The 72,089-nt window shown below is 48.1% G+C and overlaps 2 protein-coding genes and 2 pseudogenes across 2 annotated transcripts; 3 read left to right on the forward strand and 1 right to left on the reverse strand.

The window, feature by feature from the left end:
- Positions 1–18,640: 18,640 nt before the first annotated feature.
- On the forward strand, positions 18,641–22,429 carry LOC136451562 (DEAD-box ATP-dependent RNA helicase 18-like). Its single transcript, XM_066452261.1, has 10 exons — positions 18,641–18,950; positions 19,067–19,300; positions 19,413–19,673; positions 19,774–19,853; positions 19,954–20,059; positions 20,501–20,614; positions 20,700–20,798; positions 20,934–21,023; positions 21,196–21,446; positions 21,816–22,429. The coding sequence occupies exons 1-10, from the start codon at positions 18,672–18,674 to the stop codon at positions 22,228–22,230; spliced, it is 1,929 nt and encodes a 642-aa protein (XP_066308358.1). The 5' UTR covers positions 18,641–18,671; the 3' UTR covers positions 22,231–22,429.
- Positions 22,430–25,602: 3,173 nt separating this feature from the next.
- Positions 25,603–30,228, reverse strand: LOC136449547 (transcription initiation factor TFIID subunit 15b-like; annotated as a pseudogene).
- A 4,095-nt stretch (positions 30,229–34,323) lies between these two features.
- LOC136454253 (aquaporin TIP4-3-like) lies at positions 34,324–47,215 on the forward strand (annotated as a pseudogene).
- A 23,530-nt stretch (positions 47,216–70,745) lies between these two features.
- LOC136451564 (non-classical arabinogalactan protein 30-like) lies at positions 70,746–71,393 on the forward strand. The gene has a single exon (XM_066452263.1). The coding sequence runs from the start codon at positions 70,746–70,748 to the stop codon at positions 71,391–71,393; it is 648 nt and encodes a 215-aa protein (XP_066308360.1).
- Positions 71,394–72,089: the final 696 nt, after the last annotated feature.

Below are 72,089 nucleotides of genomic sequence, written 5' to 3' on the forward strand. Positions count from 1 at the left end.
GGTTTTTTCGTGTTGCTAGCGGGAGAAGTTTTCCTTTCGTCAGCGGGTGCGCGTGAGCGCACCCGTGGGTGTAGCCCCTGAGCCTCTAGGCGATTCGGGCAGAATCGTCTGGGGGTTTTTGTTAGCGGGCGTGTGTGCGTGCATTTTAGTCGAGATGGAGTTGTCAACCAAGGTGTCGTGCGCAGCTGAGGTAGTTTTTTAGGGATCCCCGTGTAGCCGAGGTAGTTAGTTTTAGGGATCGGGCGAGACAGTGCTCATGGATCCTAGCCTCGATGCAGCCCGCACAGCCGAGGCAATTAGTTTTAGGGATCGGGCGAGACGGTGCTTGTGGATCCTAGCCTCGGTGCAGCCCGTGCAGCCAAGGCAGTTAGTTTAGGGATCGGGTGAGATGGTGCTCGCGGATCCTAGCCTCGGTGCAGCCCACGCAGCCAAGGCAGTTAGTTTAGGGATCGGGCGAGACAGAGCTCGCGGATCCTGTCCTCGGTGCAGCCTACATAGCTGAGGCAGTTAGTTTAGGGATCGAGCGAGACGGAGCTCATAGATCCTAGCCTCGGTGTAGCCCACATAGTCGAGGCCGTTAGTTTAGAGATCAGGCGAGATGGAGCTCATGGATCCTGGCCTCAATGCAGCCCGCGTAGCCGAGGCAGTTAGTTTTAGGAATCAGGCGAGTCGGAGCTCATGGATCCTAGCCTCGATGTAGCCCGCGCAGCTGAGGCAGTTTAGTTTAGGGATCTTGAGCCCTCGAGCCCCGTTGGGCTTGGTAGGGGTCGGTTTGAGTTTTGTGTGTTACCCCGTCCTCGGTTTCTCACAACCAGAGGGGCTGAGTTTTGTCGCTTGCCTCGATCGCTCGGGCTCGAGTGACGTGCTCGGTGAGCTCGCTAACGGGTATGATCGAGTGGAATCCGGGTCCGTCGTTCGTGACGGGGTCGACATAGCCCTCTTGTGACATTATGCTGCTCCTTTACCTGCAACCCAGCAGATGCCTAGGTCATTCCGAAGACCGACCCGGGTGGCATGCTGGCCTCCCCTCGATGGAGATTCTATGGGTTTGACGAGAGGTTTAGGATCGAATGAGAAGGTTGAGATGACCCTATCTGCATTTGGGCAGACTGGGCGAGGGTCGCACGGGGCTCATCTGTATTTTTCTCCCCTGGCTCTATTTGACGCGAGGTGGCCTCAAGCCCTTTGTGGGCTGGCCTTTGAACCCCGGTCCGTCATTGCTCATGTTGAATGAGGCAACTACCGCTTCGTGACGCAACACGGAGCGTTGTGATGCATTTCGCCGCACGTGCGATGCCTTAGTTCCCGAGCCCCTGAGCGATTTGGGCCCGAATCATCTAGGGGGCGTGGGCATATGGAATGAATGTATGAATGATTATATAAAGAAATAGCGGGGGTCGATAGTGTTACCTTGATGACTCGAGTGACAAGGTTTGAAGAGCTTCAATCGGAAATGTTCGACCGGGGTTTCGTGATGGAGTCGGCATGGCCCACATGGGGTGTCCCTTTGCTCCTTACCTGCCTCTCGGTGTTTTCTTGAGCCATTCGATTGACTTTAGGGAGCCCGATGGTCTTTCTTGGGCGGAGATATCATAGTTGGGTCTTTCCAAGTCCCGCCTGGGAAGGCGGAGGGCCGCCTACGCGTGGTGATGCTTTGGTTTTTGTGCTCGACGTGCAGTAGTGGTGGGCCATACCCAGGCCACGTCCCATCTGACCAAGCATCGTTCCATCGGTCAGTGTGCGTCCCATCAGTCAGGGTGCGTCCCATCGTTTCCCATCCGCATTGAATGGGGGAAGAGAGAGAGTTTTTTGCTCTGATCCTTTGCCCTTCTTCAGCTATCGCATTTCCTCCATAAATAGTGGGAGGGAGAGGGCTTCTTGTCGCAGTCCTTTGCCTGTTCTCCAACTATTGCATCTCCTCCTTCTTTCTCCTCACCGAGAGTGCCTGTGTGCCGCGGCGGTTCCTAAGCGAGAGAGGGGGTAAGCGAGGGGAGGACTCATAGATCCCTTTGTGAATCTGAAGCGCAATGTCGAGCTAGAGGCTGCCCGAGGTGGTGTTGGTCGTCTTTGTCTTAGAAGGGGCAGCTTCCGCCGAAGGAGGTGGCGCGCTGGATTCGTCTGCGAATCCTTTTTCGGGATAGAGTCGTGCATAGATTCTTTCCGGTGGATCTTCATCGAGCAAGCCTTGTCGGAGGGGAAGTTGCCCAGGATCATGCTAGTGGAGGGTTCCATGCCTATAGCTGCTCAGGTTGGCCAGTTCATAAAGTTTGATGAGATCTCTTCCGGCCATGGTGGCCATACCTTGGTGGCAGCGTCCCTACCCAAGAGCTGCCTCGACTACATGAGAAGGTCAGGAGCTCCATGCTCTTCTGCTGAGCATCTATGGGTGTGACGCCCTTGAGGTACCCGTTGAGCTTGCTGAAGTTGAGGGAGCAGAACCGGGTGGGTCCCTTGAGGTACTCATTGCGCTCGCCGAAGTCGAGGGAGCGAAACCAGGCGGGGCCCCTGTGGTGGTGGTTATGTCCGGTGGCATGTGCCATGGCCTCTCTTTTGGCGTCAGGCGATGTCATCGAGCGTTCATAGTAGTATTTGGAGTAATAGTTGAGTTCATGGGTGAGCTCCCATGTGAACAGTTTTTGTATTAATGAATACATCAGTTCTGTTTTTGTGATAGAATCACTATCCGTTCCTTGTTTTTTTCCTAGCATAGCTTTTGTTTTTATCCTTTCTTTTTTGCACCTGCCCATTAGTTTTGTAGGTTGCAGCTTTTAAGAACCTGGGCATGGCCTGTGGGGCTCGGCTGCTTGTAACTGTAGGTCATGGCGGGGTGCATTCGGTTAGGAGTAAGAATAAAGTCACGTAGGGCAATCAAAGGAATGGAATGCGGTTCTATTCGGGGACAAAGTTGTTACAATGTGATAGTAAAAAAAGAGAGGTAGTATTTAGTATTGTACCCTCATGGACCCCCCGAGCGACCCGAGCTGAAAGTGTTTGGGCTGGGGTGCTTTACAGGAGCAAGTGTTAACTAAAAAGCGGTAAGATCAAATTTAGGGGGGGAAACGACATAGCTGTTCAATGTTCCAAGTGTTGGTGAGAACATTGCCATTGTCGTCCTCCAGTCGGTAGGCGACCGGTCGGATCACTTCGGTTACCGTATAGGGTCCTTCCCATGGTAGAGAGAGTTTGTGCTTTTCCTTCATTGATTGGGTCCTCCTGAGTATGAGATCGCCGACTTCGAGGATCCTCCCCCTGATCTTTCTTTTGTGGTACCTACGGAGAGTTTGCTGGTAGCGAGCGGAGCGGATGACGGTCATCTCGCGGGCCTCCTCGAGCAGGTCGACTGTGTCTTGTTGAGCCTCCACATCTCGATCGTGGTCGAAAGCCTTCAGTCTTGGGGCGCCGTGGTCGAGGTCGGAGGGCAACACTGCTTTAGCTCCATAGGCCAGGAAGAAAGGTGTGAACCCCATGGATCAGTTTGGGGTCATTCTTAGGCTCTAGAGGATCATTGGGACCTCTGCAACCCATCGCCTAGCATGCTTGTTGAGTCGGTCGAAGATGCCTGGCTTTAGTCATTGGAGGACCATGCCATTGGCACTCGACCTGACCGTTAGTATGTGCACCGAGGCCCAGTCGATCCTGATGCCGTATCTATCACTAAAGTCTAGGAACTTCTTTCCAGTGAAGTTAGTCCTATGGTCAGTGATGATACAGTTAGGAACGTCGAACCGGTAGATGATGTCGAGGAAGAATTTGACCGCTTCTTCTGAGCGGATGTTGGTGATGGGCTTGGCCTTTATCCACTTGGTGAACTTGTTGACTGCTACGAGTAGGTGAGTAAAGCTACTCGGGCCTTTTTTGAGGGGTCCTACCATGTCAAGGCCCTAGACCACGAATGGCCAGGTGATGGGGATGGTTTGAAGTTCCTGTGCTAGCAAATGAGTTTGCCAAGCATAGAATTGGCATCCCTCATACCTGTGGACGACCTCCTCTGCATCTCGTAGCGTGGTGGGCTAGTAAAAACCTTGGCAAAAGGCTTTTCTGACCATCGACCTTGGGGCCACGTGATGTCTGTAGATCCTAGCATGGACCTCGAGGAGGATCTGCTTCCCCTAGTTGGTGGGGATGCACTTTATGAGCACCCCCGATGGACTCCGTTTGTAGAGTTCGTCATAGAGCGCGATGAAGGTCTTGGCTCATCGAGGGATCCATTGGGCTTTAGTCCTTTTGGGCAAGAGAACCTCCTCGAGGAGGTAGGTAAGTAGTGGCGCTCGCCAGTCGGTTCGATCGAGTGCCAATATGGTGACATCAGCGGGTGACGTCGTCATAGAGGCACTAGGATCGGAGCCCCTGAGCGCTGGCTTGGCGTCGGGGTCGGAGCCCCCGGGCGCTAGCTTGGCATCGAGGCGTGTCTAGATTGGGCCTTCCAGGATGCGGGCAGACGGCTCGTCAAGATCGTTGATGAAGATCCCGCTCGGAGATAGATCCCGCCTGGTGGCCAATTTTGCAAGAAAATCGGCGGCATCGTTGTCCCTTTGGTGGATGTGATGCAACTCGATCCCCTAGAATTTGTCCTCGAGCTTGCGCTCCTCGTGGCAGTATGCTATCATGAGGGGGCTTTTGTAGGAGGACTCCTTCATGACCTGGTCAATGACCAACTCTAAGTCGTCGCGGATGTAGAGTCACGTTGCGCCGAGCTCGATGGCGAAGCAGAGTCCGTTGATCAAGGCCTCATACTCTGCGGCTTTGTTTGAGGCAGAAAAGTGGAGGTGGATGGCATAGCGGAGCCAACTCCCATCTAAGGAGATCAGAACCAGTCCAGTCCCTGAGCCGGGCGCCATGACAGACCCATCAAAGTACATTGTCCAATACTCATGGGTGACGTCTGGGGTCGGTAGCTGGACCTCCGTCCATTCGACAACAAAATCTGCAAGAGCTTGAGACTTAATGGTGGTACGAGGGATATACCTGATGTTGTGGCCCATGAGTTCGAGTGCCCACTTGGAGATCCATCCCACGGCGTCATGGTTGCGGATGATGTCCCCAAGCGGGTATGAAGTAACGACCACAACTTCGTTGTTGGTGAAGTAGTGCAGGAGCTTTCAGGTCACCATCAGCACAGCGTATAGGAGTTTCTACACCTGGGGGTACTAGACCTTGGGGTCAGTGAGTACCTCCCCGATGAAGTATATGGGCCACTAGACCTTAAGGTGGTGTCCCGGTTCCTCCCTTTTGACGACCACGGTGGCGCTTACCACATGGTTGCTGGTCATGACGTAGAGGAGGAGGGGTTCTCCCTGTTCGGGAGCGACAAGGATTGGGGCCGATGTCAAAAACGCTTTGAGGCTCTTCGGAGCCTGCTGAGCTTCCTTAGTCCAGACAAAGGCATCCGTCTTTTTGAGGAGCTTGTAGAGTGGCATCCCTCGTTCATTGAGCCAAGAGATGAACCGGCTCAGAGCAGCCAGATAGCCGGTGAGCCTTTGCACTCCCTTGTAGTTGCGTATGGGGCCCATGTTGGAAATGGTCGTGATCTTTTTGGGGTTGGCCTCGATGTTGTTCTCAAACACAATGTATCCTAGCAGCTTCCCCTTTAGAACCCCAAAAACACATTTCTCAGGATTCAATCTAATGTTGAATCTTCGGAGGTTTCTGAATGTCGCGGCCAAGTTTGCGATCAGGTCACAAGCTTGAGCCGTTTTGACCACTATGTCATCAACATAGATGGCGATCGTTGGTTTTGGCCGCTCGGCTTGATCAGGCTGATCGAGCGGGTCGATTTGGTCGACAAAGCATTGCTGCATGCACCTTTGGTAGGTGGCGCCAACGTTCTTCAAGCCAAAAGGCATGGTTACATAGCAGTATGAACCATACAGAGTGATAAAGGAGGTTGCGAGCTGATTGGACTCTTTCATCATGATCTGGTGATAGCCCGAGTAGGCATCCAAAAAGGAGAGGATCTCGCAACCTGAGATGGAGTCGACTATCTGGTCTATGCGTGGCAAAGGAAAGTGATCCTTTGGACATGCTTTGTTGAGGCCAGTATAATCAATGCACATTCTCCATTTCCCTGTCTTCTTTTTAACAAAAACGGGATTAGCAAGCCATCAGAGTGGAATACCTCTATGATGAATCCGGCTGCCAGGAGTTTGGCGATCTCTTCGCCTATGGCCCTGCACCTCTCGTCGTTGAAATAGCATAGGCATTGCTTAGCGGGCTTTGAGCCTAGGATGAGACACAGCGCGTGCTCGGTGATGTCCAGCGGTATGCCCGACATGTTAGATGGCTTCCATGCGAAGACATCGCGATTGGCGTGCAGGAAGTCGATGAGCTCACATTCCTATTTGGCCGGGAGCTAGGTCACGATCCGCACCATCTTGGTTGGGTCGGTGGGGTCAATTCCCACCGCCTTGGTTTCCTCGAGCGGGCAGAAGGCCATCGAGGAGTTTGGTTTGTTGTAGTCTGGGACTGCTGGGATCGATGACTCCTCGAGCCATGGAAGCTCGGGTGAGTTGATGACCATGGTAGCGAGCTTGAAATGCTTGCGGTCGCACATGAAGGCATGCGAGAAGGCGCTGCTCATGGTGATGATGCCATTCAGTCCCAGCATCTTCGTCTTGAGGTAGGTGTAGTTGGGGATTGCCATGAATTTGGCATAGCATGGCCACCCCAAGATGGTGTGGTAGGACCCTGGAAAGTCCACCACTTCAAAGGTGAGGACCTCCGAGTGGAAGTTGGCTCGATTGCCAAATGTGACGGGCAGGTCGATCTTCCCGAGCGGGTATGCCTGCGCTCCCAGGATCACCCCGTGTAAGGGAGAGCCTGCTAGGCGGAGTTCTGACCGGGGGATGCACATGGCATTGAGGGTGTCGATGTAGAGGATGTTGAGGCCACTACCTCCGTCCATCAGCACCTTGGTGAGGCGCTTCTTGTGGATGATGGGGTTAACCACGAGCCGGTAATGTCCTAGTCTTGCGACGTGGGAGGGATGGTCCCTCTGATCGAAGGTGATCGGAGATTCCGACTAGCTGAGGAAGGAGGGGATGGCCGTCTCGGCAGCGCATGCCTCCCTATAGCGCACCTTGTGCTGGCGCTTGGACTAGATGGCATCGGATCCACCAAAGATCATGATGCATTCCTCAGGGTTGGGGAAGTCGTCTCCATCCTTGCCCACCACGCCTCCTTTCTTGGCTGCTGCCTCTTTGTTGTCTCCTTCTTTCGGCCTACCAACCTATCATAGGAAATGTTTGAGGAGCTCGCAATCCTTGTAGAGGTGTTTGATGGAGTAGGCGTGGTTGGTGCATGGGCTGTCCATGAGCTTGTTGAAGTGGTCAGGTAGTCCCTGTTGGGGCTGCTTGCCCGTGCGATCAGCCGCGGCAACCAACATGATGTTGTCCGGTCGGCGCCGATCCTTTTTATTCTTCTTGCCCCTCTATGTAGAGGGGCCCTCATCTTGGTCTATGCCCTTGGCCTTGCCTTTGTCTCGGCCTCCGTTGAAGACCGCTCTAATCGCCTCCTCGCCGGAGGCGTGGTTAGTGGCGACGTCGAGCAGGTTGTGGGTGGTACGGGGCTTCAGGCAGCCAAGCTTATGGATCAGGGACTCATAGGTCGTCCTGGAGAGGAATGCGCTAATGATGTCTGCATCAATGACATTAGGGAGGTTGTTGCATCATTGGGGAACCTACAGATATAATCCCATAGGGACTCGTTGGACTCCTATTGGTAGCTCTTGAGGTCCTAGGAGTTATCAGGACGGACATACGTCCCCTAGAAATTTTCGACGAAGATCCTCTTGAGGTCCGCCCAGTCGTGGATGCTGTCGTGCGGGAGGAATTTAAGCCATGCCCGAACATGTCCACCCCATAGATGGGGAGATACTGAATGATGAAATAGTCATCATCCACCCCTCTGGCTCGGTAGGCGAGCCGAAAATCTTTGAGCCAAATACCGGGCTTTGTCTCCCCGGTGTACTTGGTGATGTTGGTGGGCGGTCGGAAGCGTTGTGGGAACGGCACTCTCTGGATACGCCGGTCTTAGGCCCGTGGTCTCAGTCCCTCAGGGCTAGGACTCTAGTCATTTGGTCGGCAACCATGCGTGGGGCGCGTTTCACCGCTCCCCTCGATGGTTCAGCCGAGACCCGTGTCGCCTGCCCTCATCATCGCTCGGTGGATGTCATCGTCATGCCAGGCCTGATGCCGGTTGCTGATGATGCTATGACCGTCTTGGTGTGGACTGGGACATTCATGTATCAGCGGTCGGTGTAGAGTAGGCGCCAGGTCAGATCGCGGCACGGTCGCTGCCTCCCAAGCCGTGCTTGGTGGCTGTAGCGGTGAGCGGGTGGAACGATCCATCTGGCACGTCCCCACTCCCCCAGTGGGGAGAGAGGGCGCGTGTTGGAGTCATGATGCAGAGCTTTCTACCTATTGAACGGCGGTGGCTTCTACCTGCACCTGGAGGTTCTGGTAGACCGTCCGCTCCTGGGGGTCGATGGGCTCGGGAATGTCGTGTAGAAGCATTGCCGCATCAGCGATGTTCTGGCTAGCCTAAGTAAACTATGGGGGATCGTTCCCCCATCCATGATGTTGTGTCGAACCTAGCGGGCGTGACCCTGGGTGCCGCTCACCGGTTTATGCGCACGGGGCACAGTGAAGTGCGCCGAGCACGCCGGCGTAGGTGGCGGCTAGTTCTACCTCCATTGTCATAGCTCCTCGCTGTGCTCCTGTGTGAGCGTGAGGGTCCCCGCACGGGGGTCCGGAGGGGTGTGAATCTGTAAGGACTCCGCTACCACCGGTGGCTATTCCGAAGCGTCTGCCATAGCGCACTCCCTGGATGAACGGTGGCTAGGCGCCACATCACCGATGCTAGAGTTGTCACTCTCAACGTTGTTATCCATGAGGTCGAGGAAACAGGTGGTAGCATAGCTCGCCATCCCCACGAATTTAGACATGATAGGGGGCGACGCCGGTATCCTTCGAAGCTCCTAGGCGTACGCGTCCACAGGGGACATGAGGCCATAGGGGAGCCAGTCGCATGGGGGTCACGGTGGGGACAACGGGGCGCCTCTGGATAATCGGCAGAGGATAGTAAATAGCGAGTAAATAACACCTTGTACATTACTCACAGTGGGGTTTGAGCAGAGAGTTTGCTTGGAATAAAGCGCAGGCACCTCATCGTTGAAGTCGTTGGGTGTCCTAGAGCCAGCGGGGGCGCCCTTTCGATGGGTGCCGGGATGGTTGCCTACTCACGGAGGCACAGTAAGCCAAGCCGGTCGACGACGAAGTCCAAGCTTCCGAAGAGGAAGGCCTATGACGGCTCGAAGACGGGTGGAATTCGTGTCCCAACAGGTGGGAGTGCGGAAAACTCCAATGAGCTAGGGTGAGTCGTATCGCTTGAGCCCGCCATGGCGAAGGTGGCAGAAAACTGGGCCATCCGATGACCAAAAAGTGCTGAACGTACAGTGTCTTCCCCACGGACGGTGCCAACTGTCGGTGCAGAAAGTGACCAACACGTAAATATTTATAGTTTTGTCGTACGTTGTGATCGGAGGTGGCCTAGCACTCAATGACACAGGGTTTATACTGGTTCAGGAAACATGCCTTATGTCTAGTTTGAGTTAGTCGATGACTTTATTCCTGAGCCCAGGTGCTCGATGTTTGCAGTGGGGTTACAAACAAGATGGAGAAAGATGGGGGGTACAAGAGGTCCGGTCAGACTCTGGTCAGAGGGGCTAAGAGTGACGGGAGCTTCGCTATGTGCTATGTGTTCGAGCATGTGCTTGATGTTCGAACCTGGTTGTTCCATTGTGGTGTACTAGTGAACTTGATCGATCTGAATGAACTGATCTATTGGAAGACATCGCATCCCTTTTATTGATAAAGGGGGTGGCCTTACAAGTGAGAGGGAGGGAGTACATTCGCTGCTAAGTCTTGCTGGCCACGCCAGTGGGTACAAGATGATGGTAGGCGCCCACAATACCATTGAATGTCAGATGCATGTGGGAGGTTGTGTCATCTTCTTCAGGTATGGAAGATGTCGGTACCTGCTATACTGTTGATGTCGAGAGGCATGTAGGGGGTTTTACCATGTTTGCCTGGCAAGGTAAATGCCAGCGCCCACAACACTATCGATGCCTCAGAGGCACATGGGGGGAGCCTTACCATATTTGTCTAGTATGGGAGTTGATGGCGCCCACAACACTGTAGGGAAAATGTCGGCGCCTACAACACTTCTTGTGTTTTGTCATGCCAGGGAGGTCGTAGGATACTATTCTACAGGTGTACAGGGTACGGTCCTTGGTATTGCGGTTGACTTCAGTGCGCTGCCTTACTTTCTCCATCTGTTTCCTGGTCCTTATCGAGCGGGCGTCCCCGATCGGTTGGTCCTAGTCAGCTCTGATTGCGCTAGTTGGAGAGGAGCCATATGCAGGGGTCCGGTGCATTCCCGGTTGGAGAAGTGGGCCGAAGTCAGAAGTGGCATTTTTGGCCAGGCCTTCCGGTCAGAGAGACCGTCTGGAGGCAGGCTAGAGACCGAAGATAGTGCTCCGGTCGGAGAGGTGGGCCGGAGTCAGAAGCAGGTGTCGTTCCTCCTCGGCCAGGCCTTTCGGTCGGAGATTGGATCGTCCTTCTAGCCTGTCATCTAGGTTTTTGGGCCGGCCCATGAGTTTGCGCGTTGCTCACAACGTTGTCTGTTGGGCCGAGCTTTTGTTGGGAAGCTGGTCCATGAGGGACCCCGGGTTTATGAACTCAACAGAATGAATCAATGTTGAATGATGAATATGAAGATTGTTCATTTGTCTAGAATGCAATGACATATGAGAATACTATAACAACAATTAGAGTACTGCAACAGTAAACAAACATTCATCGCATAACAGCACTACCTTACTGTTTTTCATCACAAAGGTTTCATGACACCAACATGTCACCAACATTCATCACATAGCAGCTAAGTTATTGGTTTTCATCTATAGCTAAGTACTATCATGCCATCACAGAACATTCATCACAGAGCAAAAGAATAGTCGTGCCATCACATAGCAAGTGCTTTTCTAGAACCACATCACCCTAAGAACATTGAGTAGGCACCTTTTAGTGTAGCTAGAGCTTCTTCTTGCTTCTAGTATTTGAAGCAGGGCTGGCTGGGCTGGCTGCTGCAACTAGGAGCTTCTCTGGTGTAAGCTTCTTCTTGATCCCTATCTTCCTCCTTGGTGAAGCCTGGGGCAGCACAGTCTCTAGTGGCTCTGTCTCTATTGTAATGGAGTCTTCATAGAAAGGGGCCAGGTGCACAGATTGGATTAGAACTGGGTCATTGGAACCAGTTCCAGACCTTATGGCAAAAAGGCAGAGTGTGCTTTAGCATTAGCAGTCATAATAGAAGTGTTGTGATCAATTGAAGAGCTGGTAAACATACCTGTTAGACACACTATTTGGACATGAGCTTGAAGTAGTAGTGGTAGTTGCTCCCTTGCTCTTCTTAGCACCAGAAGAAGAAGAAGATTTCCTCTTCCTTTTCTTGTGTGTAGCATTGACCACTACCTCATTGTATGGGAACACCATGTAGGATGGAGTAGCAACCACAATGCTAGTCTCTATGTTACAGCTTGCTGCTTTTTTAGCCTTTTCTTTGGAAGACCTCTGCATAGGAAAATTACATTAGTTAACTAAGTTATTGAAGCTGTACATATATCTACAAAGTAATTTAGTTACATAGTTTACCTTTCAGCCACCATTGTAGCTATATCTTCTGGATTCCCATTCTTGCAAGTGTACTAGTGATGCCCTAACTCATGGAAGATGGGGCACTCATGTTTCTTTGCCCTCTTCTTGCTGCTGCCTCCCTCAAATGATGATTTCATCCTATTCTTCCTTCTACCTCCTATGGACCTAAGACAGGGAGGGTGCATGAAAAGCCATGAGTAGCTTTGGGCCACATGCTTTTGTCAGGAATACAAGGGATGGAACCCTCATATGCAGCTCTGAATTTGTTGACAGAGAAGTAATCATCCACATGGTCTTCTAGTTTTTCACTAGGAATTAAAGTAATGTAGGCTATTGCATGCTTGCATGGGATTCCTGACCCCTGCCAAACTCTATAGGAACATGTTCTATCAGGTAGGTTAACCACAAACCTAAAGCCACTACCTCCCTTAGCACATAGTTCTGCCACACCATCAGGGGAGGCTGTGATCACTTCAATGTCCAGGTTGTAACTGTCTTCCCTTAGCTTCTATAGGATGTGAGGTAGAATCTTTCCTTCCAACTTCTTAGCTACCTTCTTCCTATGGTTCTATTTGATCAAAATCTTCTGTCTTATAGTGTCCAGCAAGTCATCCAGGTGCTTTACCTTCTTAGGCTTGATCCAATTATTGAATGACTCAGCTAAATTATTAGTCACATAATCAACCTTTGACAATGTCCTGTACTAGCTCCTAGTCCAAAGTTTTTATGAGTTTCTTGCAGATACTTCATTGCCTTAGGTTTGGCTGCAGCCATTGCTTGATAGTGCTTCTCAAACATGTAAGGGCTCCATTATGGTAGAACCACCCGAAATAACACACCTTCGAAGGTGCTTGTCTTCCGCTAAACACTAAGCACCCCGAAAGTAAGCTACACCAGGCGGTTCCATCGAGCACACCCCAAGGGAGAACTCGAATAATCCACATTTTTCATCTAGAATCCAATAATGAGAACGAGTTTACAATACTTAGTCCACTTCATACAATAAGAGTTCTCGAAAATACATTATTACAATACCAAGTTCAGAGTACGGAATTTAAACAGCGTAATTGAAATAAACATCTAACGATAAGATACAAGGATCCGTCTGTGCCCACCAGAAGAATCCTCCACACAACAGCCACTCCTCAAGCTGCACCTGCAATAGGGGTAAATAAACTCTAAGTACATAATGTACTCGCAAGACTTACCCTAGTAGTGGGAATAATTTTCTAACTCCAAAGGATATGATAAGCTTTATGGTTTGCTGGGTTTCATTTTTGCGAAAAGCATTACTAGTAGTGAATCCTTATGTATGTGTTTTATTAGCAGTCATGATTAGTTTATTAGATAATCATTCTATGTAAGCACATGTTCTACTTTCAAGCAAGAGTTAAGCAATCAGATCCATTCATCCCCTTTCATCTTCTAGATCTTACTATGGTGCTAGACCATAGCCAAGTCGTACCATATCACACGGCGATTCGTGAACCAATGTATCCCAGCTGGGTAACCCAAAACACACGCCTCGCTTGTACCCTAGGCACAAGTAAGATCAACCCACCACTCTCTTGTCAAGGGGTCCAGGTCCCCGTCCAAACTTAGACTCCAAGCCCCCACTCATGAGTCCCAGACTCAGTGTGGTGCTTAGACCTCCACCATCCCTGCCTCCAACTAGTCGGTCCAGAAAGAGCCAGAACCCACGACAAGAGAGCAACGAGCCTTTCCGCTCCCATAAGCAAGTATGTGCTCAGGATAATAAGTCTGTGACCTGACTACCATCCACAGCAATGGACGGTCCTTAACCGACACGGACAGGAAAAATAGTGTAACCAAGCTATGCCCCATTGGCTGTGGGACACAACCTATTACACCCACCAATACCCATACCATATCCCTACCCAGTCTCCATTTCCTTTCACCATTTTATCATGAGAGTAATAATAATAATCACCTATTGTGAGTAACGGTAGGTTACTCACGCTACCGATAGCCTAAGCATAGAAGCTACTCAACCTATGCTAGTAGGACTCATAGGTAGGTTTATCTATGCATGTAGTTTCAATATAAATCATGTAACATAAATGCACATCACATATATATATTCAGTGATTATTTAAAATAAGGGTTATGCACCGGGGCTTGCCTTGGGCAGGCGGATTGTCAGCTATGTCAGTCGTCGGTGGCTGTGGGGCTTCCTCCTGTACGAGAACCTCCTCCTCGTGCTCCTCGATCACCTCCTCGTATTCCTGCTCTCCGACGGTCACAAACTCCACCAACTCATTCTCTACATGCATTCAAAGATGATGTGACACTTAGTATTTTGGCAATAGCAACTCTTAAAATAAGAATACACATGCTAAGCTACTAAGCTAGCTCTAATGACTAAGATACTAAGCTAATCATTATCTCTACCAAATAGATTTTCAAGCTCACCCTACAAGTGCTTAACTTCTATAAACCAATATCATGCCATTATTCCTTTAGCCTTAATGGGTATTTAGCTACCATATTAAGTAGTCTATTCTATAGCTACAAAAATTACAGTGAGCACATAGTAATACAATGAAGCTACTATAAAAATTTCATGGTTTTTGCTATCACCAATCTACCACAAAAATTCCTACAATTATTAATCAAAATAATACTAAGCATCTCAACTATTTTAATGCTCCTTAGCAACCACACAAATATGTATGAACTAACTATACTAACAGGTAGACAATGTTTTTGGGAACCTAACAAAATTAGTTTCACAATTTTTGGATATCTACATTATTTTATATTAATTACCAAAGTTTAGCTCATAATTAAAATGAAAAGCTATTTCTATTTTCCACGAAAAACAAACCAATTTCGACCCAATGTGGCCCACGCAGGGCGTGGCCCATGCGCGGAGGCGGCCTACGGCGGGGAGCCCGTGCGCGCGCTGGCACTCTTGCAAAAACACCCTCGCATTATCAGACGATAGCGTGAACACTGCACGTACTATTTCTATAGACATCGACTTTGCAACGGAGCCATCGTATCTTTTCACCTTCGCACCAGAGAGGTCCCCGAGACACCCCGCACTTGCCGGTGCGGAGGACGGTGGCACTAGGCGGTACGCCGGCCACTCGAGGCTCACACCGACCCAACTAACAAGCCGAACCCCATCTACGACCCTAACGCCTACCCTAAGCGGCGATACAGAGCAACAGGGCACACTGGAGCGAGCTACCACCACGCGCGGTCACCCACGACGGTGCCACAGTCATCCCGACAAGCGTGGGGGTGAAGTGGTGGAGGCTGGCCATGGCGCGAGCGGTGACAGGTCTTAACGGCACGGTGGTGGGGCAAAGCTCCAAAATTGAGGCTCGGCTGAGCCACAATCAAAGCGGGGTGGGGGCGGCTAGAGAGGGGACATGAGGGCGGAGGCACGGACAAGATGGATTTATGAGAGGTGACTCCTCATAGCTATGGTGCTGGTACGATTCGACGGCGACAGGGAGACGAGAACAGAGAGAGAGAGAGGGAGAGGTGGGGGAGGGGCAGCCAGTGAGTCAGCAAGGGCATGCCTTGGCGGGATGCGGTTGGCGCGACTAATGTAGCCTATAGCCAGGCACTAGCCGATAGACACACACGCTCATGATCGGCGTGGCCCGCGCATCGTAGTGCCATCAATGGCATGGCGACGATGACACGGCCACGTGCGTGAAGCGTGAAGGCGGGCCAGTGGCACAGCGCAGCTATAGGGGCGCAGCATGGTGATGTGACGGTGGCGGCAGCGGCGTCGTTGTGGCATGGGCGCGGACACAGCAGCACCACCAGCGGTAGCCACGATGGCACGGGCGGTCGGCGTAGAGCGAACTGGCGGCCTAGCGGTGCGACCAGAGCGACCAAGTCGTGGTAAGGCCACGGCGGCCACAGCTAGCCGATGCGCGGCCACGCGCACGCGCGGCACAACCACGCGGTGACGTGGGTCGGCCACTCGTGGTGACCACGCGCACGGCGCTAGACAGCACAAAGCTGTGACATGCATGAATTTTAAAGCGCTGATCACGACCAAACCGTTGCTCCTAAACCTAAACCGGCTTCACTACACTCAAGATGGCATATAGAGCTACTAAATCGAATCATAGCACTACACCACTCCTTAACCCAATCTCTCCAAATAAATTGCTAAACATAGCAGCGTCTAGCTGTCCACAGACTTAGAAATTTTCTAAGCGTTTGGGCTAATCTTAATTTCATATTGCATTTCTAAGCTACTGAAAATATTACTTAGCAATATTCTTTTTCAACTGCAAGTATTTCATTGTCATCTACAAACTTTACACTTCCAACTTTATTTAAGTATCACACACATATTCTATAGTATTTTTGTTTAATAAAAATTGGTTTTAAACCCTACTTGATATGCATGAACCATCGAACCAACTTTCGTTTAGCATTTTTAATGATCATTTTGAGTTACAGAAATTGATCTACACACTTCACCACATGCATTAATACACAAGTATGATGCTCATGACATGTTTTAGTAGATGTTTAATGGGGTAACACCGAGGGTGTTACAGCTCTACCCCCTTAAACAAAATCTCGCCCCAAGATTTCATGTGAGTGCCTAGTGTAGGAAAAGAGATAAAAATAAATTCTGATTTAAACAATTACCTCAGTGAACTAGAAAGAAGGTGGGGATAATGCTTCAAGATATAGCTTTCTTGCTCTCACGTTGCTTCATCCTCCGAGTGATTTTGCCACTAAACTTTATAAAATTTACTAAATCATTTCTAGTCACTCTTTCTTTTTCATCTAAGATTTTGATGGGATGCTCAATATAAGACAAGTCGTGCTGGAGGGGAAGTCCTTCAATTTTCATAGCTTCATCGAGGACCCGCAAATATTTCTTTAACTGGGAAACATGGAAGACATGGTCTACATCCTCTAAGAAATCCATCAACACATGGTTTCAGTGCAAAGAATAGCCTATTGAATCTGATCTTGTTGTTGATGGTGTGATTATCAATGACAAGAAATGATTCAGGACTTGATTCTTTTAACTGGGCCTTAAGCCTATATAGATTATCAAAACTTTTGTCCCAAGGCCCATAAATCTTATCCATGATAAGATTTTTATCTTTATACACTCTCTTGTAGGGCACCATAATTTTGTGTGCATCCTTCAACCTCCTTTACAGTTCTGTTGCACCTAGAGTTTTATCTTCCTTCAGCTAATCAATCACCTGACTGCACACCCAAAACTGTGTTACCCCTACACAGATTCCTTGTCTCCTAGTGCTCTAACACTCATGAGGGTAGGAGTTCCTTTTCACCTACAAAATAGTCAAGTAATGCACTTATTACAAGCCACACAATGCAAGAAAAATAGGGAGCAGTCAATAAAAATAATGTACTAACACATTGCCTTAATAGTATGCCCATCTCTTAGAGTTGAGGCATGAAGTCTCCACCTGCAGCCCTCACTCTGCTGTGAGCAGTTCATCCTATACCTCCATGTATCACTTTTCTCAATGTCATAGTTGAACTCATGTTTAACAGCATGAGTAGTTAAAGCAATCTTAAAAGTATCAATGTTTGAATACATTGTTCCTACTGACATAGGAGGGTCCTTCTTGTCATAATCAACATCAGGCATATGTTCAGGCTCTTTATCTTTAACCATATCATCTATGTCGTCTACTTCATCATCAGATGATTCATCATCAGAGTCTGTCTCAAAGGATTCATCAGCACTAGAACTCTCACATTTCCATTCTTTACTCCCATCTTGGCTCTGAGAATTGGGAACAAGGTCAATATACAACCCTTCTTCATCAACACCCACATGCTCATTCATTGAGTTTGTGTTAGCCAGGTATTCAGGTTCAGCAGATTGAGTGTGTGTGGCATGGCTTGGTTCTGCTAAGCTTGGACAAACAATTGAAGAGGTGAATGGGGGTTCAACAGAGTTCACAGTGCTACCAGAATCTCAATCAGGAATCACAGGGGCTCACTACTTGGGCTATGATATGCAACAGTCAACAAGCAGCATTTGGAAGCCTTATGTTTTGCAAACATTTCAATCAAATCTTGGTCAGTGCAGACTTGGATGTTCACTTTACTATCCATGCATAAATAAAACAATCTCACTATGTCACCATAATTATGAGGATACTTGTCGATAACTTCAGCAACCAGGTCTGTGAAGTTAGTGCGGTCAGCATCCATGACTTTGTTCAACGAAAACCACTGCGCACGAGAACTAGGAGCAACAATCCGGATTTTTAAGTTGTAGCTACTTTCTGCGTCCATCATACAGATGAACAAGGAGCACGCAATCAACACTACAAACACGAGGCACAAACGTAGGGCACTAAATACCAATCAACACTACAAACACGGGGCGCCATGAAACCAAGAGGGGAAGCGGTGAACTCACTCGTCTGAAAGTCAATCCGGTCGCTTGCCCACGCCCTTGTTCCCCGCCATGCCACGCCTATCCTCTGGATCCACAGTTGAATCCACGCTTCACTACCCCATGTGCCGCCACAAGTACAGGGGATTCGTCGTCTTCTCTCTCAGCCATCGCTACAGCCTCCGTCGCCGGATCCGATGCTGCTAGGGTTTCTCGGCCGCTAGGGTTAGGGAACTAAGGGAGTCGAGCGAGAAGAGAGAGTAAGAGACTGAGGGAGATACTGGTTAATATCGGTCAACACAACATCTACATATGCCCGTGACTAAAAGGGCAATATGGACAGTTTTCATGTCCGGTCCCACATGTAAGAATTGTCAAGCGGTCAAAACCAAAAAAAAATGAAGATGAAATGGCACGTTGGATAAAAAAATTTAGCATCATGCCATCATGTGTGCGTGGACTTTTCGGTGACACGTACCAACGGAGCATCTCTAGTAACGGTACGCGTGGAAAAGGCTCAATCGCTAAACCCCCACGAATGCCCCAACCCTAAGCACAGCGCTTCCATGGCCGCATCCACGGCGGCGGCTGCCGCTCGGAAGGGCGCGTTGACGGATAAGAGGTTCTCGGAGCTGTCCCCCGCGCTGTCCCCGGAGGTGGTGGAGGCCCTGGACCGCGGAGGCTTCCAGCGGTGCACGCCCGTGCAGGCGGCGGCCATCCCGCACCTGCTATCGCACAAGGACGTCGCCGTCGACGCCGCCACAGGCTCCGGGAAGACCCTTGCCTTCATCGTCCCCGTCGTTGAGATCCTCCGGCGCCGCTCCTCCCGGCCCAAGTCCCACGAGGTCGCCTCACCGCTCCTGACCTCCACACATCCTCTGCTCTGATCTTCTGCTACCTCTGACAAAAATCTGCACCCTTTTTCTCACTTTCTGATCAATAAATGAATCGATATTTGCAGGTTCTTGCTCTCATTGTCTCTCCCACGAGAGAATTGTCCTCGCAGATATTCAATGTGACCCAGCCCTTCTTCGCGACCCTGAATGGCGTGTCGTCCATGCTCCTGGTGGGTGGGCTGGATATCAAAGCAGAGCTCAAGAAGGTAGAGGAAGAGGGCGCAAACATACTGGTGGGCACTCCCGGGAAGTTGTGTGATATAATGCACACGGACGCTCTAGAGTACAAGAATCTTGAGGTGATTTCAGAGACATGGGAACTCTTCGTGTGATTCTTTTCTTCTGAATTTGATGGAAATGCTGTGGCATTGATGTTATCTCCATTCGTTTTTGTGTATGCATGGGAAGCAGATTTTGATCCTAGATGAGGCTGATAGACTCTTGGATATGGGATTCCAGAAGCATATTAACTTCATACTTTCAATGTTACCGAAGCTGAGGAGGACTGGCCTTTACTCAGCTACCCAGACGAAAGCTGTTGCGGACCTATCCAAAGCAGGGTTGAGAAATCCTATAAGGGTTGAAGTTAAGACAGAGGCAAAGTCCACAAGCAAAGATGCTGGTCAGCAAGAGCTTGGTCCATCCAAAACACCATTGGGGCTTCGGTTAGAGGTGCATTCAATATACTTTGTTTTTGTCATGATCATGTGTTCTGGTTTTCTTGATGAATTCTAGCTGTTCCCTACAAAATCATAAGCTTGTTTTGGTGCAGTATATGATATGTGAAGCATCAAAGAAGTCATCTCAGCTTGTTGATTTCCTTGTGCAGAATAGTGGGAAGAAGATAATGGTGTAAGTACATGATGAACTGAAATTTATGTTTAGCTACTTATTCTTAGTTGTGTGTAGCATTGTGCTAACTTTTGAACCCTCCTATCCCAATTGATTGCAGGTATTTTGCAACATGTGCTTGTGTAGATTATTGGGCTGTTGTTCTTCCACTGATTAACTCGCTTAAAGGTTCTCCAATAATTGCTTACCATGGGAAGATGAAACAGGTTGGTAGAGCAAAGCACTTTGTTTTCATGCTCCCCCTGTCCAAAAATATGAGGCACATTTTGACCGTCTAGAAGTGAGTTTTGACCAGAGATTTCTCTTTGAATATTTTAGTAATAGTTTTACAATCACAACAGTAAGAATGTACGGTTGAATATGAATCCAATTGTACCAATTTTCAATCACATATTTATTCTTATATTAATTTGTTGGTCAAACATGGATTTGGACAGTCAAAACATGCCTTACATTTCTGGACGGAGTGAGTAATTTTTACTATTTAATATTTTTTTAGAGTAATAGGGCATAGTCTTTGTCTTACCAAAGCGAAGACCAAGTCACATTACAGCATTTGGATTGTGATACAAGTGGTATTCAAATGACTTGCTTCCCAGTGGTTTCTTCATACTGATTTCATCTATCCTTTTTTTCCTAATATGTAGGGCCTTCGAGAGAAAGCTTTGGCATCATTTTCTGCTCTTTCAAGTGGCGTTCTAGTCTGCACTGATGTTGCAGCAAGGGGTCTTGACATACCAAGTGTTGACCTGATTGTTCAGGTTATATTCTGCTCTTTCCTCCCTAAATTTGAATATTCATGTCCAGGCATCAGCTGATAGTAAGGATGCATGTTTGTTCATCCAGTATGATCCACCTCAAGATCCCAACGTTTTCATACATAGAGCTGGCCGTACAGCACGTTATGATCAAGAAGGGGATGCTATTGTGTTTCTCTTACCAAAGGTATTTTGTTCTGTGATGAGTTTTCTCATTGTTCATTCTAGAAGTGAAAGTAGTTCTTGTATTTATTTGCTATATGCGCATGTCTGTGCAGTTCTTGTTTAGCAAAAAAAGAACATAAGGTTACTTGCACTGCAGGAGGATACTTATGTTGAGTTCTTGAAACTTCGAGGTGTTCCTCTCACAGAAAGGGAATGCCCCGCATACACAGATGATGTCATACCGCAGGTGGGTTCTCTTGTACAAATATCGTTTAGAGATAGAGAGGTACCTTAGGTTTTGGTCCGGATACCACTTGAAATGTCAGTGATATCATGCTATGGTAACGCAGAAAGGTTACCCTGCTTAGGAGACCAATTCTAATTATTAATTATAACCAATATGCCACTTTGGGCTGCAGATTAGAAGTGCTGCGCTCGAAGATCGTAATGTCATGGAGAAAGGACTTAGAGCGTTTGTCTCGTTTGTTCGAGCATACAAGGAGCACCACTGCTCTTACATTTTTAGGTGGAAAGATCTTGAGATTGGAAAACTAGCTATGGAGTATGGTTTACTCCAGATCCCATCCATGCCAGAAGTGAAGCATCATTCTCTTTCACTGGAGGGATTTATTCCTGTTGATGATGTTGATATTACACAAATCAAGTACAAGTAAGAACTCTATCCCCAAACATAACGTATTTTGCTTTTTTTTGCTGTCCTGTTTTTAAGTAACAGCTAATTTGTTGTGTTGGATCTTCTAGAAAATGAAATATCTATATTTGAATGAAAATCTGTGGATCGTCCACATTTGAATGATAATGTTTGAAATATGAATTCTTCCTCTGTCCTGTGTCCTGACAAAGTAAAACTCAAATATCTTCCATCAGTTTTTTGTGATTTCAAGTGATCAAGTCTGCATTGAGGCTGTTTTCCTTTTTTTCCAAAACCCACCCAACAATTCATAGTCAAAAGATGGTGCTTTTTGCGTGGTAGTATCACATTGGAGTTTACATGATTTTCTGTCTTGCTTCACTGCAGGGATAAAGCTCGAGAGAAACAACGCAAGAAGGCACTGAAAAGGAAAGCAGAAGAGGAAGCTCAAAATCCAAAGCCAGAGAGGAAGAGAGCTCCAGAGAAGCCGGAGAAACCAAAACGGAAGAAGACAGGCAAGCAGCGTCAGTCAATCCAAACCAAGGAGGACCTGGATGAGCTGGCGCATGAGTACCAGCTTTTGAAGAAGCTTAAACGTGGAGACATTGATGAAGAGGAGTACGAGAAGCTCACTGGGTTTGGAGATTCTGATGGTGATGCTTCCGATGGGGATGCGAGCAACTTGGACGAGAGGAAGGAGAAGGGCAACAAGACGCAGAAGAAGCTCAAGCAGAGAGGAAAATGCAAAGGTGGGTCTAAGAAGTTTGAAGGGAGGACTAAAATGAGGAGCAAAAGGAGATAGGAAAGCGTAGAATGTTGTTGGATAAATATATTTTTGAAAATCCTGATCCAATTTTACAGCAGTTGGGATTTTGCACAGAAGCTATGCATGCCCCACGGCTAAGCTAGGGCCTTTTTCTTTGGTTTGATGATTGATGATGGGTGCTGAGCGGGAACTGGATGGGGCCTATGATATGTCCAACGGGTCTTGCTTATCTGAATCCTTCAGTTCAGCTAAAGGCCGAAAGAAAGGATTACTATCACCTCCGGTCATTGACTCATTGGTCATATAATATTAACAACTACAAACAACAATAACTTCAAATTGTTTAGTTTAAAATATGTAAGTTATATACGCGTAGAATTGTATTGAAAATACTCACAAAATCTCATAAATTCAAATGTTCCTAAGAAAATATTCTAAAAAAAGCATACAAAGTCAAAAACAAGTATTTTTGAAGTAATTTTTGCTCATGTTTTGCTGAATATTTTCTTGATGCGATTTGATTTGGTGTGGTCTTTGAGGTCACAATTTGATCACTAATTTCCCTTATTATGAACCCGTTTGGCCGGGCTCCGAGCGGCTCCGGCTCCTCTGACTCCTCCCTTGTTCATCTCCTGTAGTGGCACTGTTCACCGAAGTTGTTTTTCTCTCTCCTCCTTTCCTCTCTCACTGACAGCGCTGGAGCCGGAGACGCTCGTTTTTTTTTTTTTGCTCCTCCGGCTCCAGCTCCTGCACGCTACAGTGTGGGAGCCAGAGCCGGCGGGAGCCCGGCCAAACGCGCCCTATATATGGTAAATTGTCCGTGCGTTATATGTTGCGAGGTTACCTGCACTATTTGCAGCTCAGAAATTTATTCAACAATCAAGTTATATGTTTCAATACGTTTTGAAATCGAACTCTGACCATCGCTGGACGCTCTTTGTTATAACTTGTATGAGCAACTTGTATGAGCATGGGACATCAGATCGGATCACATACAAGACATGGAGAGATATGAGGGCATTGTGGTAAGTAAAAAAACGGATGAAAGAATCCCTTCTCTTTTTAGGGTCTATTTGAATCTCATCCTCACAGTGAGATTATGGATTCTAGATATTCCATGTAGAATCTAGATTTTGAATAAAAAAAATAAGGCCCTGTTCAGCTGGCAGAATTTTGACTGGAACTGGCTGAAAAACACTATTCTGGCCGAATTGTTGTGAGAGAAAAACACTGTTTCGACTGAAAAAAGAAGCCGAACAAGCGAATATGGGGTAAGCCGAACGGGGCCTAGGAGGCTTGGATCTCATTTTTATAGTGATTATAGTCTTTGTATAGTAAAGAACACCAAATCGTACTCCCTCCGTTCCAAATTATAAGTCGCTCTGACTTTTTTGATATATCCATTTTGATATGCATCAAGATATAATAATATGTCTAGATACATAACAAAATGAATGAACTAAAAAAGTCAAAGCGACTTATATTTTGGAATTTGGGGAATAGGTTTCAAGTAGATAGTTGAATTCTAAAATCTCATTCTAAAAATCTAAGTGTTTATATCTTATTCTCATTTTTCTTAAGAGATCCAAACATGACCTTCATATTAAATAGTAAACGTGTCCGCTCGTTCCAACGAAACATATACGTTGTTGTGCTGTCGTGCGGTTACCTAGCTCGGTAATTTATGGAACGGTCGTGTTATTTGTTCTAAAACATATTAGAATCAGACTCCATACCATCACTGCACATACAAACGTGCACAAGGAGACTCCATACCATAACACGTATGAGTGCATGTAGAGAGTCTGGGTCATAGATGAGACAAGGAGAGATACGAGGGGATTATGAGAAATAAAAAAAGACAGACGAAAGAATCACTTCATATTTTTAGCATTACATATATAGTAGAGATATAGCGAACATGCTCGCGCGCTGCAACAGGATGTACAACATGTTGCACGTTTACTTGGACAACTTGATGCTTCAAGCATTAGTCAACAGTCGTATCATCCGTTCCAATTCGCCTTTGAATCGTACTCCGTACCATGTGCGCTGCATGCACTAACTCGTATAAGCACGAGTGTCTTAGGATTGAACTCCGCACAGTGATCACGTCATCTGTTATAATCTGTCTTGAAATCGAATTTCATGTAGTGCATATATGTGTGCTCCTCTAACTCATATGTGTACGAGTTCTCTTATAATCGGACTCCGACTCATGTCTAGATACACAGCTTTCACTCTATAGTACGTCTATACAAATACAAGTTGAGAGAGTGAAGGATGAAAACGTACCATACTTCAACATTAGTAAAGTCCCCTAGGTTGCTACGGGTGAATGCCTTAAACTTGTCAGCTGTTGTTTTGTTATTGCAAATAATGTGCATACTTTAGATGTTCCATTTATGTTTTTACTACAAAAGATATTATGATTAGAAGATATATAATAGTACAACACATATAACAATAGCTCATGAATATGAAAAAACTCAGGATCCATAAAAGTGCAAGGTATAGGCTCGGTTGAATCTTTGTACAAAATTTGGGATTTTGTGGGTTAATCTGTCTGTCCCTCTTGGTTTTATTGAATTGGAATCCCCATCCTTTGCCGAAGGAAGATGTTTGTAGCACTTTGTTACTATAAACTTCTCATAAAATTAGAGTAATCGTTGGTCAAAGATAAAAAGTTTAAATTTAAAACAGAAGCATGCCTTCTATTTCGAACGTAGTACTGTAGTAGGGAGTAAGAAGTGTACGACCTGCTCAAAATGGAGCTCAGCTCGTCCAATCTTGCATGGACATTCTTAGGATAGTGAGGCACGTTCAAGGACGAGTGTGCGTACGTATAAATGTTTGTACAGTTTCGCAAAAAATGCTTCAAATTACTTGTTTCGTCCCTATATAAATCAATTTCTAGATTTTGTTTACGTCAAACTTTTTTACATTTGACCAAATTTATTATTGTAGAAAAAAAAACATCAATGTTTAAGACTCACGCTATAGAAATATAATTTAGTGTCATAAACAATCATGTTATTTTCTATAGATTTGATCAAACTTAAAAAAACAATTGACATTTAGTTTATTTAGGAACAAGGTAGTATTACGTTGCCAGTGAGATTGAACTTTTCGATTCCCAATCTCCGCAATGTTTGGCTATAATACACTTGCTCTTGCGCACATGACTAGGCCGACGAGTTCTCCCGATTGTAATACTTCACAACTGGCTTTGCACTGAATCAACACGGCAACAGCCAACAACGGATTTGCACTGAATCAACTCTGCAACGTCCAGTAGCTTCATGTCACAAGCCCGTCGCGTATTAATTGGCTACTGCTCAAGCAGTACAATCATTCACACACTTCATGAAAATTCAATCAACAAATGTCAAACAAATAAGAAGTCAAATACAATAAAACCCAAATACGAAGCCTCAGCCACGAAAATACCAATCCTAGTTCACCATCTGCATGCCCACGCGACCGATATGTCTGATCAGTGCAAGGAATGGGTACTTAAAGGAAAAAGTTGTCAAACACCTCCAGGTCAATTAACCAATTCACGCGATCTGCTCTTCTATTTATATATAAATCACCACTTTAACACAAAACGTCATATCGTGTTGCTGAGGATGATGAGATAGGGCAGCCTTGATCCAAGAATAGGCTCTTTACCAAAATAAGCTACAAGTCACCATCTATATGAAGCCAGATGTTTGTGGCAACGTAAGCTAAGTACATCCTACAGTCAAAGTTAAAACCCCTCCATCCATTCAAACAAAAATGGATGTCGAACATTCTATGAATGTTGGTTGATATGTCGTCTAATATACACGAAATCTAATAAATCTATCACAGAACAAAACTGCCCTGCCTGTTCTTCACAGCAAAATCCAAAGCTTACAGGAGTGATCCACCGGCTGAGGTACCATGTGGAATGTAAGCATTAGATTAATAATAACGAGAGAACGAAGAAATATAAGCAATCATAACGGATCGGCACTCACCTGAAAAACATCACAAACCTACCAGCATTTGGAGCTTATATCCATCTGCCTCTATGCAAAAATTCATACAACATAGATCAATCACTTTTGGACAAACATAAGTCCGACCAAGACTGGTGTATGACAATTTAACATAAGTCCAATAAGGAAAGCAGACAACCTACCTTATGCGCCTGTATGAGTACAAATCCGTAGAACAGGAATAGAAATGGTTTCTCACAGACGAAAATCACAGTAACAATATTAGTTATTTTCAGTATGGCCGTGACCGCGAACCACCACCCTGGTTTCTATTGGGTCCATGGCCCCCACCATCTCTGTAATTATCCCTGCGTCCACCACCACCGCGGCCACCACTGCACACATCACACAGTCCAAATTACATAAAAGGGGCATCCACATGAATCATGATTTAGCACACAAATTTGAAGCGCTTCCTTTTCCGCTTGTGTAATAACCTTGATGAAATCACTCATGGTTCACAGATGACAAACAAACATAATTTCAATTCGTAAACATTAGCACATGACAATATAGCACACAAAAATGTAATTATTTCGTCTGTTGCCACATTCTAACTATTTCCCCTCCCATCAGTGAATTTTTAATAATATATGGTATTGCAATCAGCACAATATTACTTTGTTCAACTAATTAGCTTCTGTGAAGTTATAGGAGAGTTCAAGCCAACAAAAGCTGAAAACGTAACCATTCACCACCCATGTATTACTTATTTTGAAGTATATCATAAAAGGGCCTGAATGAAAGCACAAATCATGACCTTTGGGCTGTGTTTCTGATCAACCATTAGGATCTTATGTATGATAGAACAATTTACAAACTCAGTTTGGTTGGACTATCTATTAGCCATCAGCCTATAAATGAAGCTAATTCAAAGCCTAGATCAAAATGAAGTGTTAACAGTGCACGTCATATAAAAGTTGATCATGTGTTTTTGTTTCTGGCGGGAATTATCATTTGTAGCTAAAAGTGTCATGCAAATGAAATTCCATAGACTATGGAATTCCAATACCAGTACTAATTGATTCAATTTGATATGGCAATCCACACTTCGCATCTAGCAGATAATAACAGATAAAAACTACTTACCCATGCCCATAAGAGGGTGCTGCTCTGGGTGCTGATTTCTCAGCCATCACAACGCTGATTTTGTAGCCTCTCATGTCATAATCTAGAACAGAATAGATGCATTAGAAACTGAACTGGACTATGCATTGGAGAAATTGATATCACTAACATTGAAAACTCGACAGAAATCTTACTATTGTAAAATCCACCAGCTGAGTGAGCAGCAGAAGGATCTTCATAAGCAAGGCAAGCGTCTCCTTTGGCTTTTCCAGAGTCATCAGTATATATTTTTATGTTCCAGGGCCACTGATCTTTGTAACCACGTTTTTGCTTGATCCTTCCAACCTTTAAAAAAAATAGCCGCAAGCATTGCAGAATCATCCGATGCAAAGATAACACGAAAATGAACGGCAACACATTAAATAAATGAATTGGTTTCAACAGCATGATAGCTCATGCAAAAACAAGATGAAACTCTAAAAAAGTGATGATTGATAATAAGAATCTAAAAATGAAACTCTAAAAAAGTGTTAGTTAATCACAGACTCAACATAATGTGAAACCAACTGTACACTATTAAATATAGAAAGGCGAGAAAAACCAGTTCCATACAGATATCCTAAACAAATAAGCTAAAATTCTCAGAAGCATAATAACAACCAAGGATGCAGTGAAACACTAGATTTGATGTAAGCCATAACATTTTCCATCACCAGAAGTCACATTCGAAGATTGCATGAATATAATTACACAGAATAATTAGTTTACTACTAAAGGTTGTTCTACCTATTCAGCAGTAGAAATTTTGGCTATAAAATGCACAATTATAGTGAGCACAATTACTGGCATACAAATCTAACTAGCAAACTAGTAAAAGAGAAGTAATGAATTCTGTTACAGAATTATGAAATATATATACCATTAGAGAAAATGATAATCTTGTAAAGCATACAATTACGATCGCACAAAAGGAAGTGATGTAAATTGAATTATACCTGGCCGATTCCTCCAAATAGCTCCTGTAATTCCTCAACAGTGACATCAGGAGGCAAATTTGAGATGTAAATCCTTGCATTGTCACATGTCTCGTCACAATTTTCATCACACTGCTTAACTTTTCCAGCTGGTTCAGGGTCAGCACTACCAGTATAACCGACGCCACCACCACCGCCATGATAAGGTGGCGGTGCACCCCCAGATCCTCCACCCCCAGGCATGGACCGACCACCATATCCACCATCATATGTAGGAGGCAGACCCCCTTGCCCCCTGGGGCACCACCATATTGGTGTGGAGGCGGGGCACCATAGCTTGGTGGGTATGAGCCCGGGCCACCACTGTAGCTATTAGGAGGCGGCACTGCAGAATCTGAACCATAAGCATTGTTGCCTCCATAGGAGCTAGGAGGCGCTGCATAGTCACCCACAGGACCACCATAGGAAGGAGGACCTTGTGGAGGAGCTTGTCCATAGCCACCGGCATTGTAGCCACCTTCACTACCCCTTTTGTTCTCCTGATCTCGTCCCCCATAGGTGCCACCTCTGCCACCACGGTGGTCATCAAAACCACGGTCACTACCACCACTTCGATTGTATCCTCCTCTGCCCCCACCTCCACCACCACGCCCACCAGAATTGTAGTCTCCGCCATCTCTGTCGAAACCACCACCTCCTCCAGAACCATAATCACCACTGCCACGGTTGTTGTAGCCCCCACCACCTCCACCAGACCTATTATAGCCCCCACCCCCACTGCCGCCACCTCCACTTGGGCATGGTGCTCCACACTTATTGCATTCAGTCCTCCTTGCGAAGTTCACATTGCCACAACTACATCAAGATTCGTAAATTTTTCAGGAAAGAGATACATCAAGAAATCAGTTATAATAAAACGATTAAGCTTTCTGCATCATGGAAGAACTAAAGCTACTACATACAAAGAAAAGAACACATATATGAAACTATACCCAAAAAAACAAACCATAACCCTTTCCTATAATCCTAATCAAATGTATACATCTATTACAGTTGTCCTGAATTGCATCTCAAAGTCAAATATCAAATAAATTTTAAAACCATGAAACTCAGCTTTAAATTGTCATCACTAGCCATCTAGCCCCCAAATCTTTTGGAATTATAACGAAATCAAGACACCCAATGTTTCAATCCATAAAAGCTTATTAAAGTCCTGTAAATAAGACAACGCAAACAACAGGTAGCTATATACCATCCAGCTACATGGATGCAAATCAAGCTAAAGGAACAGGGAGCTAGGTCCTGCACACCATGCCGCATGCAAATCATTATCCGACAGCATAATGATTCAATCACCCAAACACCGCAAAAAAAACATCTCAAAACAGTTTTACTTGACTCTACACGCCAGAATTCTCATCACAGTATGGAATAACACGATTCAACGAATCTAGTCCCAACAGACAATCGACGAACAAGCTATTGAAAACGCACCTTGCGTCAGGGCAAACCCAGTCGCCTTCGCGTCCACCCCCGCGCCCGCCACCACCTCGGCCACCTCCACCACCACCGCCACCTCGTCCTCCGCCACCGAACCCGCCGCCGCCGCCTCGGCCGCCTCCACCGCCACCGCCGTAGCCTCCACCACCACCACCTCCATATCCTCCTCCCGCGCCGCCACCTCCATACCCTTCTCCACCGCCTCCGCGCCCACGGCCGCCGCCGCCGCCGCCACCTGCACAAGCACGAATCGCTCAGAATCAGATCCAGGGGGACAGACACACGCACGCAGGTCGGGGGATCCAAACGCGACCTCGGCCACCGTATCCGCCGCCGCCGCCACCGCCGCGGTAGTCGTCGGATCCGTAAGACCCTGACATGGGCTCAGGTCGCGCCTAGGCCTAGGGTTTGGGACGGTTCGAGAAGACACGGCGGAATAGAGCGCTCGTGATGCGGACAGGGAGGTATGTTGGATTAGGGCAAAAAGAAGAGCATTTTACATGTATACCATTATAAAAGATCAGAATTACCTGTGTGCCATCAAAATTTCCAAAAGTTCTTTACTACCATCAAATGAAATTTCTTTTCCCTTAGTGCCACTTCCGTCACTCTACCGTTTAATTTTAACAGATCTGAGTGCTAACTAGATGCCAAATGACTCTTTTGCCCATCACTATTTCTAGTCAATCCACGTCTCCGTGGCTTCTGGTTCATTCCGAGCTTTTCGTTCACCACCTGAAGGGAAACCCTAGAGCTCGTGGAACAGGGAGGCGCGGGCGGCCGAGCGTGCGCGGAAGGAGGCGCGGCCGCGAGCGCGAGGGAGCATCCGCTCGGGCCTCGAAGCGTCGCGCGCGGGGCGCCAGGGCGGGCGCAGGAGATACGCGCCGGGGCAGCTTCTGCTGTCGCCCTCGGCTGTCGTGGATCGACGATTCCCGCCGCCTCCTCTGTTTCCTGCGTCGAGAGGAAGAAGAAGAGGGAGTGGGAAAAGAAATAGAAACTTTAGCTGGGTCCAGATACGAAACTCGTGACTCATATGAATAGGTGTGAACAATGCTAGTTGACTACGGGTTGATTAGTGAAAGGTCCACGGTGCCTAGTGCAAAGTGTCTGTTTCTGGTTTTTCTTTTTCTTTTATTTATTACATATAATAATCGGCTGAAATTTAGAAAATCCATAGCAAAGCATAGAAAAATGCTAAAATGGAAAATCCAGTTTTGTTGAAAAATGGAAATCTAGTTTTGCTAAAATGAAAAATGCATATCGATGATAAATTTGGACCTCTTTTATGCCTGAATGTACTTAATTTAAATACTTATTTTGGCTGTCGCAATTGTCAATTTTTTTGAATGTATCGCAAATTTACTGTATTTATTAGAATTTTTATGTGCACATATACAAGTTATTACAGTGATTTTTTTATAGCGGTATAGAGGAAAAAGTGAAGTTTTTTGGCAACATAGACGGTTACAGTGGCACCAGGGGAAAAATCAAAATTTTGATGCATTCTACCACTAAGGGCAAAATCGTCTTTTCGATTGGTCGTTAGCTGTTGTTACCGGCAAAATAGACGGAAGTGGCATGTAGGGAAAAGAAATTTCGTGCAAGGGTACAGGAGAACTTTTGAAAATTTCAATGGTACACAGGTAATTTCAATCTTTTATAATGGCACACAGGTAAAAGGCTCCAAAAAGAAGCCATGTTTCCAAGTTGCAACCGGGATAAATTATACTGTGCTTAGCAGTGGTGGGCTGTTACACGGCGGTTTGGGTGACCGAAAGTGGGCCGATTGGCTTCTTGGAATATATACCAGTATCATTGTTCGCTTGGCTTATAAGCGGTACTTTTTCAGCCAACGAACAATATTTTTCTTTCACAACAAATCAGTCAACAGTACTTTCAGTCATGGCTTATCAGCCAAGCGAACAGGGCATGGTGAGACTGCGGCAGTTACATTGCTCGTATGCTCGTGTTTTTGGCCCCGGTCTGGTTAGCGCCCAGACTGGTAGGTCCGTGTTCGGACACAGCTCCCCACCTCGCACCTGCTTCATGCTACATGTCCTACCCGCTCAGATTTCGTGCCGCTTCAACGACTCGCCTCACCCACGCCGCCCGCCCCCACGTGGGTCCACACAGCCCAAACATCACCAGCATCGAGAAAGAGGAGGAGACATCGAGGCGAGGCAGCAGAAGACGAGGGAGATGTAACACATGATCTACTTTTAAAACATCCAAATAAAAATATTTGCAACATATGTTCGAAGCGGTTAAAACACTTGCAATATATGTGTGAAGCACTAGTAAAAACACCTGAAAACGCTTGAAAAAAGCCATTGCAAAATATGCAACATCTCGATCTAGTTTTGCAACATCAATATGAAATAATTGCAATATACCTCTAAAACATCTAAAACACTTAAAACATACACTTGCAACATGCGCTTTCAAGCGCAACATCTACTTGCTGCTTGGACAAATGGAGGCTCGTCGACGCGGAGCTCGATGCCACGGAGTTGCGAGGGAGGAGGGATGCCAGTGGGCGGGCGGCTAGGCGCAGCCCCGATGATGAGCGGCTGTGCCGCACCAGCGATAGGATAGGCGAGCGCGGTCCCTACGGCGACGCACCCCCACAGTGTGCTAGAGAAGGGGTGGCAGTGGGCGCGCGACCTTAGGAGCCTGCTGCTGATGTTGCCTCTCCTCCGTTGGTGGCGGGTAAGAAGGAGGGATGGCGAGAGCGGGAGGCAACGACACGGAGCATAGGTAGAGGAAGGGACATGAGCAGGAGCAGGAGCAAGTAGGAGAGAGAGGCCGGGGAGAGCACGAGCAGCAGCACCGGAATAGAAAATCGACATCTTGTTTTTTAGATAGAAAAGCCATGTCGGATTCATAAACCCGGAGTCCCTCATGGACTGGCTTCCCAGTAAAGGCTCGCCCAGCAGACGACGTTGCGAACGACGCGTAACTCCTGGGCCGGCCCAAACACCTAAACGATAGGCTAGAAGGGCGATCCAGTCTCCGACCGAAAGGCCTCGCTAAGGAGGAGCAGCGCTCGCTTCCGACTCCGGTCTGCCTCTCCGACCGGAAGGCCTGGCCAAACACCGCCTCCAACTCCAACTAGGGATGTACCGAACCCCTGCTTACAGCTCTTCTCCGACTAGCGCAGTTAGAGCCGACTAGAACCAACCGATCGAGGACGCCCGCTTGGTGAGGACCAGGAAACGGATGGAGCCAGTAAGGCAGGGCACTCAAGTCGACCGTGATACCGAGGACCATACCCAGCACACCTGTAGGACAGTTTCTGACTGGACATATCAGAAGGGTGCCCTACAACCTTCCAGGCATGCCAAAACCCAAGCAGTGTTGTGGGCGCCGACATTTGCCCTACAGTGTTGTGGGCGCCATCAACTTCATACCAGACAAACGTGGTAAGGCTCCCTCCACATGCCTCTATACATCAATAGTGTTGTGGGCGTCGTCATCTACCATACATGGTGAATATGGTAAAACCTCCCACATGCGCCTGACGATAATAATGTTATGGGCGCCTAGCATCATCTTGTACCCGACGACGTGGGCAACAAGACTTAGTAGCATGCACACTCTCTCTCTCGCTTGTAAGGCCGTCCCCTTCACCTATAAAAGGGGATGTGCTCTCTCCCAATAGATAGATCCATCAGTTCACTTACATCGATTCACCCTCTATAGCTTTAGACACTCTAAAGCTACACAGAGCGCATGCTCGAACACTTAGCACATAGCAGAGCTCCCATCACTCTTGGTCCTTCAGACCAGAGTCTTGCACCCCCATCTTTCTCCCTTCAGTTGGTAACCCCACAGCAAACTTCGAGCACCTGGGCTCAGGAATAAAGTCACTAACCGACTCAAACTGGATGTAGGCCACATTGCCTGAACCAATATAAACCATGTATCATTGAGTGCTAGGCCACATCCGATCACAATGTATGGTAAAACTACAAATATTTATGTGTTGGTCACTTTCTGCACTGACAGTTGGCGTCGTCCGTGGGGAAGACGCTGTACGTTCACACTTTTGGTCATCGGATGGCCCACCTTTCCTCCACCGTCGCCATGGCGGGCTCGAGCGATACGACTCGCCTCGGCTCACTAGAGTTACCCACACTCCCACATGTTGGGATGTGGGGGCCTCCTGTCTTCGAGCCGTCCTAGGCCTTCCTCTTTGGAAGCCTGGACTTCATCGCCGACCAGCTCGATGTGCTGCACCTCTGTGAGGAGGCACCCATCCCAGCGCCCGTCGGGGGGATGCCCTTCATCGGCTCTGGGACTCCCGATGACTTCAATGATGAGGCGTCTGCGCTTCATTCCGAGCAAACGCTCTACTAAAACCCCACTGTGAATAATTACATGCTGTTATTTACTCACTATTTGTTATCTTCTGCCAATTCTCTGGAGGGACCCCGTTGTCTCTACCGCAACCGCCATTCGGCCGGTCCCACTATGGCCTCGCATCCCCCACGGACGCGTATGCCCAAGGGCTCCGAAAGATGTTGACGTCGCCTCCTCTAATATCCGAATTTGTGGGGATGGCGAGCTACACTCCCACCTGTTTCTATGAACTCGTAGATGATGAGGTTAAGAGCGATGGCTCCAGCATCGGCGATGTGGCACCTAGCCACCGTCTGTCCCAGGAGTGCGCCATGGTAGATGCTCTGGGACAGCCGTTGGTGGTAGCAAAGTCCTTGCAAACTCATACCCCTCTGGACCCTCGTGCGGGGGCCCTCGCGCTCGCACAAGAGCACGCCGAGGAGCTACAACAACGGTGCGCTCGATGCAGCATGTTGCGCCCCATGCATGTAACCCAACGAGCGGCGCCCGGGGGCACGCCCGCTAGGTCCAGCGCGACATCATGGATGAGGGGAATGACCCCCCATGGTTCGCTTGGGCTAGCCAAAACATTGCCACTGCGGCAATGCTACTGCGTAGTATTCCCGAGCCTATCGACCCCTAGGAGCGAGCGGTCCATCGGAACTTTCAGACATTGGTGGAAGCCGTCGTCATTCAACAGGCGGAAAGCTCCGCATTGCGACTCTGACTCGTGGCCTCTCTCCCCACCAGGGTAGTGGGGACGCACTAGATGGATCGCTCCATCCGCTCACCGCTATAGACACCAAGAGCGACATAGGAGGCCACAACTACACCGCGGTTCGACCTAGCGCCTGCTCCACACTGACCATCGATACGTGAACAGCTTGGTCTGAACCAAAACGCTCGTAGCATCATCAGCAACCAGCATCAGGCCCGGTATGATGATGACGTCCATCGGGCAGCAGTGAGGGCAGGTGACATGGGCCCTGGCTAGACCATCGAGGGTAGTGGTGAAACACGCCCTAGGCATGGTCGCCGGCTAAACGATCGGAGTCCCAACCCGGATGACCCGGGACCATGGGCCTTTGGCCAACGCATCCAGAGAGCGCTGTTCCCACAGCGCTTTCGACCACCCACCAACATCGCCAAGTACACCGGGGAGACGAACCCCAGTATATGGCTCAAAGATTTCCGACTCGCCTGCCAAGCCGAAGGGGTGGATGATGACTATTTCATCATTCAATATCTCCCTATCTGCGTCGGGGAACATGTTTGGGCATGGCTTGAATTTCTCCCACACGACAGCATCCATGACTGGGCGGACCTCAAGAGGGTCTTCATCAGAAATTTCTAGGGGACGTATGTCCGCCCTGGTAACTCCTGGGACCTTAAGAGCTGCCAGCAGGAGCCCAGCGAGTCCCTGCAGGATTACATCCATAGGTTCTCCAAACGATGCAACTCCCTTCCTGATGTCGTCGACACGGACATCATCAATGCATTCCTCTCTGGGACAACCTGCGAGTCCCTGTTCCACAAGCTTAGGTGTCTGAAGCCCCGTACCACCAGCGACCTGCTCGATGTCGCCACAAACCACGCCTCCGGCGAGGAGGCGGTCGGAGTGGTCTTTAACGGAGGCTGAGCCAAATGCAAGGCCAAGCGCAAGGACCAAGATGGGGGGCCCTCCACGCTAAGGGGCAAGAAGAACAAAAAGGATCGGCGCCGATCGGCCAACACCGCGTTGGTCGCCGTATCTGATCGCGCGGGCAAGCAGCCCCAGTAGGGCCTGCCTGACCACTTCAACAAGCTCATGGATAGCCCATGCACCAACCACACCTACCCCATCAAACACCTCTACAAGGACTGCGAGCTCCTCAAACGTTTTCTGTGACAGGCCGGCGGGCCAAAAGAAGGAGATGGAAAAGAGGCGGCAGAGAAAGGAGGCATGGTGGGCAAGGACGGGGACAACTTCCCCACCCCCGAGGAATGCATCATGATCTTCGGGGGATCCAGCGCCATCTGCTCCAAGCGTCAGCACAAGGTACGCTACAGAGAGGCATGCGCCGCCGAGACTGCCGTCCCCTCCTTCCTTAACTGGTCGGAATCTCGGATCACCTTCGATTAGAGGGACCATCCCTCCCACGTCGCCAGACCAAGATGCTACCCACTCGTCGTCGACCCCATCATCCGCAAGAAGCGCCTCACCAAGGTGCTGATGGACGGAGGCTGCGGCCTCAACATCCTCTACATCGACACCCTCGACGCCATGCACATCCCCTGGTCAGAACTCCGTCCAGCGGGCTCTCCCTTCCACGGCGTGATCCCGGGAGCGCTGGCGTACCCGCTCAGGTAGATCGACCTGCCCGTCACGTTTGGCAACCAAGCCAACTTCCGCTCGGAGGTCCTCACCTTCGAAGTGGTGGACTTCCCAGGGTCCTACCACGCCATCTTGGGGTGGCCATGCTACGCCAAATTCATGGCGATCCCCAACTACACCTACCTCAAGATGAAGATGTTGGGACCGAACGACGTCATCACCGTGGGCAGCGCCTTCTCGCACGCCTTCACGTACGACCGCGAGCATTTCGAGCTCGCCACCGCCGTCATCAACTCGTCCGAGCTCGCTTATAGTGGGATTTTTTTTAAATAATATTTTTTAATGATTAGTTGCAAATGTAGTATTTGATTAAAAAGAACAGCAAATCTAGTACGGACACCTATCAGCCGTCCAGGAGCCGACAAGTCACTAGAGTGGACCGACTCATACCACAAAAGGCCTATCGGCGGGGGGTGTCGGCTATTCGCTGACCAATAGGACTATCGGCTATCCGCTGACCGATAGGCCTATCCGCACGCAGTGCAGGCTGCAGCTGCAGCACATGGATGCATGCATGCCATCGCTGTCGTGTACTCCGTACTACATGTCGTCATCTACAGGACACTGGAGTGTGTACTGGTAGTGGTAGATTGCCTTGGCCTTTATTTCTTCAGTAAAGAAGAGCAGAGCAGAGGTTTTAACAGCGGCACAGTGAAGCACTGAAGCTAAAACCACTAGCCGTTGACTGTCGTTTAGCTTCATCCAGCTCGCCCTTTAATTCCATTTATTTATTTACTTACTATGTGATAGGATTTTGTACAGTGGGCTACCTAGATACACCTCTGCGTTACCTGCCAGGCCTACACACAAAGAATCTAATTAAACATGTCTCTATCACAAACTACAAGGTACAAGTACGTACTCCCTCCGCAGGGGCCGCACGAGAGGTGCCGCCTTCGGGAGGGAGGGAGGGAGGGAGAGGGGCGCCGCTGTGAGGGTCGGAGAGAGGGAGAGTGAGGGCGCCGAGAGGAGAGGGGGAGTGAGGGCCGAGTGTGGAGACGGAGAGGGAGGGTTCAGGCGCGGCGCCGAGGGAGACAAAGTGCGGGAGGGGAGCGGCTCTAGGAGAGCGTAACCCTAGGTGTCGCTTATATATGAGCCTGGGGGAGGATAGATGTGGGGTTTTGCTTGGGCTAGGAACTGGGCCACTATTTTGGGAGGCGGGCTTTACAATGTGCTCGCCTCCAAAAATAGATTTTTGGAGGCGGTTTCTTTAAGATGACTGCCTCCGAAAATAGAGGATTTTTTAGGCGGTTGCCTTAAGACCCCCATCTCCGTAAATTGATTTTAAGAGGCGGCTAAAAGTGCCCGTCTCGGTAAATAAAAAATGCCCGCCTACGTTAATCGTAGGCATTAACCGCGGCGGTTGGATTTTATGACCGCCTCCATTAATAAAAATGCACCGTCTTGTAAAATCATTTTGTGTAGTAGTGCGGACGGACGACGATGGAGCGAGCGGAGTGTCTGGGACAGGATGCGGCGCTGCCGGCGATGGGGCGCGGGGCACGACATGACAGCCGACGAGCGCGCGGTGGTGGAAGGGGGCGTGGCAGGGCGGAGTGGGGAGGACGGATGTGTGTCCACGCACTCACGCCGTGACGGGCGGATGAGCGGATAAGCGCAGTGGATATATGTTTTTCGAGAGAGAGAGCGCATGAGTGGATGAGAATGAGCCGCATCCGGACGGGTATCGTAGTTAAAATGTGAAAATATGACACATAGGTGATAGGTGCTAACACGTACTTCAGCTATATTTTAGCATCTATGGTTAGTGGCCTGAGAAACACTTCAGCTGCATTTTAGCGGCACTTTTTGGTCCTATTTGCACTCAAAAAATTAGACCATCATTTGTTTTATTTTCTGCTTCTAATAAAATCATGACAAAACTTTTGCCGTCCTTTTGGAATAAAAAACATTTTAACGGCACACCGGAGTAGGAGCAAATTGGATAGAAATGTGACCCAGCATGGTCAAGCGTGCTAATTGATGCAAAAACATTCTACACAGTCCACAGTAGCTGCTGGCAAGTAGCCTAGCTTATTGTGACCCAGCAGGGATTCAGTGCCGTCACCTAGTACAAGTGCTACAGTAACTACTGGCACGTGCCTACCTTATTGTGGAATTTTTAATAAATAATATTTTTTTAATAATTAGTTGCAAATATAGTATTTATTAAAAAGGACAGTGAACCTAGTACGGACACCTATGGGCCGTCCAGGAGTCGAGAAGTCACCGGAGTGGGTCGACTCGTACCGCAACGGCTGACCGATAGGCCAACCCGCATGCAGTGCAGGCTGCAACAGCAGCACATGGATGCATGCATGCCATCGCTCTCGTGTACTCCGTACTACATGTCGTCATCTACAGGACACTGGAGTGTGTACTGGTAGTGGTAGATTGCCTTGGCCTTTATTTCTTTAGTGAAGAAGAGCATAGCAGAGGTTTTAACAGCGGCACAGTGAAGCACTGAAGCTCAAACCACTAGCCGTTCAGTGTCGTTTAGCTTCATCCATCTCCCCCTTTAATTCCATTTATTTATTTACTTACTGCGTGCTAGGATTTGTACAGTGGGCTACCTAGGTACACCTCTGCGTTACTTTCCGGGCCTACACACAAAGAATCTAATTAAACATGTCTCTATCACGTACTACAAGGTACAAGTATGTACTCCCTCTGTAGGGGCCGCACGAGAGGTGCCGCCTTCAGGAGGGAGGGGGGGAGGGAGAGGAACGCCGCTGTGAGGGTCGGAGAGAGGGAGAGGGAGAGTGAGGGTGCCGAGAGGAGAGGGAGAGTGAGGGCCGAGTGTGGAGACGGAGAGGGAGGGTTCAGGCGCGGCGCCGAGGGAGACAAAGTGCGGGAGGGGAGCGGCTCTGGGAGAGCGTAACCCTAGGTGTCGCTTATATATGAGCCTGGGGGAGGATAGATGTGGGGTTTTGCTTGGGCTAGGAACTGGGCCACTATTTTTAGAGGCGGGCTTTACAATGTGCCCGCCTCCGAAAATAGATTTTTGGAGGCGGTTTCTTTAAGATGACTGCCTCCGAAAATAGAGGATTTTTGGAGGCGGTTGCCTTAAGACCCCGCCTCCGTAAATCGATTTTAAGAGGCGGCTAAAAGTGCCCGTCTCGGTAAATAAAAAATGCCCGCCTACGTTAATCGTAGGCATTAACCGCGGCGGTTGGATTTTATGACCGCCTCCGTTAATAAAAATGCACCGTCTTGTAAAATCATTTTGTGTAGTAGTGCGGACGGACGACGATGGAGCGAGCGGAGTGTCTGGGACAGGATGCGGCGCTGCCGGCGATGGGGCACGGGGCACGGCATGACAGCCGACGAGCGCGCGGTGGTGGAAGGGGCGTGGCAGGGCGGAGTGGGGAGGACGGATGTGTGTCCACGCACTCACGCCGTGACGGGCGGATGAGCGGATAAGCGCAGTGGATATATGTTTTTCGAGAGAGAGAGCGCATGAGTGGATGAGAATGAGCCGCATCCGGACGGGTATCGTAGTTAAAATGTGAAAATATGACACATAGGTGATAGGTGCTAACACGTACTTCAGCTATATTTTAGCATCTATGGTTAGTGGCCTGAGAAACACTTCAGCTGCATTTTAGCGGCACTTTTTGATCCGATTTGCACTCAAAAAATTAGACCATCATTTGTTTTATTTTCTGCTTCTAATAAAATCATGGCAAAACTTTTGCCATCCTTTTGGAATAAAAAACATTTTAACGGCGCACTGGAGTAGGAGCAAATTGGATAGAAATGTGACCCAGCATGGTCAAGCATGCTAATTGATGCAAAAACATTCTACACAGTCCACAGTAGCTGCTGGTAAGTAGCCTAGCTTATTGTGACCCAGCAGGGATTCAGTGCCGTCACCTAGTACAAGTGCTACAGTAGCTACTGGCACGTACCTACCTTATTGTGGAATTTTTATTAAATAATATTTTGTTAATGATTAGTTGTAAATGTAGTATTTGATTAAAAAGAACACCTATCGGCTTTCCAGGAGCCGACAAGCCGACGGCTGCTGTTGCCGCAGAATGTTGGCTATCTGCTAACCGATAGGCCTATCGCCGCTAACTGTACACATGCAGAGCAAACTCATGGATCCGCTGCATGCATCCATGTGCTTTTTTTTGAGACGTGCTGCATCCATGTGCTTTCAATTACCTGTTGTATTGCCGTTCATTAGTTGCTGGATGGCCGGTATGGTCGGTCCAGTCCATACGTACGGACATGCATGTGATACAGGAGGGACGACGAAGGGTAGCAATGCCGGAGGCACCCTGACGGCGGTGGCGCTGGGGTAGGCGCTGGTGGTGTCAGTGATCGCGACGGCGGGGTTCCACATCTCCGGCGGCCACGTCAACCCGACCGTGACGCTGTCGCTGGCCGTCGGCGGCCACATCACGCTGTTCCATTCCTCCCTGTACATCGCCACCCAGATGTTGTGCTCCTCCGCGGCGTGCTTCCTGTTAGATCATGGTACATCTAAAACGTAGATCATGGGGTAAACATCTTACTTAGATGGAGAAATTTGTTCCTCTACCTAGCCCTGGCGTAGTTGCGCCGCAGCCGCGTGGACGCCGGTGTCGTGGGAGCTCGGCGCGGTGGAGTCCAGCGTAGTGGTGGCGATGCAGAGGCGATGATGACGCGAGGTGCCGCGATCTGGTGGTGATGGCGAAGTCAGTGGGTCTTCCCGTCGCTGGCAGCATTCTCTTTAGACCGGGTTAGGTTTAGCTGTTGGTGGTTCAAGGCGGCTCAGGTCAACCTTGTAGTTAGAGTTCTGATTCCCACATCTTTTTATAGTGTTGTGCGACAGGGGTCCACCAACCACATTAGGGTTGGGCGTCCCCGATCAGGGCGCAGATCCAAGGGCCCAATAGACCGTCGAGATCAACTAACATTCTTCCCCTTGATCTCACTACCATCTTCAATTTCATATCATTTACTTTTGTTCATTCCATTACAGATTAGCGCATAGAGCATGTTTCATCGTCACGGTCAATTGCCGATAGATTTAACAGCTACAACACACCACTCTGTTCTAAAATAGATACTTTACTTTGGGCCTTCTTTTATCTAGGAATTTTTGGCTTTCTCTTAAACCAATGCCAGCTACATGTTCTCTGAACACGTTGGGTGGTAAGCCTTTTATAAACGGACCCACGAGCATCTTTTCGGTACTTATATGCTCAAGACTTATGACATGATCCCGGACTTTATCTTTCACAACATAATACTTTATGTCAATGTGTTTGGCAACACCACTTGACTTATTGTTGTGAGCATACTGTACTGCCGGATTATTATCGCAGTATAACTTAAGTGGTCTATAGATGTCGTCAACCCCTTCAAACCGGATATGAACTTCTTTAGCCAGTTCACCTGCCCCGTTGCCTCATAACACGCTACAAACTCGGCATATATTGTGGACGATGTAGTGACGGTTTGCTTTGAGCTTTTCCATGAAATAGCTCCCCCTACGAGAGTGAATATATATCCAGACATGGATTTTCTATCATCTCCCGCATAATCAGAATCTGAATATCTCACTATATGGAGTGAATCTAATCTTCTATACGTCATCATGAGGTTTTTCGTTCCTTGCAAATAAAGCAAGACTTTCTTTACTAATTTCCAGTGTTCTGTTCCAGGATTGCTCTAGAATCTGCCAAGTAACCCGATAACAAATGCCAAGTCAGGGCGCGTACATACTTGAGTATATTGCAAGCTTCCGACAGCTGAAGCATATGGAACCGTTTTCATTTGATCGATCTCATACTGGTTTCTAGGGCATTGAAAATCCCCATATCTGTCGCCCTTGACTATAGGAGCAGGTGAGGGACTACATTTGTGCATACTAAATTTCTTTAAGATCTTTTCTATGTATGCCTTTTGTGACAGTCCTAATACCCCTTTACTTCTATCTCGGTAAATCTCGATCCCTAGAACGAACGAAGCTTCACCAAGATCTTTCCTATCAAATTTTGAGGACAAAAACTTCTTTGTCTCCGGTAGTAGACTGACATCACTACAAGCAAATAAGATATCATCCACATATAGGACAAGGAAGATAAACTTCCCATTCTTAAACTTTGCATAGACACAATTGTCCTCTACATTCTCTTTAAACACAAAATTCCTTATTGTCTGCTCAAACTTCAAGTACCACTATCTTGAAGCTTGTTTTAATCCATAAATGGATTTCTTTAGGCGACATCCCATTCGTTCTTTTCCTTCCATGACAAAACCTTTCGGTTGTGCCACGTAAATATTTTCCTCCAAGTCTCCGTTGAGAAATGTCGTCTTTACATTCATCTGATGTAATTCTAAATCGTAATGTGCCACTAATACCATTATGATTCTGAAGGAATCCTTACATGAGACTGGAGAAAAGGTCTCATTGTAATCAACCCCTTCTCTTTGCGTAAAGCCTTTTGCCACAAGTCGCGCTTTATATCTTTCTATATTCTCTTGAGAGTTAAGTTTTATTTTGTAGACCCATTTATAGCCTACTGTTTTGGCTTCTTTAGGAATTATTTCTAAGTCCCAAACTTTATTGGCATTCATAGATTTTCATTTCATCTTCCATGGCCTCAAACCACTTTGATGAATGATCACTTCTCATGGCTTCTTCAAATGAGATAGGATCATTCTCCATTTGAAATTCCTCAGTGTTGTATACTTCATAGTCAACAATAATAACTGATTTTCTAACTCTTTGAGACCTTCTAGGGGCCTCCATATTTGACACATCTTCTATTTGAGGCTGTTGTTGCTCCCCCTCATGTGTGGCAATAGGTTCTATAGGTTCCTGCAGAACATGTTCCTCATCGTCATTCATTGTTGCCATAGGCAGAATAACAACATGTGTTGGCACCACAGTATCTTGCTCTGTCAGTGCAGCGACAACAGATAGTGAGAGAAATGGCTCATGAATTATCGGAGTGGGTGCATGCACCCGCTTCTCTTCAAGGTCAATTTCTCGAGCTACCATGCTCTTCCTCATCATTTCATCCTCTAGGAAGACAACGTGTCTCGTTTCCACAAACTTTGTATGTCTGTCTGGACAGTAAAAACGAAAACCTTTTGACTTTTATGGGTAGCCAATGAAATAGCAACTTACTGTTTTGGGATCTAGCATCCCAATGTTTGGGTTAAATACTTTAGCCTCAGCAGGACTCCCCCCACACGTAAGTGGTTTAGTGAGGGTACTCTTCCTGTCCACAACTCATACGGTGTTTTTGGGCACCGACTTACTTGATACTCTATTGAGAATATGAATGACGGTTTTTAACGTCTTCATCCACAGGCTCAACGGTAAGGTCTGCCTTAAATATCTTAAATTTATCCAATGCTTCTGTTCTTTCTTTGATTGGATAAATATAGCCATAACGAGAGTAATCATCTATGAATGTTATGAACGAATCATAACCATCCACACTCTTTACAGGAAACAGACCATAGATGTCTGTGTGAATAATCTGTAAAATTCTTGCGCTTCGTTTGACATCTTTCTTAATTTTCTTTACATACTTTTCTTTTATGCATTCTCTGCATTGTTCTAAATCTGAGAACTCTAATGGAGTAAGAATATCATTCTTAACTATTCTTTCTATTCTTCCCCTCGAAATATGGCCTAAACGACAGTGCCATAATTTCGACGACGCATCGTGAGCTCTCTTTCATTTTCTGTTTACATCCGCAGATGAGGATACATTCTCATTGTCGCACGCAACGTTTTCATCATCGCATACAACATTCACATCATCACGTAGTGATAACAAATAATATGTGCTCTCTTATGCCACCATTTTCAGAGTACCACTCTATCACCAGCTGCTTTATCAGCTGGGTAGCATATATCTTTGAAGAGTCAGTGAACTGACTCTTTATTCTATCGAGGTACTCGGTGACCGTGTCACACTCTAGGATTGAGCCCACAATTGCAGGCTCAATCAAGTTCTTTATCACAGCCATTTCTTGTTGGCAGTGACCCACTTTCTATGCTCAGGGTCATAGAACATCTTTTGGGATTCAAAATCCCTCTCTCTAGTTGCCCAAGCGGCATCAGCCTCGTTTGTCACCCTCACCGGTGCCACAGGCTTAGTGGGACACGGTGAGGTGACTACCCAGTCCACCTCAGCCAAGAAGAAGGCCAGGTCAATCTTTTTCTTTCACTTCATATAGTTATCACCTTTGAGAGTGGGGTCTCTTTGATACAACCCATCAAGTTATATCCGCCTAGCAACACAATTCATATAGAGTGAGAACATAAATAATAACAACAATTGCATGTCTTGATTCCAACATTGATCAAAATTAAAACATACAATTATTTATACATTAAATCTACATCACTGTTGGGCAGAAATAGAAACAATGCATAAAATCATTAAAATTACGATATTGTTATTAACAACGTTGGTCAGAAAATAACAATATCATAATCATGTCAAAATCTCTTTTTCTCCAATTAAATATCACGTTGGTTGATTACGATATTGTTGTTAACAACGTTGGTCAGAAAATAACAACATCATAATCATGTCAAAATCTCTTTTTTTTAATTAAATATCACGTTGGTTTAAAATAACTAGAGAGTAAACAATTTCTTTAGCAGCTAAAAAATAATCTCAATTTATTGAATTTTACCCACAGGAAAAATCTCTTTTCTATTTTCTTTGAGCAATTTATCCATTTATCAGGAAATAAAACTTTTACTAGAAAAGAAAAAAAAACAGACTCATTTCTTTCACTGTTGTCGGCCCAACCGACAAAGCGGCCCATGGCTCACTGCCGCGCGTGCGCTCTCCCTTGTGCTCCCCCATGCCCAGGCCGTAACCTGGGCCTGGGTTAGGAAAATGGCCCAGCGCTCGCGCCCGCCTCTGCCGAAAGCCGGCCCGGCCGTTCGCGGCCGCTCGATCAAGATCGATGGCTCAGCTTCTTTTTCGCGTGAACAAAACCACCGCCGCGACCATCTCACCCAAAACCCTAGCCCACTCGCCCCTCCGTCTTCTCTCTCTATGCCCACGCTCCTTCTCCCTCAACACAGCAGCAGCGAGCAGCGACCGGAGCCGAGAGAGAGAGAGAAGGCACCGTCGTTCGCGGCGGCGAGACCTCGCTCCCCCGAGCGGTCAGCCCCCTTTAACCCTAGCCTCACTCTCCTTCCTCCCCTTCTCTCACTTCAGCACGTAGCGACCGAGAGCGAGAGCACAGTGGAGTATGGCACCGGCGCCGGCCCCCTCGCCGGCGCGCGCGCTCCCCAACGGGTGAGCGCGCCATCGTCGAGCGGACTAGCGGCGGTGCCCTTGGCTGGAGCTCGCATGGCTCGGCCGTCTTCCCACGCGTCGCCGAGGCAGCAGCACGATGAACGGCGAGGTAGGCCCCTTCCCCTTTTTCCCCTTTCTCCTTTTCTTCATCTATTTTTGGATCTTCTTCTCCGTTCTTCTCGGATTTCATCCGATTGGGGATTAAGGTTAGGGTTACGTCAAGTTAGGGTTAGGGTTTGAATCACTGGAGTCACTATTCATCTTTCCCATCGAGTTCTTCGTGGGTTTGAGCTCATATTCGGGTTCTTCTTGAAGCCGAGTCCCTCTTCTTACGTCTTTCCTTCACCCAGTTAGGGTTAGGGTTTCGCTAGGGTTAGGATTAATCCGATTCATTTTTCGGTTTGGGTTCGGTTGAACCCTCTGATCTTTTCTTGCCGCGCGGTGGCGGTGGTGACCGGCAGTTGAGTGACGCCCGCCACCCCCGGTCTCTTTTCATTTTCTTTTACCCGGTTAGGGTTAGGGTTTCAATCCAAACCGAATCGAACCCTCTGTTACTCTTCGATTTCTTTTCAATTCTCTACCCCATACTAGATCTACACACTGGCAACATAGCTTCGATACCATTGTTAGATCGTGGTACCTCTAAAACATAGATCAGGGGGTAAACATCTTACTTAGATGGAGAAATTTATTCCTCTATCTAGCCCTGGCGTAGTTGCGCCGCAGCCGTGTGGACGCCGGTGTCGTGGGAGCTCGGCGCGGTGGAGTCCAGCGTAGTTGTGGCGATGCAGAGGCGACAGTGACGTGAGGTGTCGTGGTCTGGTGGTGACGACGAAGTCAGTGGGTCTTCCCGTCGCTGGCAGCACTCTCTTTAGATCGGGTTAGGTTTAGCTGTTGGTGGTTCATGGCGGCTTAGGTCAACCTCGTATTTAGAGCCCTGATCCCCACCTCTCTTTATAGTACTGTGCGACAGAGGCCCACCAACCATATTAGGGTTGGACGCCCCCGATCTGGACGCAGATCCAAGGGCCCAATAGGCCGTTGAGCCTATTGGTGGAGATCAACTAACTTCCTGCTCAGGTGGCTCACCGGCGGGCTGGGCACCCCGGTGCACGCGCTGGCGGAGGGCGTGGGCCCCGTGCAGGGTGTGGTGGCGGAGACCGTCTTCACCTTCCGCCTCCTCTTCGTCATCTATGCCACCATCCTCGACGCGCGGAAGCTGCACCCGGGCGCCGGCCCGCTGCTCACCGGCCTCCTCGCCGGGGCCAACTCCATCGCCGGCGCCGTCCTGTCCGGCGCGTCCATGAACCCGGCCAGGTCGTTCGGGCCGCCGTCGCCACGGGCGTCTGGACGCACCACTGGGTGTACTGGGTCGGCCCGCTCGCCGTGGTCGTGTACGAGTGCAGCTTCATGGCGGCCGCTCGCACGCACGACCTGCTGCCCCAGGACGACGACCCATGATCAGCATGATTCATGCGTTGGGTCGATCGGAGGGTGATTTGGCTTGATTTGAGCTGGCGCCGACGGATTGTGATTGAGATTGATCGACCTTTTGCATGCGTGCATGCTGTCTCGGCCGGTCCAGTCATTCGTGTGTGTGTGCAGTGTGCGTGGTATATACAGTGTACGTACGCGAGCTTGGGTTTCTTCTTTGATTTTTCCACATGTTTTGCTTTTGTTTGAGAAGGCTTCTTCTCATGAAGAAAACTACAAAATTTCGTGTGGGTCTGCATACCTGTGTTCCAGTAATTGTATGGTTGAGCGAATCCAAGCATGCACGTTAATACACGCTTACAGGCTAGTTACAGTAGCACCTTTTTTTTTGTTTTAGCTATAGCTAAAATGAACACACAGAGCAAATGTTTTAGTTAAAACGGCGTGGCTAACGTCCGACCGGACACCCCCGTAGCCCGCCCCTATCTGTCTTCGCCCCGCAGCCCGCAATGTTTGTTGCATTGGTACAAGGCCTGCACCTGCTGATTAATTAATTCGCGACAACGAGATGGATCATGCATGGTGTTCTCAATCACAAGTCGATCGCCCGTCGGCCGTATCGTCGCCGCCTCTTGCTGCCTGCCGTGTCGACGACACTGTCGTTTTTGCTGCCGTGGCCAGCATCACACCACAGAATGCACGGCGATGAAATTAACCTGCAGTACGTGCTAGTGCCCGAGCTAGCGATGACCAGCCGGCCGGCGGCGATGGCGCCGGCGATCGACCTGCATCCTGCGCAAGGCATTCGAGTTTCGCAGCCACGCGGAGGGATTCAGTGCAGTCACATAGTACAAGCTACAGTAGCTGCTGGCAAGTAGCTAGTTTATTTTGGATTTTTTTTAAATAATATTTTTTAAATGATTAGTTGCAAACGTAGTATTTAATTAAAAAGAACAGCAAATCTAGTACGGACACCTATCAGCCGTCCAGGAGCCGACGAGTCACCGGAGTGGGCCGACTTGTACCGCAAAAGGCCTATTGGCGGGGGGTTGTCGGCTATCCACTAACCGATAGGACTATCCGCTATCCGCTGAGCGATAGGCCTATCCGCACGTAGTGCAGGCTGCAGCTGCAGCCGTGGCTCGGGGAGTCGTTGACCCCAGTAGTTTCGGACTGTAACAAACCAACCTCCTCGACGACCTTCCGCCCACTCGAGGAAACCAAGGCGGTGGGAATCGACCGCACTGACCCTATCAAGACGGTGCGGATCGGGATCCAGCTCCCGGCCAAATAGAAATGCGAGCTCGTCGACTTCCTGCGTGCCAATCGCGATGTGTTCACATGGAAGCCTTCTGACATGTCGGGCATACCGCGGGAGGTCGCCGAGCATGCGATGCGCCTCATTCTGTGTCGCTTCGACGACGAGAGGCGCAGGGCCATAGGCGAAGAAATTGCCAAACTCCTGGCAGCTGGATTCATCAGAGAGGTATTCCACTCCGACTGGCTTGCCAATCCTGTTCTTGTTCAAAAGAAGACCGGGAAATAGAGAATGTGCGTTGATTATACTGGCCTCAACAAAGCGTGTCCGAAGGATCACTTTCCTTTGCCGCGCATAGACTAGATAGTTGACTCCACCTCGGGATGCAAGATCCTCTCCTTTCTGGATGCCTACTCAGGCTATCACCAGATCACGATGAAAGAGTCCGATCAGCTCGCAACCTCGTTCATCACCCCGTATGGTTTGTACTGCTACGTAACCATGCTTTTCGGCTTGAAGAACGCTGGCGCCACTTATTAGCGGTGCATGCAGCAATGCTTCGCCGATCAGATCGACCCGCTCGACCAACCTGATCAAGTCGACCAGCCAAAACCAACCATCTCCGTCTTGTTGATGACATAGTGGTCAAAACGGCTCAAGCTTGCGACCTGATCACAAACTTGGCCGCGACATTCGCGAACCTCTGAAGGTTCAACATCAAGCTGAATCCCGAAAAATGTGTTTTCGGGGTTTCCAAGGGGAAGCTGCTTGGATACATTGTGTCCGAGTGTGACATCGAGGCAAACCCCAAAAAGATCACGGCCATCTCCAACATGGGACCTATACGTAACATCAAGGGTGTAAAGAGGCACACCGGCTGTCTGGCTGCCATAAGCCGATTCATCTCCCGGCTAGGCGAACGGGGGATACCACTCTACAAACTCCTCAAAAAGACGGACGCCTTCGTCTGGACTAAGAAAGCTCAGCAGGCTCTGGAGAGCCTCAAAGCGTCACTGACGTCGGCCCCAATCCTCGTCGCTCCCAAACGGAGAGAACCCCTCCTCCTCTATGTCGCGGCAAGCAACCATGTGGTGAGCGCCGCCCTGGTCGTCGAAAGGGAGGAGCTGGGACACCACCTTAAGGTCGAACGACCCATATACTTCGTCGGGGAGGTACTCACCGACCCCAAGGTCCGGTAATCCTAGGTGCAGAAACTCTTATACACCGTGCTGATGGCAACCCGGAAGCTCCTGCACTACTTCATCGACCACGAAGTCACGGTCGTCACATCATACCCTCTCGGAGACATCGTCCGCAACCGCGATGCCGCGAGACAGATCTCCAAGTGGGCACTCGAACTCATGGGCCACGACATCAGGTATATCCCCCGTACCGCTATTAAGTCTCAGGCACTCACAGATTTTGTCGCCAAATGGACGGAGGTCCAGCTACCCACCTTGAACGTCACCCATGAGTACTGGACAATGTACTTCGACGGGTCTGTAATGGCGCCCGACTCGGGGGCTGGAGTGGTTCTGATCTCCCCGGACGGGAGTAGTCTCCGCTACGCCATCCGCCTCCATTTCTCGGCCTCAAACAACGCCATAGAATACGAGGCCCTCATCAATGGGCTGTGCATCGCCATCGAGCTCGGCGCTATTCGACTCTACGTCCGCGGTGACTCGAAGTTGGTTGTTGACCAAGTCATGAAGGAGTCCTCCTGCAAAAATCCCCTCATGGCAGCATACTGCTAGGAGGTGCGTAAGCTCGAGGACAAATTCTAGGGGATCAAGCTGCATCACGTCCCCCGAAAGGACAACGATGCCGCCAATTTTCTCGCAAAATTGGCCGCTAGGCAGGAGCTATCTCTGAGCGGGATCTTCATCAACGATCTCCACGAGCTGTCTGCCCGCATCTTGGAAGGTCCGATCCAAACACACCCCGACACCAACCCGGCGCCCGAGGGCTCCGACCCTGATGCCAAGCCAGCGCTCGGGGGCTCTGACCACAGTGCCTCCATGACGACGACGCCCGCCAACGTCACCGTGTTGGCACTCGATCAAACCGACTGGCGAGCGCCACTACTCGCCTACCTCCTCGAGGAGGTTCTCCCACCTGAAAGGACTGAAGCCCGACGGATCGCTCGACGCACCAAGACCTTCATCGCGCTCGATGATGAACACTACAAATGGAGTCCATTGGGGGTGCTCATGAAGTGCATCCCTACCAACCAGAGGAAGCATCTCCTCCTCAAGGTCCATGCCAGGATCTACGGACATCACACGGTCCCGAGGTCGCTGGTCAGAAAAGCCTTTCGTCAAGGTTTTTACTGGCCCACCGCACTATGAGATGCAGAGGAGGTCATCCGTAGGTGTGAGGGATGCCAATTCTACGCTCGGCAAACTCATTTGCTAGCACAGGAGCTTCAAACCATCCCCATCACCTGCCCGTTCACGGTCTGGGGCCTAGACATGGTAGGACCCCTCAAAAAGGGCTCGGGTGGCTTCACTCACCTGCTTGTAGCAGTTGACAAGTTCACCAAGTGGATAGAGGCCAAGCCCATCACCAACATTCGCTCGGAAGAGGCGGTCAAATTCTTCCTCGACATCATCTACCGGTTTGGCGTTAACTTCACTGGGAAGAAGTTCCTGGACTTTAGTGATGGATACAGCATCAGGATCGACTGGGCCTCGGTCGGACATCCACGCACTAACGGTTAGGTCGAGCATGCCAATGGCATGGTACTCTAAGGACTTAAGCCACTCATCTTTGACCGACTCAACAAGTACATCGAGCGATGGGTTGCAGAGGTCCCAGCGATCCTCTGGAGCCTGAGAATGACCCCGAACCGATCCACAGGGTTCACACCCTTCTTTCTAGCCTATGAAGCTGAAGCAGTGCTGCCCTCCGACCTCGACCACGGTGCCCCAAGAGTGAAGGCTTTCGACCACGACCGAGCTATGGAGGCTCAGCAAGACACAGTCAACTTGCTTGAGGAGGCCCGTGAAACAACCATCATCCGCTCCGCTCGCTACCAGCAAACTCTCTGCAGGTACCACAAAAGGAAGATCCGGGGAAGGATTCTCAAAGTTGGTGATCTCATACTCCGGAGGACCCAATCAACGAAGGAGAATCACAAACTCTCTCCACCATGGGAAGGTCCCTATATGGCGCCTACCGACTGAAGGACGACAACGACAATGTTCTCACCAATACTTGGAACATTGAACAGCTATGTCGTTTTCCCCCTAAATTTGGTCTTACCGCTTTTATTCAACACTTGCTCCTGTAAAGCACCCCAGCCCGAACACTTTCGGCCCCGGTCGCTCGAGGCTCCATGAGGGTACAATACCACCTCTCTTTTTTACTATCACATGGTAAAAACTTTTTGCCCGAATGAAAGGGCGTTGCCTGAATGAAAGGGCATTCCATTCCTTTGATTACCCTACATGACTTTGTTTTTTACTCCCGACTGAGCGCACCCTGCCACAACCTATGGTTACGAGCAGCCAAGCCTCATGGGCCATGCCTAGGTTCTTAAAGTTGTAGCCTACGGAATGAACGGCCAGGTGTGAAAAAGAAAGGATAAGAATAAAGCTATGTATTCATTGATACAAAAACTCTTCACACGGGGCTCTCCCACAAACTTAACGATTACATTTGCTGTCTACTTCTACTCCAAATGCTACTGTTGCCGCTCGACGACATTAGCTGATGCCAAAGGTGAGGCCACAACACATGTTGCCAGAAATAACCACCACCATAAGGGCCCTGCATGGTTCTGCTCCCTCGACTTCGGCGAGCGCAATGGGTACCTCAAGGGCATCATACCCATAGATGCTCAGTAGAAGAGCATGGAGCTCCAGACCTTCTCATGCAGTCGAGGCAGTTCCTGGATAGGGATGCTGCCCACCGAAGTATGGCCGCTGTGGATGGAGGATGTCTCATCAAACTCTCTGAACTGGCCAACCTGAGTAGCTGTAGGCGCGAAACCCTCCACCGACATGGTCCTGGGCAACTTTCCCTCCGACAAGGCTCGTCCAGTGAAGATCCACCAGAAAGAGTCTGCGTGCGGCTCCATCCTGAAGAAGGCCTCGTAGACAGTGACGAAACCAATGACATGCGGCGCCCCAGCCGGATTGAGGTGCTGCAGCTCTAGGCCCCACTCATCAAGGAGTCTACACGGGATCCAGCGCGCCACTTCCTTCGGTGGAAGCCGCCCCTTCTCGACAAAGGTGGCCAGCACCACCTCGGATGGCCTCTAGCTCGACATTGCACTCTAGATTCATGAATGAATCTGTGAGTTCTCCCCCTCACCTACCCTGTCTCTCACTAAGGAATCGCGATGACACACAAATGCTCTTGGCAAGAAGGAAGGAGGAGAGGCAGCAGATGGAGAATAGGTGAAGGAATAGGGTGAAAGCCCTCTCCCTTCCCCTATTTAAGGAGGAGGCGCAATAGTTGAGGAAAGGAGAAAGGTTGGGGGTGAGAATCCCTCTCCCTTCCCCCATTCAATGTAGATGGGATACAAAGGGACGTGCCCTGACCGATGCGATGCACCCTGCTTGATGAAATGGCGCCTGGTCAGATAGGACGTGGCCTGGGTATGGCCCACCACTACCGCACGCCGAGCGTGAGAAACAAGGTGCCACTACGCGTAGGCGGCCCTCCGCCTTCCCAGATGGGACTCAAAAAGGCCCAACGACAGGATCTCCGCTCAGAAGAGACCAACGGGCTTCTTGAGTCGATCGGATGGCTCAGGCGAATGCCAAGAGATAAGTAAGGAGCAGAGGGACACCCCATGTGGGCCATGCTGACTCTATCACGAATGACGGGCATGGATCCTGGTCGGACATTTCTGATTGGAACTCCTAAAACCTGTCGCTCGAGTCATCATGGTAACATTACCAACCCCCACTATTTCTTTATATGAACATTCATTCATCCATGCACGCATTCATTCATTCCATACATCCAAAAGTATCGCATATGTAGTTAACTGCATCATAATGATTCGTGTTGCATCACGAAGCGGCAGTTGCCTCATTCAAACATGAGCAATGACCGACCGGGGTTCGAAGGTCGGCCCACGATGGGCTCGAGGCCGCCTCGCATCAAACAGAGCTAGGGGAGAAAACACAGATAATCCCCGAGTGACCCTCGCCCAGTTTGCCCTAAAGCAGACAGGGTCATCTCAAACTTCTCATTCGATCCTAACCTCGAGCCAAACCCATAGAATCTCCATTGAGGGGAGGCCAGCGGGCCGCCCGGGTCAGTCTCTAAAAAGACACAGGCATCTACCGGGTTGTAGGTTAAGGAGCAGTGGAGTGCCACATGAGAGCTATGCTGACCCCGTCATGAACGACGGACCCGGACTCCACTCGAACGTGCCCGTTAGCGAGCTCACTGAGCGCGTCACTCGAGCCATTGAGGCAAGCGATGTTAGCTCAACCCCTTCGGTAGCGAGAAACTGTGGACGGGGTAACGCACGAAACTCAACCAACCCCTACCAAGCCCAACGGGGCTTAGGGGCTCAAGACACCCAAACGCCTCAGCTACGCCCGATGCCAGGATCCGCGACTCCATCTCGCTCGGTCCCTAAAACTGCCTCTGTTGCATCCGACGCTAGGATCCGCGACTCCATCTCGCCCTATCCCTAAAAACTACCTCAGCTATGCCCGACACCAGGATCCGCGACTCCATCTCGCCTGATCCCTAAACTGCCTTGACTACGCTCGATGCCAGGATCCACGACTCCATCTCACCCGGTCCCTAAAACTGCCTTGGCTGCACCCGACACTAGGATCTGCGACTCCGTCTCACCTGATCCCTAAAAACTGCCTCGGCTGCACCCGACACCAGGATCCGTGACTCCATCTCGCCCGATTCCTAAAACTACCTTGGCTGCGCCTGACGCCAGGATCTATGAGCTCCGTCTCGTCCGATCCCTAAAACTGCCTTGGCTACGCCCAATGCTAGGATCCGTAAGCCCCATCTCGCCCAATCCCTAAAAATGCCTCGGCTGCGCCCGACGCCAGGATCCACGAGCTCCATCTTGCTCGATCCCAAAAAATGCCTCGGCTACGCCCGACGCAAGGATCCACAAGCTCTATCTCGCCTGATCCCTAAACTACCTCGGCTGTGCTCGACGCCAGGATCCATGACTCAGTCTCGTCCAATCCCTAAACTACCTTGGCCGCACCCAACGCTAGAATCTGCGACTCCGTCTCGCCCGATCCCTAAAAACTGCCTCGGTTGCACCCAACACCAGGATCCGTGACTCTATCTCGCCCGATCCCTAAAAATGCCTCGGCTACGCCCGACGCCAGGATCCACGAGCTCCATCTCGCCTGATCCCTAAACTGCCTCAGCTGCGCTCGACGCCAGGATCCACAACTCCGTCTCACCTGATCCCTAAACTGCCTCGGCCGCACCCGACACCAGGATCCGTGACTCTGTCTTGCTCGATCCCTAAAAACTGCCTCGGCTATGCCCGTCGCCAGGATCCGTGACTCCGTCTCACCCGATCTCTAATCTACCTCGGCTACACCCGACGCTAGGATCTGTGACTCCATCTCGCCCGATCCCTAAACTGCCTCGGTTGCGCCCAATGTTAGGATCCACGAGCTCCGTCTCGTCCGATCCCTAAAAACACCTCGGCTACGCCCGACGCCAGGATCCGTGAGCTCCATCTCGCCTGATCCCTAAACTGCCTCGGCTACGCCTGACACCAGGATCCACGAGCTCCGCCTCGCCCGATCCCTAAAAACACCTCGGCTGCGCCCGACGCCAGGATCCATGACAACCCCTAGGCGATTCTACCCAAATCGCCCGGGGCTCGGGGGCTACACCCACGGGTACACTCGCGCGCACCCGCTGACGAAACAAAACTTCTCCCGCTGGCAACACAAAAGAACCCCCAGACAATTCTACTCGAATCGCCCGGGGGCTACACAGGCGGGTGAAAGGTCCTAATGGCTAGAGGGGGGTGAATAACCTATTAAAAATTCTACAACAACACTTAACAATTCGGTTAGACAATTATGAGGCAAAGCAAGTGTTGCGCTAGCCTACTAAAAATGCAAGCCACCTACCACAATTCTAGTTTATATAGTTTCTATCCACACAATAGCTATGACACTACACTAAGTTAATGTGCTCTCAAAGGCTAACTAAAGAGCCACACTAACCAAACTAACAAGCTCTCACAACTAGCTACACTATAGAGCTTGACAACTAGTTTGCGGTAAAGTAAAAAGAGCGAGCAATTTGTTTATACCGCCGTGTCGATGAAGGAGCCAATCAATTACAAGAATGAATACCAATGAAGACCAATCACCTCAGAATCAAATGATGAACACAATGATTTTTTACCGAGGTTCACTTGTTTGCCGGCAAGCTACTCCTTGTTGTGGCGATTCACTCACTTGGAGGTTCACGCGCTAATTGGCATCATACGCCAAACCCTCAATAGGGTGCCGCACAACCAACACAAGATGAGGATCACACAAGCCACGAGCAATCCACTAGAGTACCTTTTGGCTCTCCACCGGGGAAAGGTCAAGAACACCTCACAATCACCACGATCGGAGCCAGAGACAATCACCAACCTCCACTCAATGATCTTCGCTGCTCCAAGCCGTCTAGGTGGCAACAACCACTAAGAGTAACAAATGAATCCCACAGCAAAACACGAACACCAAGTGCCTCTAGATGCAAACACTCAAGCAATGCACTTGGATTCTCTCCCAATCTCACAAAGATGATGAATCAATGATGAAGATGAGTGGGAGGGCTTTGGTGTGATAGAACCACCTAATTTATACAAGATCAAGTACGGTTGTCCCCGCTAACACGTTGACACACCCATACTTTCACTCATATAAACCCGGTAGTCCGCCGAGTGTCCCGAAAGACCTCGGTAAATCAACATCACAACCAAGATCACGTGATTAAGCAAATACACATCACATACATCGGGTTGCAGCGGAAATAATATTACAAAGGGGTTAACAAATAATAGTACAAGTTTGGGGTTTCAAAACTGCTTAGTGGAAACAACACAGCTTTCAAATGATTACATTAATATAAGTTCCAAATATATTGCTAGCATAGTGACATCATCCGACAAAAGCATATAGATGAGAAGTAAGTATAGAATCACCGAGCCCACCGGTGTTTAGCCACCATCATCAACAGGTCAAGAACATCACCTGCAACAAGGTGGGATAAACCTTGAGTACTCGAATGTACTCAGCTAGACTTACCCGTCGGAAACCAAAACAAATGACACCAAGGATCATGCAAGGCTTTCTTTAGTGGGCTAGCTGACTTGTTTGCGAAAAGCATAAGCTATCATGAAAAAACCATTTTAAGTACTTTGCATCATCTTTATTATGGCCTATCCATCTAGGTAAGCACCTGTACTATAGCAATCACTTGATTAACCAATAACATCCAGTTACCAATTTAGATTTAGCATATCCCATACCATCTAGATAACCATCATTGTTCCATAATAATTACTACGATGCAGTAACTCGAGTCAAGTGCTCACTATCCAGGAGCGATGGTGATTCGAATCGATTCCTAATCAGCTGGTGATTTATTCCTTACACAAACCTCACTCACCCGCTAAAGTGAGATATTGATCACTGAGTCAACTTTCTAGGAATCTTGAGTTTGCCAGGAACCACATGTACCCGGGGGCCGACCGACTGCACTTTGGTCTTATCATCTCGCCCCCATGTCCTACCACACCTGCTCCGGCATAGTACGCTGCGGGCAATCTACTCGGCCCAAAAAATCTCCCAGCTTCGCGGTCGGAAGGTACTTTATCCGGCCAGCTAAATGTAAGGCATGCGTTCAACATGACTCGAGGCCCAACAACGGTCGGTCCTTAATCGACATAGATGGAAACTAACAGCACCCCAGAACCCTATCTGGTTGCCTCCAACTTTTTCCATCCGGTCTCCAATTATCCATCACACATGGTTAATTCCAGGATATCATTCTTTCCATAGCTAAATTCTTCCAGTAACCACCTATAATGTAGGTGACCGGATATCTCCGATCGCTACCGGTCTAAGTAAGGCTAAGCAGTTATTCGATCCTGATCTAACAGGGTAAAAGGTAATAAGGTAGGCAAGGATAGTAATAAATGCATCAACGGTTTCAATCAACTCCTACAACTTAATGCAACAATATATAACTCGTATATAAAAAGAATTGCTTTTATAAAGTAGGAGACTTAAAATGCTCTGGGGCTTGCCTGGGATCCAACACAAGTCAGTTCAGTTAGCTTGCACCATCTTGGTGACATCTCAGGTCCGAGCACTGGCTTAGTCCTTCCATCTTCGGGATAGATCCATCAAACACTGTCTTCGGGTTCGGCTCCAACATCATGTTCTTCACGTGGTTCATCTAGCGCACCTAGATGAGATGCAAGATGCGTGTGTATGAATGTGATGAATTGTAACACAAGATGCATCACATCAACATTCAAGACAAACACAAGATTATGCAAGACATAGACACCAATAGCTATTTAACTAACCTCACACCAATAGATAAGATGTCACACGGGGGATCCTCGGAACCGGGCTAGGGTTATGATAAATGTCCTGAATGTAATAGAGAATCAGAGACTGCAAATCGATCTAGGTCACCATTGAAGATCAAGATTGAAAAATAAAGCTTGCCTTACCAATCAAGGGGATGGTAGGGCTAGGGCACTTCGGCGTGAAGACGGACAGCCTTGGCGACAGTGGAGCGGCGAGCTAGGGCGCAAGGAGGCTGGAGCACGGCGTGGTGCTGAGCAGGCGCGGTGGCGCGCGGGACGGCGGCGCGTGGCCATGACGGGCCGATGGAGGCGCGCGAGGACGGGGCTCGTAGCTCGGCTGCGGGCTCGGCTGGAGCGCGGCTGGCGAGCGGGAGCCAAGCGCGGTGGCGTGGCGAGGCGAGGGCACGGCGGCACGGGCGTGAGGTGACGGGCGCAGGTGGCGCGCGCCTAGGCTGCGGTGGCGGCTTGGGCTAGGTCACGGCAGGTGACAGAGGACGCGAGTAGGTTAAGTAATCCCCCAAATCGTGACAGAAAAGGAAACGGGGAAAAGAGTCCTTAAGACGCGTGAGATCCACAGACCGAACGCTCCGGTGGTAGCGACCGGATGCTACCACCCAGCGTCCGGTCGATTCCAGAGAGGTCCAAATCCTCTAGAATCAGGACCGGACGTGTCCGGTGGTCCATGACCGGACGCAGGCAGGGTCCGGTCAGTACAACTTGATCATCCTTCGATCGACCGAACGCTGAACCCTTCCTGACCGGACGCACAGACGCAGCGTCCGGTCACTCCTTCAGTAGCAGTTCACCTCCTGTGAACTGACCGGACGCTGGACAGCAGCGTCCGGTGCACCTTTTCCAGCAAACCTTCAACCTTCCTTCGCACTGCCTGTTCCCAATCAAGTCCCAACTTGAATAAGATCCAAATAAACACCAATTGGGACTGATGTGAGTGACTTCTCTCAAACCCTCATATTTTTCAAAATATTTTGCCTTAGGCTATAATTCTTTTTAAGAAAATAGGCAATAAGAGGGCAAATGGAACAAAACGACAAAACAACATTCATGCATATGTAGTACTTGTAAGTAAATCTAGTTGCTTGTCAAGTTTGATCCAAGGTTAAGCTTCTTCACACGCTTTTCGGCGGTTATCTTAACCATGTTAGACAAGCCCTATATGCATTGCCACAAATTAAACATGTTGTATATTACAATGAATGCAAGGGACAACACAAGCTCAATTTTTAGTGAAGTTACTAAAATCAAGTACATTGAGCTCATTTCGCAATCTACAAAAAGTAGCCTTATCTAGCGGTTTAGTGAAGATATCCGCTAATTGATCTTCGGATCTTACACCTTCTAGTGATATATCATTTTTGGCTACATGATCTCTTAAAAAGTGATGGCGGATATCTATATGCTTGGTGCGAGAGTGTTGAACCAGATTATTTGCAAGTTTTACCGCACTTTCATTGTCACACAAAAGAGGTACTTTCTCTAGAACTACTCCATAGTCTAATAAAGTTTGTTTCATGTATAATATTTGTGCACAACAAGCACCCACGGCAATGTATTCCGCTTCGGCGGTGGACAAAGCCACACTATTTTGTTTCTTGGAGGACCAAGACACAAGTGATCTACCAAGCAAATGGCATCCTCCGGATGTGCTTTTTCTATCAACTTTGCATCCGGCGTAATCCGAATCGGAATAGCCAATTAATTCAAATAAAGCTCCTTTGGGATACCAAAGACCAATGCTTGGCGTGTGCTTAAGATACCTAAGGATTCTTTTTACGGCAATTAAATGTGTTTCCTTAGGACTAGCTTAAAACCTAGCACACATACACACACTAAACATGATGTCGGGCCTAGATGCGGTTAAATATAACAAGCTACCAATCATAGAACGGTAGAGAGTTTGATCAACCGAGTTACCTCCCTCATCTTGGTCGAGATGTTCATTGGTAGGCATTGGGGTCTTGATTGGCTTACATTCATCCATCTTGAATCTCTTGAGAAGATCTTTTGTGTATTTCTCTTGAGAGATGAAGATGCCTTCTTTCATTTGCTTGACTTGAAAACCAAGAAAGAATGTAAGCTCACCAATCATTGACATCTCGAACTCCTTAGACATCAATTCACCAAATTTTTTGCATGAGTCTTCATTTGATGATCCAAAGATGATATCATCAACATATACTTGATAAATGAAGATATGCCCATCAAGCTTCTTGGTGAATAGTGTGGTGTCGACCTTCCCAATGGTGAAGCCCTTCTCAATAAGAAAATCCCGAAGGCGCTCATACCAAGCTCTTGGGGCTTGCTTAAGCCCATATAGTGCCTTGGACAACCTATAAACATGATTAGGATATCTAGGGTCTTCAAACCCGGGAGGTTGATCAACATAGACTAGTTCATTAATAAAGCCATTTAAGAATGTACTTTTCACATCCATTTGATATAGTTTCATTTCATGATGTGATGCATATGCAAGAAGGATACGGATGGCTTCTAATCTTGCAACCGGTGCAAAGGTTTCTCCAAAATCTAAACCTTCAACTTGAGAGAATCCCTTTGCAACTAGTCTTGCCTTGTTCCTCACAACAACACCTTGATCATCTTGCTTGTTGCGGAACACCCACTTTGTTCCAATGACTCTTGCACCTTTTGGTCGCTCTTCAAGATTCCAAACTTCATTGCGAGTGAAGTTGTTCAACTCTTCATGCATGGCATTGATCCAATCCGGATCTTTAAGAGCTTCTTCTACCTTGGTAGGCTCATAGCAAGAGACAAAAGAGTGATGAGCGATAAATGAAGTAAGTTTTTGAGATCGAGTCATTACACCCTTTGATGCACTCCCTATGATGAGATCTTGTGGATGATCTTATAGGAGAGGTGTATTTCTTCTATTGACCACTTGAGGAGGAGGTTGTGGAGCATCAACATCTTGTGCTTGTACCACCATTTGCTCATGGGAGATATAAGTATCTTCATTTTCTACTCTCCCATCTTTTTCACCATCTTGTGGTACATTTGATGAAGAAGGTTGGTTAATGACTTGTACATCATCTTCATCATCTTTTGGCTTGATGTCTCCCACCGGGATATTCTTCATAGCCTCCCTCAATGGTTCATCACCTACATCATCAAGATTCTCATGTGCTCCTTGGGAGCCGTTAGATTCATCAAATTCCACATTATATGTTTCTTCAACCAAGCCGGTGGCATGATTGAATACTCTATATGCTTTGGACTTCAATGAGTAGCCAACAAGAAAACCTATATCACACCGTCTTTGAAACTTCCCTAGGTGTTACCGCTTCTTATAGATGTAGCACTTGCAACCAAACACCCTAAAGAAGGAGACGTCCGACTTCTTCCCATGGAGCAACTCATACGGTGTCTTGACAAGGAACTTTTGAAGAAATAGGCGGTTGGATGCATAACATGCGGTGTTGATTGCTTCCGCCCATAGAGCTTCGGGGGTGTTGTACTCATCTAGCATTGTCCTTGCAAGAGTGATCAAAGTCCGGTTCTTCCTCTCAACTACACCATTTTGTTGAGGAGTATAGGTTGCGGAGACTTCATGTTTGATTCCGACTTCATCATAATAAGCTTCTATGTTTGTGTTGTCAAACTCTTTGCCATTGTCACTTCTTATCTTCTTGAGCTTCACTTCAAATTCATTTTGAGCTCTCTTGGCAAACTTCTTGAAACAAGATGCAACTTCGGATTTGTCATGAAGGAAAAACACCCATGTATATCTTGAATAGTCATCCACAATCACAAGGCAATAGAGATTTCCTCCCAAACTCTTGTATGTTGTTGGTCCAAATAAATCCATGTGTAGGAGTTCTAGCACTCTTGTGGTTGACATGAAAGCTTTGGTTGGATGAGTGTTTGCAACTTGCTTGCCGGCTTGACATGCACTACAAAGCTTGTCCTTCTCAAACTTCACATCCTTCAACCCTCTCACCAAATCATTCTTCATAAGCTTCTTGAGTGAGCTCATCCCAACATGAGCAAGTCTTCTATGCCATAGCCACCCAAGTGTTGTTTTGGTGAATAGGCAAGTCTTCAAGTTTGCATCTTCGGAGGTGAAGTCAACTAGATATAAGTTGTTGTATCTAAATCCATTGAATATCACTTGATTGTCATCTACTTTGGATACAACAACCTCCTTCTCGGTGAATAAGCATTGAAAGCTAAGATCATACAATTGCCCAACGGATAGCAAGTTGAAGCTCAATGAAGCAACATAGAGCACATTGGAGATGGAATGATCATTTGAGATTGCCACTTTGCCCAATCCTTTAACCTTGCCCTTTGAATTATCTCCAAATGTTATTTTCTCTTGTCCATCTACCTCTTCATCTAGTGAGGTGAACATACGGGGATCACCGGTCATATGTTGAGTGCAACCACTATCAATAACCCAATGACTTCCACCGGTCTTGTAGTTCACCTACACACAAGAGATTCAAGCTTTAGGGATCCAAGCTTGTTGAGGGCCCTTCACCTTCTCAACAAGTGACTTAGCCACCCAAATTTTCTTAGGCCTACTCTTGTTGGGGGGACCTAAGAACATGACTTTCATCTTTCCACTCGAATCTTTCCTAAGCATGTAGTGAGCATTGAAAGCAAAGGGTCTAGTATGCTTGGGCAAGGGTTGTGGTGGTGGAGTTTGACACTCATGAGCAAAGTGGCCTTCTTGTCCACACTCAAAACATCTCTTTGGCTTTGGCTTTGGCTTTAATTGTTGGTGTTGAGCTTGAGCCTTCTTCTTCTCTACACTTGCCATATATCCAATGCCACTTCTATCTATCTTCATGACGGTATTCATGAGTAGCTCACTTTGGAGATGCTTGCCTCTAGCAAACTTGCTCAATCCCACCTTGAGATGCTCTTTCTCCATCTTGAGCTTCTTGTTCTCTTCCTTGAGAATATCATTGTTCTTCTCCTCCTTGAGTTTCTTGATTTCTTCTTTTAGCTTCTCATTCTCAAGGATCACCTCTTTGTTATGATCAAGAGTTTCTAGCACGATGGTGTTGTGACTTTTCATCTCTTCAAGATCTTTCATGAGCTTCTCATTGTCACTCTTGAGCTTGACATACTCATCATAGTCATTGCACTCAACCACTTGCTTGCCCTTGCTACTAGATCCATGCTCAATGCTTTCATCAATTAAATCATCACATGAGGTAGCTATATCAATCTTAACAACATGGTTAGTAGCATCATGTGGCTCATTTGGTAAAAATTCTTGTGCAATAATAAGGGTATCATAATCGATCTTTAGAGTTGTATATTCATCTTTTAGGTTGTTGTGACTAGTGATAAGCTCATTGTGCACCCACTCAAGTTTATCATTTTTATCTTTAAGCTCTTTCTTAGAAGATTTTAGCTCCTTGAGTTTGGATGATATAAAATCATTTGTTTCTTTGAGCTCATCATTAGCCTTTTCTAATGTATCACACTTAGCTAAGAGTGAATCATTTTTAGCATCAAGTTTTTCATTTGTAGCTCTACTCTTTCTAATGATCTTAGTATATTTTCTTAATATTTTGACAAGATCATCATATGTAGGTGAGTCATCATCATCACTATCGCTATCATCATCACTAGCATGTTCATCATCACTACTATCATCACTCTTAGTTACTTTGCGTTCACCTTTGGCCATAAGGCATAGGTGTGTAGAGGATGATAGCGATGATGGCGGTGAAGATGCAAGATCAATAGCAATGGCGGCCACCTTTTCATCGTCACTATCATCATCGAATGATCCACTTGATGAATCAATGTCCGTGAGCCAATCACCGACAATATAGGCCTTGCCACTCTTCTTCTTCTTGTAGAACTCCCTCTTTTTGCCATCTCTCTTCTTGTATGGCTTGTTCTTCTTCTTTTCATCTTCATTGCTTGAATCATCTTTCTTGCCCTTGTTCTTGAACTTGTCTTTCTTGGGCTTTGTGCATTGATGAGCTAGGTGGCCAAGTTTGCCACAATTGTAGCAATCCATCTTGGAGATTGGCTTTCTTCTTGAGCTAGTGAAGAACTTCTTCTTCTTGCCATCAAACTTGATGCCACTCTTGTTTAGCCTTTTTAGCATCTTAGTGGTCTTCTTCACCATGAGGGCAAGGCTTTCTTCATCATCTTCATCACTTGAGCTCTCATACTCAAGTCTTGCTTTGCCCTTGTCTTGGCTAGCTTTGAATGCTAAGTCCTTCTCTTTCTTCTTTGTAGAGGATGAGCCATCTTGTGGTATGATGTGCATGTACATCTCATGAGCATTGATCTTTCTCAAGATTTGTGTCGGTGTAGCGGCGAAAAGATCACCTTGATGTAGCACGGTCACAATGTGCCCATATTTGTCAATGGGGAGGACACTTAAGATTTTTCTCACAACGTCGGATGGTGACATTTGAGTGAGTCCAAGGCCATTGACTTCCTCTACAAGAACGTTTAATCGAGAATACATCTCATTAGCACTTTCTTTGGGAAACATCTTAAAAGAATTTAGCTTTTTAATCACAAGATGATAGCGTTCCTCACGCTCACTCTTGGTTCCCTCATGGAGCGCACAAACGTCCGACCATAGTACATGGGCGTCTTTGTGGTTCCTTACACGATTGAACACATCTTTGCAAAGGCCTCTAAAGATGGTGTTGTGAGCCTTTGCATTCCATTTTTCATAATTCACTTCATCACCTTGAAGTTGTGCGGCATTCCTAGGTGCTGGGAACCCTTGAGAGGCGGCTCTTAGAATTCCAACATCTAGAGCTTCTAAGTATGCCTCCATGCGGATTTTCCAATATGGAAAATCATCTCCCTCAAAGATAGGAGGAGGTCCATTCCCGTGAGACATCTTGCTCTAAGCGATTAAGCTTAAAAACGTGAGCACGAGGCTCTGATACCAATTGAAAGGATCAAGATGCCCAAGAGGGGGGGGGGTGAATTGGGCTAATTCTAAATTCTCTTACAATAATCAAATCCTACGGATAGCCCAATTAACCCCTTGTGCCTAGAAAAGTGTTTATATCAAACTAATGCACAACAACCTCACAACCTAAGTTCCAAACTTACTCTAGCAAGCAATTCTATGGATGTAAAACAAGTATTGAATTGCTCAAAGTAAATGCTCAAAGTAAGTGCTCAAAGTAAATAGAGAGAGTAAGGAACGCGGCGATGTTTTGCCGAGGTATCGGAGAGTCGCCACTCCCCACTAGTCCTCATTGGAGCACCCGCGCAAGGGTGTAGCTCCCCCTTGATCCGCGCAAGGATCAAGTGCTCTCTACGGGTTGATTCTTCGACACTCCGTCGCGGCGAATCACCCAAAGCCACTCACAACTTGAGTTGGGTCACCCACAAGCTCCGCCGGGTGAACACCAAACTCCCGATCACCACCAAGCCGTCTAGGTGATGGCGATCACCAAGAGTAACAAGCACGAACTCTCACTTGACCACGCGAAGCCTAATGAGAAGATGGATGCACACTTTGCTACTCTTGATTTGCTAGTGAGGCTACTCTCTTGGATTCTCAAATCACAAACACCTCACTAGGACCTTGCTCTTTTTGGCACTCACAAACGTGTTTCTCAGCTGTTGGAATGAGCAAAAGTTGCTCCACTCACGAGTGGAGCCTCTATTAATAAGGCAGCCTGAAAAACGAACCGTTATGAGCTTCTACGGGATGACCGGACGCTCCGATCGTTTTGACCGGACGCTCCGGTCAGTTCAACCCGCGAACAGTTTTCAAATGATGACCGAACGCTGTCAGGGTCTGGTCAGTACCGACCGGACGTGTCCGGTCGCTCTTGGATGCTTACTGTAAACGACCGGACGCTAGATACTCAGGGTCCGGTCACTCTTTCCCAAGTCTAGACCCTTACTGGAGTCGACCGGACGCTAGCCCTCAGCGTCCAGTCACACGACCTTCCAGCGTCCGGTCACTCCAGACTTGTTCTTCATGGTCAAATGAACTGACCGGACCCTACGGCCAGCGTCCGATCACACCGGAGCCAGCGTCCGGTCAGTGTTTGACCCTCCATTCACTTCCAACATTCGAACATATGTGAATGAAGTTTGCTCCATAGGATCTTAGGCATTCATAGGAGCTACCTAGAGCTAGTTTAAACAAGTGTGCACCACACCTAACTCACTAGACTCAACTAGGTCAAGCTACCCGTTCATACCCCCCTTCATAGTACGGCCAAAGGAAAAACAAAGTCCTAAACTACTCTAAGTGTCTCTCCAACTCCAATCGACACTTAGAACTAGTTATCCTTAACCTTGTCGTCCATCCTTTGAAAACCGAAACGATTTCCATCGTAGGGGCATGACAACTTCGATTGCCTAATCGATCTCCATTACCATGACCTAACTTAATTGCCTCTGCAAAACATACGTTAGTCATAGTAATCTTGTATTGACATTAATCACCGAAATCCAACTAGGGGCCTAGATGCTTTCACACCACCCAAGCATATATCTTGAAAAGGGGTCTATCGACGAGCAAAGGTGCAATATCCAAGTTTAGATTGGGGCTCGTTTCGATAGGTTTGACATTGACATCTTCATCATCACTTAATATACCATGGTTTAGCTCAAACCCATTGCTTAACTGGTGGCAAACACCTAGGGTGTTACACTTGGCTAAGCTCACAAGGTTGCTATGTCAATGCAAAATGGTCAAGAGAGTGAGCTTGAGATGGCCATGGGGCTTAAATAGAAGCCCCCATGAAATAGAGCCGTTGGGCTCCTCACTGCATAGAACACGGGCCGACTAGACGCACCGGTCAGATTAACTGGATGCTGGACCTCAGCGTCTGGTCACGTGATGCACACCACATGTCCACTCTCTTCAAATACTGAGCGCCTGATCCCAACGGTTAAGTGATGACCGGACGCGCTGCTGCGAAGTGACCGGACGCTGGACCTCAGCTTCCGGTCATTTCTAGTAAGCATCCAGAGATGTTTTCACGACCGGACGTGTCCGGTCATGCTCAACCAGACACACTCAGCGTTCGGTCACACGGCGACTCCCCTGTGTGCTGCCACATCAGTAGGACCGAACACACCCTGTCAGTGTCCGGTCACTAAGTGACCCATCGTCCGATCAGAGATCGACGCTGCGCGCCCTCTGCTGCCACTGACCGGACGCGCTAGTCCAACCGAGACCAGCGTCTGGTCACTTACAGTGACCTCTATCTTTTCTATCTAGGGCGTCGGTGGCACCGTCGGACACTCGGCCGGTGGAGTTCCTAACCCTTGCTCAAATGTGCCAACCACTAAGTGTATCACCTTTGTGCACATGTGTTAGCATATTTTCACAAATGTTTTTAAGGGTGTTAGCACTTCACTAGATCCTAAATGCATATGCAATGAGTTAGAGCATCTAGTGACACTTTGATAACCGCATTTCGATACGAGTTTCACCCCTCTTAATAGTATGACTATCAAACCTAAATGTGATCACACTCTCTAAGTGTCTTGATCACCAAAACAAAATAACTCCTATCATTTATACCTTTGCCTTGAGCCTTTTGTTTTTCTCTTTTTTCTTTTCAAGTCCAAGCACTTGATCATCACCATGGCATCACCATCATCATGGCATGATCTTCATTTGCTTCACCACTTGGAATGTGCTACCTATCTCATGATCACTTGATAAACTAGGTTAGCACTTATGGTTTTATCAATTCACCAAAACCAAACTAGAGCTTTCAGTGGGTGCGCTCCTCCTAAACGACAGGCCAGAAGGGCGATCCAATCTCCGATCGGAAGGCCTCGCTAAGGAGAAACAACGCTTACTTCCGACTCTGGCCTGCCTCTCCGACCAGAAGGCCTGGCCAAACACTGCCTCCAACTCCGACCCGTGTCTCCGACCAGGGATGCACCAAACCCCTACTTATAGCTCTTCTCTGACTGGCGTAGTTAGAGCCGACTAGAACCAACCGACCGGAGACGCCTGCTCGATGAGGACCAGGAAACGGATGGAGCAAGTAAGGCAGGGCGCTCAAGTCAACCGCGACACCGAGGACCATACTCAGCACACCTATAGGATAGTAACCGACATGACATATCAGAAGGGTGCCCTGCAACCTTCTAGGCATGCCAGAACCCAAGCAGTGTTGTGGGCGCCGACATTTGCCCTACAGTGTTGTGGGCACCATCAACTCCCATACCAGACAAACACGGCAAGGCTCCCCCCATGCCTCTGTACATCAACAGTGTTGTGGGCGCCATCATCTATCATACATGGTGAATAAGGTAAAACCTCCCACATGCGTCTGACAACAACGGTGTTATGGGCGCCTACCATCATCTTGTACCCGACGGCGTGGGCAACAAGACTTAGTAGCATGCGTACTCTCTCTCTTGCTTGTAAGGCCGTCCCCTTCATTTATAAAAGGGGATGCGCTATCTCCCAACAGATAGATCCATCAGTTCACTTGCATCGATTCACCCTTTGTAGCTTTAGACACTCTAAAGCTACACAGAGCACATGCTCGAACACTTAGCACATAGCGGAGCTCCCGTCACTCTGGGCCCTTCAGACCAGAGTCCGACCGGACCTCTTGCACCCCCATCTTTCTCCCTTCCGTTTGTAACCCCACAACAAACTTCGAGCACCTGGGCTCAGGAATAAAGTCACCAACCGACTCAAACTGGACGTAGGACACGTTGCCTGAACCAGTATAAACCATGTATCATTGAGTGCTAGGCCACATCTGATCACAACGTACGGCAAAACTATAAATATTTACGTGTTGGTCACTTTATGCACCGATAAGCCATGAGAGGAGCATCAGGGGAGCAGGTATATTGGGCGGAAGGGGCACGGACAAGAGTGGGGAATCCGCGTCCGTCCGTCCAGACGCCCTAAGGAGAGCATTATCATTTTGACCTAGCAAAAACTACCATTCGAGTGTTTTTCACTATTTGATTTGAGTTAATTTCATGGATCTACAACTTTTTTAAACAACTGTAAGAAGCTACTCCCTCCATCCATGAGATGGTATTTTTATATTCAAATTATATACACAAATATAAGGGTTTCTGAGTAACCAGTCAAGGGTTGACTGAAGCCGCTAATAATCGCGTCAATCGAGAATGCATGCACGATGGTTTTGGGGAGAGGTTTGAAATGGTTTTCCCTCTCTCCTTAATTTTTTAATCTTAAAAGTTATAGAAACTCTTAGGACCTGTTTAGTTCTGACATAAGAGGTAAATTCATTTAGTCTTTTTAGGATAAGAGGTAAATTCATTTAGTCTTTTTAGGATAAGATGTCCCTGCTTTGTGTTTGGTTAGAGGGATATAGATGAAGTGGATACATCACTATCCATATTCCGCTAGACATTCGTTAAGTGGGACCCACATATCATCATCTTTCACCTTCTTCCTAACTTCTTCGACAAAATTGCCCAACCAAAGCAATCAAGGGCGTCGTGCCATGGTCGAGGCTGAGCTCGCTCGCTCATGTCAGGGCTGTGCCTGCTAGCGCTAGGGTCGAGCTTGCCCTCACCGAGGTCATGCCTGCCAACGGGAGGAGAAAAGAGGAAGAAACATGCGGCAATGAAACAGAGAATGGCATCACGATGGGACGAGCTTGTCCCTCAAATTTGGAGGTACACCTAGAGACAACATCTCAGAAGAATATTTGCTCGCAGGGATGGTTTCATATTCCACCTGCCCCTAAATCAAACACAGGATCAATCTCGCCTCCAAACTAAACAAGCATGTGGGTAGAGGGAGTACAATCTATGAGACCGATTTCTTGATTGTTTGCTCGAACCCTGGTAAATTTTAATTAAATTTTAGGGTTTAAGAAAACCATCACATAACGCTTTGTTGATTTTAAAATAATAGCTACATTATCCACCAATATATAGCTAGTTGTATACAATACATAAAGCACGGTGGTTATTCAACTTGGCACCCACAATAGCCGACTCTTAAACTAGCACTAAGCATTTTTTCGTATTTAAATAGAAGAGAGAGACAAACTAGCTCTTGGTCAAGAGCTAAGCTCTTGCACATATTTTAAGGTTACGTGAGAGTGTCATGTAGGGCTACACATATTAAAAGCTATGTGCTAAAAGTTAACATTATTGGAGAAGTTAACTTAGAGCCAGTAATTACGGATGCCCTAGAGACGGCTGAATACCCCGATGGAGGATGGGCCTCAATATCCAAAGTTTAGCCTACATGCTGAGCTTCACCATTTGGCATCAATAAACGAGCTCCTTATATCAAAAGAAGAAGAGAAGAAGAAGAAGAAAAAGTCCTTGCAATTCGCATTATACGTATTTCTCACCGGATGTTCGTTAGATAAGCGTGGGCTCAACACACACGGGTCGCGCGATCTCTGAAAATACTATACGGATCTCATCTCATCATTACACGCCGGCAAAGAATGTTCTTTTTGTGTCTGAACTCTTTTGTCTGGACCAATCATTATCACTACAGTACTCGTTTCAACGTGACGAAATCTCCTGAGCCATGGATCGAAACAAAACAAACTGGCCTTCACGAAGCGCAATGCCGACAAGGCGATCACGACTCGTCCCCCACGCCCTACATGGCCGCACGTCGGCCCCATTTTTTTTAACACGCTGACGGCTGCCCCTCACCCTGTCACGTGTATATAAACCGCGCGCCTCCCGCCATTTCCACTCAACCAGAGCTCAGCATTTCCATCGATCTCCTTCTCTGAGGATCCGCTCCCAAAGCAACGATGGCGGCATTCCTCCCCATCGCCGTCCTCCTGTCCCTCCTCGTCACCGGCGCCATGGCCGGCGGCTACGGCAGTCAGACCCCTAGCCCCTCGACACCGGCGCCCTACACCCCGACGCCCGCCACGCCACCTCCGACGCCGACGCCCGCGCCCTATACCCCACAGCCCGCCACGCCAAAGCCGGCGCCGGCCGCGCACGGCTACGACGACAAGAAGCTGTTGGTGGTGCGCGTGGAGGGCCTGGTGGTGTGCCAGAGCTGCGCGAAGCGGGGCTCGCAGAGCCTGGACGGCGCGGCGCCGCTGCCGGGGGCCAACGTGACCGTCACCTGCCGCGACAGGAAGAACCGCGTCATGGCGTACCGGCGGCGCGTCGCCGACTCCAACGGCTACTTCCACGCCGAGTTCAGCGTCCAGCGCGCCGACGGCTACTTGGACAAGGACCCTTGCGGGGCCTGCTTCGTGCGCCTGCTCTCGTCGCCCGACCCCAAGTGCAACATCGTCACCAACATCCACGGCGGCTTGGAGGGCGCGCCGCTCCGCGACGAGGGCAAGCAGTGGACCGACGGCCGCGGCTTCAAGAACGTCGTCTTCGCCGCCGGCCCGCTCGCGTTCAGGCCGAGGGAGTGCGCGCCCACGCACCACTACTGAGCGCACGCGAGAACAGTGTGCTGTGCCACGACCATGATGAGCACGCGTACGTGTGCTCTGGTGATATGAGAGAAGTGATTCAGGTTCTGTTTCGGAGTATGAATGACTTCGATTTCTTTTGTTTCTTGATTTTTCCTGTTTCAGTTGGTGTTTAATTTGTTGTTTGCAGTGTGACATTCTCTGTAAGCTAATTTGTAAACTTCAAGGTTCAAGCCTCCGAATCATGGCTCTCTTTGTATACATCTGACCGTTTACAATATGATACCAGACGGTCGTATCTGAGCTGTGTTAATTTCTTGTTTGTTTTTCTTTTGAGAAAGTTATAAGAATTCAGACATGTCTTACAGTTCTTTTACTAGTGGCACATGAGATTTTACAGCCTGAGAATGTTAGCGCGTGTAACATGGTCTTGGATGCGTTTGACAATTACATTAGTAACATTCTGATAAAGATTCGCAACTGAAGACCTGACCTGCTTGGCAATCCGCTTCCTGATTGCCATGTCTCGATATCTGATCTAATCCTGCGGAGATCGGGCTAGGTAGCGATTAGCTTCATCAGAAAGAATATTTGTCATATTTACCTCGTGACTCTTGCTCGGTTGAATGAATGAAATTGACACTCTCTCCTTAAAATAATGACACTCTCTCGATCCAAAAAATCGTTATCTCAAGAAAGAAATTATTATACTCAGTT

The sequence above is a fragment of the Miscanthus floridulus genome, chromosome 5 (assembly GCF_019320115.1).
Source record: "Miscanthus floridulus cultivar M001 chromosome 5, ASM1932011v1, whole genome shotgun sequence".
NCBI lineage: Eukaryota > Viridiplantae > Streptophyta > Magnoliopsida > Poales > Poaceae > Miscanthus > Miscanthus floridulus.

Excerpts from the sequence above, each read along its gene's own strand:
- LOC136451564 (XM_066452263.1), top strand. The coding sequence starts at position 70,746 with ATGGCGGCATTCCTCCCCATCGCCGTCCTCCTGTCCCTCCTCGTCACC.
- LOC136451562 (XM_066452261.1), top strand. The coding sequence starts at position 18,672 with ATGGCCGCATCCACGGCGGCGGCTGCCGCTCGGAAGGGCGCGTTGACG. Across the intron at positions 19,301-19,412 it reads TAGAGTACAAGAATCTTGAG|ATTTTGATCCTAGATGAGGC; the intron begins GTGATTTCAGAG and ends CATGGGAAGCAG. Across the intron at positions 20,799-20,933 it reads TTGTGTTTCTCTTACCAAAG|GAGGATACTTATGTTGAGTT; the intron begins GTATTTTGTTCT and ends CTTGCACTGCAG.